We start from the raw sequence: 60,964 nt of genomic DNA on the forward strand, positions 1-60,964 counted from the left end.
GAACACTTTCCAAAGATGATGTGGCAGGGCGATAAAACTTACCTGGGTCCTTCATCACATCATTGAGCTATCTCTCCATCCCTGGATTTCTTATTAGGTGAGAAGGATAAACTGCAATATATTTAAGCCACTGCCGTATAATTTCCTGTATTCTTGGTAAAGAATGACCCACCTGGAAATGGCATTTCGAGGTGCAGACCTCAATATTTAAAATTGACTGAATGGGGGTAGAAGAGAATATTCAGTTATTCCAGGCAAGAAAATTAGACCTCTTTATTACATGGTGATGAAAATGTGTGATCAAACAGGTACGTACTTATCCTGGGACACAAAATGTAGGGTAAGGAGAATTGATGAAAGAAAAAAAAATCGAAAATTTTAACTTGGGTGTGTTATGTTTTGCTACTTTCTATGCAGTCCTCAAAGGCAGGGATGATTTCAGACTTCAGACAACCATTCTGCTCAAAACATGGAAGAATGAAATATAGCTTTGCTAAGGGAACATTCTCTAACTGCAGGGGCTGTAATGTATATTGAGTCAAAGAGTCATGATTTGGATTTCTGTGAGTTGAAATAATAACAGCTAACATTTATATGATACTCCCTACATGCTAAACACTGTTGTAAGCACTTTACATTTATTAACATATTTAATCCTCACAACAGCCCTGTGATGGGTGCCATTATCTGCAACATCCTTCCCATATTGACAGATTTCTAAATGGAGGCCCAGAGAGGTTAACTACATTGCCCCTAAGGTCACACATATAAACTATGACTTGAACTCTGGTTATTTGGCTGCAAATTCCATGATCTCTAAACCTATCCTATAGCACTTCTCTTCCCAAACTGAAAATATAACAGAGTGGCTACTACCCATATTTACAGGGTATAAGAAGAGAATGCCCAACCAGTCTTAAGTGAACACCTGGGACTGTTCATAATTACCTTAAGGCAATTCAGTTAAGGGAAGAGGGGATAAATCATAGAGGCCAGCTGATAAATGCAAAATCTTAACAGGCTTAAAAATGTTACGAAAAAAACAGTTGATGACTGTTCCATGTGGGATGCACCAGAAATACAACTGGGATCTTCCACATGAGCCTTGTGAGGGAGAAAAGTTTACCCCATGCCCCTACAGAGACCACACACTCTGAATTCTCCTGTAAGGGAGATTGGGGTTCATCATCTCCTCTACAGCAGCAGTGGCGCTAAGCTACAGCTGCCTAGTGCCATAGTTCTTGGGTACTATTTTTTCAGGAATTGTGCAATGCTAGAGGTTGCACTGTCCAGTGCCTCCACTTCCTCATCAGCAGTCACTGTTGAAGCATACCAGGGATTAGGAATACTCCATCTAACACTACACGTGGGGTCATCCTTGCCTCTAGCTAAAAGGTGATTCATCTCTACAGTCTCATCTGCTTCTTAGGACTACTGCCAGTACCAACTGCATTAGGTCAGGCTCACCAGAAGCAAAACGTCAATGGGGACACATGGGACAATGATTGAGAGAATGCTCTCATCAACAGGGGAGTGGGGAAGACAGGATAGGGCAGGGGGAAAAAACAAAGCAAAGATGTGATCTGGAAAGTAACATCAGCTTGGTCCCCAAGGGACCTCTGGAACATGAATGGGAAACAGAATTGTTCCCCCTGGAGACAAGAGGGCTGTATTTGACACCCCCACCCGCACCACCAGTCACTAGTTTCTGGCTGATACCACAGATGTGTGAGTTACTGAGTGAGGCAGTATGTGCCTAGTTAGGAGCAATTCCCTGAGAAGGCGGCAGCTGTGAACCATTAGTACCAACACTCACAGCCACCAGGGAAGAGGTGCCCCACCCCAGTGAAGGCACCTATGGGCCTCCAAGATCCTCCACTACAGAGATTTAAAAGGAAGGACAACACCCAGTGGAGCTCAAAGAACTTTAGGGGTAGGGCCAAGGGGCAAGCACTATCTCAAAGTTAGCCGTAGCTCCCCGTTCTCAGTCCCCACTGTGGACCTGGATCTCTCATGAACAGGGAAGGTCCAGGCCCTGCAGCCATTGGAGTAAGAGATTCATGGTCTTAAAGCATAAATGAGTACCCAATTCTTTTTCCAAAGACTCATATAACACCCTATGTGGGAAACCCTATATCCTGGAGCCACATGTCCCTTTGTGCCACCTCTTCTGCTCCTGGACCATTTCTTCTGAGAGGCCTTTGCACACTTCAGTCTGGTTCCTTCTGGGATGGAACAGGGATACAGGGAAGGGTGAGTGCTGATTCCAAACCCCCACCCTCCTGGGAGACCCAGGGAGGAATAAACAGTGGCTTGATGACGAAACCCAGAAGCTTCCTAAGTAGGCTGAAAAGACAGACCCTTTATCCTGTGCTTGGCTGGGCCAAACCATAGGCCAGGCCTTACAGTGCCTCTAAGAGATTGTGTGGACTTAGTAGAAAACAATTTTTTCCTTTCTTTCTACCATTTGAAAAAAGTAGTTGACTGGATTTTTGTTCGTTTGTTTCCATACAGAGGAGAATCAGCACCATAGTTACTTAGAATAAGGAGGTGCCATTTTCTCTGTTTTGACCCCAGAACACAGCACACCCCCACACACACTAGTACACACATGCATGTGTGCACATACACAACTTCCCTGTGGCTTTTGCTCTGGCTCTGGGAGATGGAGCTAAGGCCAAGATGCTTTATTGGAAACATGGTACTTATAAGGCCCTGGTCCCCATCTCCAGGTAGTCCCAAGCTATCCCCACCAAAGCTGGCCCAGGGTCATCTCAAGGTCTAGACACTGCCAGTCGAGCTGTTGGAGCCAGTGACCTGTCTATTCTTCTTCCATCTATCCAGTCAAGATTTTCTAATTCCTAAAACTGAAAACTCTTTCCTTTTTTCCATGGAAATCCCCCTGAGCCAACGAAGCCTTCAAGCCTAGGGAGATTGACCCTGCATGATCACTCAGTGCCTGAGGCAAAGGGATATGGCCAGTCCTGGGCAGAACATTGTCAAGATTTGGGACATTGGGGCACTGGGGATTAGAGTGAGGGAGTAGGGCTAAAGAGACAGAGCCCTGGATGGATATAAAGCTGGGTGCTCCAGATCTTCAGTCCATGACTAGAGGACTGGGGAGGGTGTGGCTGAAGGCCCTGAATCCTGGGGCTAGATCACTGGCACATAAGCCTAGCGAACAGGACGGGGCCAAGGGTTGCAGGGCTTGGGGGTGTGGGTGGATACCCTTCACTGGCATTGTGGGAAGCTGAGTGTGTGGCTCGGGGCTCTCATTCAGCTGTTGGAGGACTTAGGAAGGCTTGAGAATGAAGGCCATTATAATATTGCTCTCCTTTCCCACAGAACCAGAGTCCAGAACAAACACACACTGACTCCTCCCATGTCTCCCAAGAGGCTGAGTACCATGGAGTTCTCAACATTTGAGTGAATGAGGTATAGCTGTTGAAAGAAGTGGAGAGAGATTCATGTGGGAAATGAACTGGAAGGTGTTTCCCCCATCCTAGACAAGTATTTCCTAGAGAATTATGTGCTGGGCTCTCTATCACGATGTGTGGACTTGGCAGTAAAACACCAAGACATAGTCTAGGCCTGCAGCCCCTTAAAGGATTTTGGCACCTGGTGACCCCAATCAATCCAAGACCTGCTTTTCACGGTGTTTTTTTTTTTTAACTGTTATAAATGGAAGTATTTCCACCTAAAATAGCTCTAGCAGACGTCAAATTTGTATGCCTTATTCCATTTCCTTCTGTCCACCTGAAGCTGATGAAAAATACCATGAACCTTAAATAAACTCAGTATACCAGGCCTTTGCAGACCTGCCTGACTCTTTCTTCATCAATCAAAAGTGAGATGTATTTTATGAACCGTCTATAACACTGGGCAGCAAACTACAACCAACCAGGTGTTTTGTAAATAAAGGTCTATTGGACCACAGCCACACTCCAACTTCATGTTGTGTCTATGGCATCTTTCACATACAACAACAAAAGTGAGCCATTGCAACAAAGAACATAAAGGCTACAAAGACTGAAATATTTACTACGTGACCCTTTTACAGAAAATTACTCATTCCATCTGGTCTAAGAGGCTAGCTTTCAATACTAACAAGAAGAGGTACCATGAAACCCCTTCCTAACACTTAAAAGCCCCTCCACTAACTATTCAGTAAATTTGGTTTGTTCTGTGAGTGTGTGTGTGTCTGTGTGTGTGTGCACTAGAGCTAGAGGCTCCTGTGAAATGGCTTTGATAATCACAAGTGCTGACCCTGCTGGACTTTCACTGTGAAAGTGAACATCCTTTCAGTCAGAGGTCCCACAGGCCCTCAGAGGTCCAACCATGGTTGGTCTCTAGTTCATCTCATTGAACTATCAGTCAGTTTATTTTGTTAAGCTAGGCTGTCCACATTTTCAAAACTTGGGGCAGGTATGTACATTTCTGGCCTGCAGTTTCCAAGAAATACTTTGTTGTAATTCTAAAGTTCTGACAGCTTAGCTTTCAGTATTGCACTACTGTCTACTTGTCTGTGATGGGAAGAGAAAAGCAGCCCCTTCCTTCTCCTTGGCCTGTTTATACTCCCACCTAGCCATAAATTCTAAGGCCACTGGTAAATGGCACATCACTGTGCCGTTCAGTGTCTGCTGTATAAAATATGGTGACTGATTTAAATACAGGTAAAGCTGCCCTTATGGGAACCATAGCCTCTAATAAGACTGTTCACTCATCATCATTTTTGTGGCTATCCAGTAATGTGGCAAATTTTAACTGAAAGTGATTAAGGGGACTTCCCTGGTGACGCGGTGGTTGAGAATCACCTGCCAATGCAGGGGACACGGCTTCGACTCGTGGTCCGGGAAGATCCCACATGCTGAGGAGGAGCTAAGCCCATGTGCCCCAACTTCTGAGCCCGCGTGCTACAACTGCTGAAGCCAGCACTGCTAGAGCCCATGCTCCTCAGCAAGAGAAGCCACTGCAATGAGACATCCGTGCAACGCAATGAAGTGTAGCCCCTGCTTGCCGCAACCAGAGAAAGCCCGTGCACAGCAAGAAAGACCCAACATAGCCAAAAGTAAATAAATAACTAAATAAAATAAACTATGCTGTTGCTATAAAATAAAAAAATAAATAAATAAATAAAACTGATTAAGAATTACAAAGTCCACTTTGGGAAACCCTAAACCTTAACACGTTTTAAACATCCAGAATTCCTCAATAATAGGAAAAATAAAAAATAACATGTTACCACATTAATGCTTTTCAGTTAATCATAAAAATTTCCAGGACCTAGAGAAGAATTAATCAGTTTATAAATTCTTTTATAATCTACAGCTGCTTTTGTGCCAGTTGATTTTTCAGACCAATAAGTACTTCAGTAATTGTACATGACCTCAAATATTCCAAAGGAAAAAGAAAAGAATCCATGTCTAATGGCTCCTTAAAAAATTTTTCCTTCTGCATCTGCAGTTGTGAGGAATAAAATGTATAGCAGTGAGTTAAATGAATATGACCATAGACACTGGATTACAACAGAAGAAAGAATGCTATGCATTCACTGCGTTAAAGCAGTTTAAAGAATTTGAAGACTTGGTCCATAAATGTGAAAGGGAAGACATTTTTAATATTAGACAACTTTTATATATATTGTCTCCATGATTTCATCACAATATACAAGTAATGTTAGCATAATATACTTTGTATTCAATCTGGCATAGCTTCTCACAAAAAGCCTAATTAATCGAAATATCTTCAATTTCCTATGTATGTTGTTTTGGTCAAATAAAACAAAAAAACAAGTTTAAGATAAAAATATAAATATGCATTCAGACTAGTCAGAAAACCAGTGGTTTAGTGATTTGTACACAGTACAACAAATCATCTGAACTTATAGAGCTACTTTGCAAAATGTCTATGTAAATTTTAAAAATGGGTTCCTTGAAGATTTAAACGTCAAGATTGACACATTGGTCTTTAAAATTTTTTTGAATTTAACATCCAAGATCTTTGACTGAAACGTTGAAAATCACTAATGAATATGTTTTGGCTAAAGTTTCCTATGGAAATCAGAATTTTAACATTGAATAAACAAACATACTTCTTTGCCATGCAATAATTTTACTTCTTTCCTACAAATATCAGGGGTCAGCAAACTTGTTCTGCAGAAGACCACACAGTAAATATTTTAGCCTTTAAAAACTATACCATTTCTGCTGCAAATAATCAACTCTAGTGTTGTAGTACGAAAGCAGCCATAGACAACAAACAAACAAACAGGTGAGACCTTGTAAAAACAAAACTGTATTTACAAAAACACGTAGTGGGCCACACTGAACCCACAGGCAGGCACATGCCAACTCCTATATGCATAATCTTTGATATTTAAAGCCTTAAATTCTAAAATTTACAGTATCAAGGTAGAATTTACATTATCTTAATATAAGTGTAATTTTATTCATGATTGAAAATTAAAGCTTTAACTATCTTACATTATATATGCATGATTATAGAATGTCTACATACATACATACACTGGAATGATGATGCTAAGAAGAAAAAAGGGTTAAATATGGAAAAAGCGAGGACATGAAAAGTATAACTTTATGTACACTAGCTGTTCATCATATGAAGAAATAAATGAATACTGTTGGCTTTTGTATACTCAGGAAAAACAAGCTTAATTTTGCCTCACAAGAATACTTTGAACTTCCAAGAGTCCTTTTGTGCTTTGATTCTTCCTATAACCATACTCCTCAGGCTTTTTTTTTAAGGTTTTATTTTATTCTACTTTGCAATGGCTGTGTTCCCAAACTATGAAGTACAATTGCAGCGATATACTGCTACCAGCTTAGTTTTGCAGGTTGAAGAACAGGAGACATAATGTCAAAATGATGGAAAACATCAAATTAACTGAAGTTTATTGGAGGGTCCTCTCATCGTGCCCATGTTCAAGAAAGGCAACTGATATATGTTGTCGTGTAATGATAAGTAAGCCACCACCTGTTGGGGCAGGGGGCAATGGTCAGAACATTCTGGCACACAACTGTTTCATTAAAAAGGGTCTCCGTGTGTCTTCAGAACCTCTCAGGGTGATGACCTCTCTGCTTCCTGCTAGCTGAAGTCTATATGCTCCTATCCTAGCTTCAAACCCTCCTTAGATTTGCACAAGCATAACAGCTATAAGATTACAGTCTGTAGCCCATGCATGGTGGAGACAGCTCACTCGTGGAGAGAGAATTTCATTTGTTATCATCTATCTACATCCTTGAAATTTCCCTTAAGGATAATTCAAAAGCCTAAAAAAATCTCACCACCACTACCCATTTCTGTTCCTGCTCTTTCCCACAAATAAAAGAACATGGAACTGAAGAAGGTAAGGGAAGAGGGGAGAGAGAGAGAGAGAGAAGGAGGGAGGGAGGGAGGGAGGGAGAGAGAGAGGAGAGAGAGAGACAGAGAGAGAGACAGAGAGAGACAAAGAGACAGAGAGAGGCAGCAAACTCATAAGGCCTTAGAATATTACCTTGAAACCAAAGCCGGCCATAGTGCATCCATATGCAGAGGGACATAAAGTAATGAGGTCTTCCAGAAGAGAAAGGAGGGGAAAAGGGGGAAAGGGTAGAAATAAAAAGTGTAGTAGTCAGTGTCCTCCAGAGAAATGCAACAACAGGATGTGTATATGGAGAAGCATTGATTCATTTTAAGGAACTTCACTCAATTTTGGAGGCGTGGTGAATTCAAAATCTGACAGGAGAGGCCAGCAAGACTGGAAGCTCAGGAAAGAGTTGTGGTTTGAGTCCAAAGGCAGTCTGCTGGCAAAATTCCTTGTTGCTTGGGGAAGATCTGTCTTTGTTCTATTATGCCTTCAACTGACTTGATGAAGCCCACCCATATCCTAGAGGATAATCTGCTTTACTCAAAGTCCAACAATGTAAATGTTAATCCCCTACAAAACATACCTTCAGAGAAACATGCAAAATGTTTAATCACATATGTGGGCACTGTGCCCCAGCAAAGGTGACACATAAAATTTACCATTAACGGTGAGGAGAAAGACCTGTGCATTAAGAGATAGGAAGAATCATTTCTTTTTTTCAGATTACTGTATTCCATCGTGCATTTTTTCTTTTTCTTTTTTTATGTAATTATCGATATGTCTGTTCCTGTTACCATTTTCTTAATTACTTTGAGTTTTTATTTTGTTTTCTTTTGTAATTTGATTTTTTATACAGCAGGTTCTTATTAGTCATTCATTTTATACACATCAGTGTATACATGTCAATCCCAATCTCCCAATTCATCACACACCCCCCACCACTGCTTTCCCCTCTTGGTGTCCATACGTTTGTTCTCTACATCTGTGTTTCTATTCTTGCCTTGCAAACCGGTTCAACTGTACCATTCTTCTAGGTTCCACATATATGCGTTAATATAAATTTCATTTTCTGTTTCTGACTTACTTCACTCTGTATGACAGTCTCTAGATTCATACATGTCTCTACAAATGACCCAGTTTCATTCCTTTTTATGGCTGAGTAATATTCCGTTGCATATATGTACCACATCTTCTTTATCCATTCATCTGTTGATGAGCATTTAGGTTGCATCCATAACCTGTCTATTGTAAATAGCGCAGCAACGAACATTAGGGTGTGTGTGTCTTTTTGAATTATGGTTTTCTTTGGGTATATGCCCAGTAGTGGGAGTGCTGGGTCATATGGTAATTCTATTTTTAGTTTTTTAAGGAACCTCCATACTGTTCTCCATAGTTGCTGTATCAATTTACATTCCCACCAACAGTGCAAGAGTGTTTCCTTTTGTCCACAGCGTCTCCAGCATTTGTTGTTTGTAGATTTTCTGATGATGCCCATTCTTACTGGTGTGAGGTGATACCTCATTGAAGTTTTGATTTGCGTTTCTCTAATAATTAGTGATGTTGAGCAGCTTTTCATGTGCTTCTTGGCCATCTCTTTGGAGAAATGTCTATTGAAGTCTTCTGCCCATTTTTGATTGGGTTGTTTATTTTTTTAATGTTGAGCTGCATGAGCTGTTTATATATGTTGGAGATTAATCCTTTGTCTGTTGATTTGTTTGCAAGTATTTTTTCCCATTCTGCAGGCTGTTTTTTCATCTTGTTTGTAGTTTCCTTTGCTTTGCAAAAGCTTTTAAGTTTCATTAGGTCCCATTTGCTTATTTTTATTTCCATTACTCTAGGAGGTGGGTCAGAAAAGATCTTGCTGTGATTTATGTGATTTATGTTCTTCCTATGTTTTCCTCTAAGAGTTTTATAGGGTCCCGTCTTACACTTAGTTCTCTAATCCATTTTGAGTTTGTTTTTGTGTATGGTGTTAGGGAGTGTTCTAATTAGATTCTTTTACATGTAGCTGTCCAGTTTTCCCAGCACCGCTTACAGAAGAGGCTGTCTTTTCTCCATTGTATATCCTTGCCTCCTTTGTCATAGATTAGTTGACCACAGGTGTGTAGGTTTATCTCTGGGCTTTCTATCCTGTTGTATTGATCTATATATCTGTTTTTGTGCCAGTACCATATTGTCTTGATTTCTGTACCTTTGTAGTATAGTGAGAAATCAGGGAGTCTGATTCCTCCAGCTCTGTTTTTTTCCTTCAAGACTACTTTGCCTATTCGGGGTCTTTTGTGTCTCCATACAAATTTTAAGATTTTTTGTTTTAGTTCTGTCAAAAAATGCCATTGGTAATTTGATAGGGATTGCATTGAATATGTAGATTGATTTGTGTAATATAATCATTTTCAGAATATCGCTTCTTCCAATCCAAGAACATGGCATATCTCTCCATCTGTTGGTATCACCGTTAATTTCTTTCATCAGTGTCATAGTTTTCTGCATACAGGTCTTTTGTCTCCCCAGGTAGCTTTATTCCTAGGTATTTTATTCTTTTTGTTGCACTGGTAAATGGCAGTGTTTCCTTAATTTCTCTTTCAGATTTTTCAGCATTAGTGTATAGGAATGCAAGAGATTTCTGTGCATCAATTTTGTATCCTGCCACTTTACCAAATTCATTGATTCGCTCTACTAGTTTTCTCATGGCATCTTTAGGATTTTCTATGTATAGTATCATGTCATCTGCAAAGAGTGACAGTTTTACTTCTTCTTTTACAATTTGTATTCCTTTTATTTCTTTTTCTTCCCTGATTGCCGTGGCTAGGACTTCCAAAACTATGTTGAATAATAGTTGAGAATGGACATCCTTGTCTTGTTACTGATCGTAGAGGAAATGCTTTCAGTTTTTCACCATTGAGAATGATGTTTGCTGTGGGTTTGTCATATATGGCCTTCATTATGTTGAGATAGGTTCCCTCTATGCCCACTTTCTGAAGAGTTTTTATCATAAATGGGTGTTGAATTTTGTTCAAAATCTTTTTCTGCATCTATTGAGATGATCATATGGTTATTCTTCTTCAATGTATTAATATGGTGTATGACATTGATTTGGGTATATTGAAGAATCCTTGCATTACTGGTATAAGTCCCACTTGATCATGGTGTATGATCCTTTTAACGTATTGTTGGATTCTGTTTGCTGGTGTTCTGCTGAGCATTTTTGCATCAATATTCATCAGTGATACTGGTCTATAATTTTTTTTGTAGTATCTTTGTCTGGTTTTGGTATCATGGTTATGGTGGCCTCATAAAATGAGTGAGGGAGTTTCCCTTCCTCTTCAATTTTTTGGAAGAGTTTGAGAAGGATGGGTGTTAGCTCTTCTCTAAATGTTTGATAGAATTCACCTGTGGAGCCATCTGGTCCTGGACTTTTGTTTGTTGCAGGATTTTTAAGCACAGTTTCAATTTCATTACTTGTGATTTGTCTGTTCATATTTTCTATTTCTTCCTGGTTCACTCTTGGAAGGTTATACCTTTCTAACAATTTGTCCATTTCTTCCAGGTTGTTGATTTAATTGGCATATAGTTGTTTGTGGTAATCTCTTATAATCCTCTGTATTTCTGCAATGTCAGTTGTGATTTCCTCTTTTGCATTTCTAATTTTATTGATTTGAGTCCTCTCCCTCTTTTTTGTGATGAGTCTGGCTAATGGTTTATCAATTTTGCTTATCTTCTCAAAGATCCTGCTTTTAGTTTTATTGATCTTTGCTACTGTTTTCTTTGTTTCTATTTCATTTATTTCTGCTCCGCTCTTTATGATTTCGTTCCTCCTGCTAACTTTGGGTTTTGTTTGTTCTTCTTTCTCGTTCCTTTAGGTGTAACGTTGGATTGTGTATTTCAGATTTTTCTTGTTTCTTAAGGTAGGCTTGTATAGCTATAAACTTCCCTCTTAGAACTGCCTTTGCTGCATCCCATAGGTTTTGGATCATCGTGCTTTCATTGTCATTTGTCTCTAGGTATTTTTTTATTTCCTCTTTGATTTCTTCAGCGATCTCTTGGTTATTTGGTAACGTATTGTTTGGCCTCCATGTATTGGTGTTTTTTTCCCTGTACTTGATTTCTAATCTTATAGCATTGTGGTCAGAAAAGATGCTTGATATGATTTCAGTTTCCTTAAATTTACTGAGGGTTGATTTGAGATCCAAGACGTGGTCTATCCTGGGGAATGTTCCGTGCGTACTTGAGAAGAAAGTGTAATCTGTGGTTTTTGGATGGAATGTTATATAAATATCAATTAACTCTCTCCGGTCTATTGTGTCATTTTAAATCTTGTGTCTCCTTATTAATTTTCTGTTTGGATGATCTGTCCATTGATGTAAGTGAGGTGATAAAGTCCCCCACTATTATTGTGTTACTCTTGATTTCCTCTTTTAGAGCTGTTAGCAGTTGCCTTATGTATTGAGGTGTTCCTATGTTGGGTGCATATATATTTATAAGTCTTATATCTCCTTCTTGGATTGATCCCTTGATCATTATGTAGTGTCCTTCCTTGTCTCTTGTAACATTCTTTATTTTAAAGTCTATTTTATCTGATATGAGTATTGCTACTCCAGCTTTCTTTTGATTTCCATTTGCATGGGATATCTTTATCCATCCCCTCACTTTCAGTCTGAATGTGTCCCTCGGTCTGAAGTGGGTCTCTTATAGACAGCAAATACATGGGTCTTGTTTTTGTATCCATTCAGCGAGCCTGTGTCTTCTTGTTGGAGCATTTGATCCATTCACGTTTAAGGTAACTATCGATATGTATGTTCCTATTACCATTTTCTTGATTGTTTTGGGTTTGTTTTGTAGGTCCTTTTCTTCTCTTGTGTTTCCCACTTAGCGAAGTTCCTTTAGCATTTGTTGTAGAGCTGTTTTTGTCGTGCTGAATTCTCTTAGCTTTTGCTTGTCTGTAAAGCTTTTGATTTCTCCATTGAATGTGAATGAGATCCTTGCCGGGTAGAGTAGTCTTGGTTGTAGGTTCTTCCCTTTCATCACTTTAAGTATATCATGCCACTCTCTTCTGGCTTGTAGAGTTTCTGCTGAGAAATCAGCTGTTAACCTTAGGGGAGTTCCCTTGTAAGTTATTTGTCATTTTTCCCTTGCTGCTTTCAAAAATTTTTCTTTGTCTTTAATTCTTGTTAATTTGATTTCTGTGTGTCTTGGCTTATTTCTCCTTGGGTTTATCCTGTATGGGACTCTGCACTTCCTGGACTTGGATGGCTCTTTCCTTTCCCAAGTTAGGGACGTTTTCTTCTATAGTCTCTTCAAATATTTTCTCGGGTCCTTTCTCTCGCTCTTCTCCTTCTGGGACTCCTATAATGCGAATGTTGTTGCGTTTAATGTTGTCCCAGAGGTCTCTTAGGCTGTCTTCATTTCTTTTCATTCTTTTTTCTTTATTCTGTTCTGCAGCAGTGAATTCCACCATTCTGTCTTCCATGTCATTTTCCGTTCTTCTGCCTCAGTTATTCTGCAATTGATTCCTTCTAGTGTATTTTTCATTTCAGTTATTGCATTGTTCATCTCTGTTTGTTTGTTCTTTAATTCTTCTAGGGTTTTGTCAAACATTTCTTGCATCTTCTTGATCTTTGCCTCCATTCTTTTTCCGAGGTCCTGACTCATCTTCACACTCATTATTCTGAATTCTTTTTCTGGACGGTTGCCTTGCCTATCTCCACTTCATTTAGTTGTTTTTCTGGGGTTTTATCTTGTTCCTTCATCTGGTACATAGCCCTGTGCCCTTTCATCTTGTCTGTCGTTCTGTGAATGTGTTTTTTGTTCCACAGGCTGCAGGATTGTAGTTCTTCTTGCTTCTGCTGTCTGCCCTCTGTTGGATGAGACTACCCCCTCGTGCATTTCTTCAACATAGCGGGAATACGTGAATTCCAACTAACCCAAATAATGTAAAATTCATTTAAAAAAAAAAGCCTAAAATGTGTCCTAAAAGTTTTTCTCTAATCCAAATGGGATCGAGTACCTCTAAGATTATGGCAGGAGTCTCTACAGAGTTTTTATGGCTTGAAATTTACCTTGGTTCTTTTTAAAAAATAAACTTTTAATTTTGAGATAATTGTACATTCACATACAATTGAAAGAAATAAACTAGAGATCCTGTGTACCCTTCCTGATTTTCTCCAGTGGCAACATGTTGCAAAACTATACTACAGGAATTTAACAAAAATATTCATGTTGATACAATCCAATCATATTCAGCTTTCCGTGTTTCACATATATGAATTTGTATGTGTGCATGTGTATATTTACCTCATGTAGTTTTCCCACATGCATATGTCTATATATTCAGCACTAAATACACAAGAGAGTTTCATTACCACAAAGATCCCTCATGTTGCCTTTTTAGTCACACCCACCTCTCTCTTGTCCCCCTAACATCACCTTTAACCCATGTTAACATTACTATTTTCTTCATAGTTTTCTCAATTTAAGAAATATTATAGAAATGGAATCATAGAGTATGTAACCTACTGGGATTGGCTCTTTTCACTCAACGTAATTTTCTGGAAATTCATCCAGGTTCTTGCTTTTATCAATAGTTTGCTCTTTTTCATTGCTGAGTTCCTAATATTGAACCAGCCTTGCGTATGTGGAATTAAATCTACTGGGTCATAAAGTATCATGCTATTTATACATGGTTTGATTTAATTTGTTAATGTTGTTGAGAATTCTTGCACGTATCTTCATGAGAGATACTGGTATGTACTTTTACAGTTTTGTACTTTGTCTGCTTTTGGCATCAAGTTACAATGGCCTCACAAAATAAATTAGGAAATGTTCCCTCTTCTGTTTTCTGGAAGAGGCTGTATAAAATTATTCCTTCTTCAAATGTTTGGTAGAATACTCCAGTGAAATCATCTGGGCCTGGGTATTTCTCTTTCAGGAATTTTTAAATTATAAATTCAGTTTCCGTAGTGGTTATGTCTCTCTTCAGAAAATCTATTTTATCTAGAATTTTGGAATGTGGTTTTTGAGGAAAGTGTTCCATTTTCTCTAGACACAGAATTCGTGAGTATAGTAAAACTGTTCATAGTAATTCCTTATTACCCTTTAATGGCTACAGGGTCTATGTTGATATTCCATTTCATTCCTGATACTGATGATTTGTATCTTCTCTCTTATTTTTGTCATAATTATAAGAGGTTCATCAATTTTATTTTACTCTTTGAAGAAACAACTTTTTGTTTCCTTACCTCTTGTTTTTTCTGTATGAATGATATTGATTTCTGGTTTTGTCTCTATTATTTCCATCCATCTGCTTCCTTTAGATTTATTTTGCTCCACTTTTTCAAGTTTCCTGAGGCGTGAATTTAAACTACTGATTTGAAACATTTCTTTATGTATAACATGGCCATTTAGTGTAAAATATTTCCCACTCATCCTGGCTGTAGCAGCATTCTACAGGTTTGATATGTTGTATTTTCATTCAGTGCTATGTCTTTTTAAGTGATTTCCTTTGAAATGACTTCCTGTTTGACCCATGGTTTATAACTGTGTTGTTAAATTTCAAGGTCTTTGGAGGGTCTCCTGTTGTCTGTTATTTATATCTAGTTTGATTCCATTGTGGTTAAAGAATATACCCTTTCTTTTAAATTTGGTGAAGTGTGTTTTATGGCCCAGTATACGGACTGTCTTGGTGAGTATTTCATGAGTGCTGGAAAAACAAACATATATTCTGCTGTCCTTGGGTGGAATGATATACGTGTGTGTGTGTGTGTGTGTGTGTGTGTGTGTGTGTGTATAAATTAGACCCTGGCATTTGATCATGGAGTTCAGGACTGCTACATCCTTGATGATTTTTGTTCCAGTAGTTCTGTCAGTTGCTAGAACAATACCAACAATTGTCAATAGTAATAAATTTTCTCAATTTCTCTATCTGCTCTCTCAGGTTTTCCTTCACACATTCTGTCATCTGGTTCACATACATATAGGAATGTTACATCTTCCTGGTGGATTCATTCATGATTATTAAGTAATGTCCCTTGTTGTCTCTAATAAATTTCTTTGCCCTGAAATCTACTTTAGTATACTCCTGATTTTTAAAATTGATTGCATGATATGTGTTTTTCCACACTTTTGCTTTCAATCTTCCTATGTCATTGACTTTGATAAACAGCATATACTTACGATTTTTCATCCAGCCTCACAATCTCTCTTTTGAAGGGTGTAATTAGAACTGTTACTTACTGATATGTGAGGGCTTAAGGTAGCCATTTTATTATTTATTTTACATGTGTTTCCTCTGGTTCTCATTTTTCTGTTACTTCTTTCTTGTTTTTCTGTGGGTTATTGGTTTATTATTTAAGGTTCTATTTGGATTCATTCTTAATGTTTTTAGTGCATCTCATTGTAGTTTTCTTAGTGGTTGCTCTGAGTATTACAATATACATATGTGCCTTATCATGGTATATTACCACTTATAGTTAAGTGTGAAAACATTACTTTCATTTAGGTCCCTTTATCTTTCCCATTTTAAAATATCATTTTCTAGAGTATCAGTATTATCATTTTTGCTTCAGTTATCACATGTGATTCTAAGATCTTGTGGGTAGAAGGATAATCTATTGTATATACTCATATTTGTGTTCGTCTCATTTTTTCTTCCTTCCTAATGCTCCAGTATTTCTTCTTTTATCATTTACTTCCATTTGAAGAACTTCCTTTAGACATTGTTTAAGGGTAGGTCTGCTAGCAACAAATTCTTTCAGTTTTCTTTCATCTAAAAACATGTTCATTGCACTTCATTACTAAAGAATAGTCTTGCCAGATGCACATTCATCAGTTGACAGTCTTTTCTTTCAGCACTTGAAGAAAAAGATTGTGCCATCTCCTTGTGAGCTCCAACGTTTCATATGGTATGTGCTGTCATCTGAATTGGTGTGTTCCCTCTCCCCTATGGGTAATGAATCATTTCTTTCTGGATGCTTTCAATATTTTTTTTGTTTTTAGTTTTCATAATTTAAAATATGATGTCTTAGTGTGGATATATTAGGATTTATTTAATAGTCACTTGGTTTCTTGAATCTGCACACTTAGGTCTTTTGCCAAATAGGGGAAGTTTTCAGCCATTATTTATTTAAATAGTTTTTCAGTCCCATACTCTCTTTCTGGGACTCTGATAACATAAATGTTAGCTTTTTTATTCTTGTCCCAGAGATTCTTTTTTTATCCCAGTCTATTTACTCTCTGTTGTTTAGATTGGCTAAGTTATATTGACCTGTACTCAAATTCTCTGATTCCATTTTCTGTCATATCAATTCTACCATTGACCCACTCCAATGAGTTTTAAATTTTCTAATTTTTAGTTGTATCGTTACCACCGCACTTTTTGTATACCTTCTTTTGGTTGAAATTTTGTACCTTTTCCTTTGTTTCTAGAGAACTTATAATTGCTTGAAGCATTTTTATGATAGCTGCTTTACTGTCCCATCTCAGTATTGGTGTCAGGTGACTGTCTTTTCTAATTTGTGATTCCTGGTTCTTGGCATGATGGGTAATTTTCTATTGTATCCTTAACATTTAGCTGTGATGCTAAGGGACTCTGCATCTTGTTTAAATCTTTCATTTTAGCAGGAAGTCATTCTGTCTTTAGGTTTGGCCCCCAGATCCTGGCCTAGCGCTGTGGGCTGTGTTTGTTCCAAAGACAGTTTTCAAAACTCTTGTTTTACTGTGAATCTGTTTGGTTTCTTTGGTAACACTTTTGCCCCCACTTCTCCCTGCTGTTGTTTTTGGAGTGCGTGGATGGAGCTTCCCAAAACAGGCTTCTTTGTATCTCTAAGTAGGGGATGCTGTGGCCCCAAATAGGAAAAGTTTCACTGGCTGAGCCACTGATGTATCAGAGTCCCCCTTCCCACTGTCTCCTGGCCACCTGGTATCTTTCAGTAGGGGAGGGGAATCTCTTCCTCTGCTGGGCAGTTTAAGGTGGGGGAGAGGGGACATGTCCTTGCTAGTGCTGCCTAGCTGCCAGGTGTCTTGCATGTAGATGGGGAGTCTCAGGTATGTGGGGATAAAGAACACTTTGTGGGAATGTATTTCATTGGCAGAATTGCCCTGGCTGCTACCAGCCAACTACCTAGTGCGTCTAGGTGAGGGGAGGGGAGTGTCAGTCCTGTGAGAAAAGAGAGCACTTCCCTTCACCACTTACTGTTATCAGGGGTCCTAATTGATACCGCCTGCTGGTGCTGCTGGGCTCACCTGGTGTTGTCAGCAGGACTTGCGTTCCATCCAGGGAGGAATGAGCCTATTTGGGCTGTCTTTTGCTAGTTTGGGATCCAGGAAATACTGGGCCACTCTCTTCTGTAGGGTGGGGGAGTGTAAGAAGCACAGTCACTGTGTTGTTATTCTGATCACCAGGTCCATTCTCCAGGAAGTAGAGCTTAATTGCCCTCCCTAGGAGTATGAGCTATACTTACTAATTAACAAACAGGGTATGCAAAGAGAAAAATGGTTGATTGTGTAGTGGAGAAACCTGTCCAACACTACCTTTATCAAGTGATCAAGGTTACCATCACCACGAATAAATCATGTTGGCATCATGTACCCCTTGATATGGTACACTTCGTTTCTGTGGTATTCTTGCAAATGTCCATGATGCAAGTCTAATGAGAAAACTTCAGACCATCCCAAATTGAGGGGCATTCAATACAATAGCTGACTAGCTCTTTTCAAGTATCAAGTTCATGAAAGATGGTAACCGTGAAACTGTCCCAGATTTGAGGACACTAAAGAGACATGATGACTAAATGCAGTGTCACATCCTAGACTGGATCCTAGATCATAAAAAGGACAATAGTGGAAAATCTGAATACCGTGTGAAGTTCCTAATAGTGATGTCCCAAGGTTACTTTCTTAGCTTTAATAAATGTACTATGATTGTGTAAGCTGTTGATATGAGGAAGAAAAAGTGAAGTTACCAGTTGCCATTGACATTCTACTGTAAGCAATAGACTTCATTGACTTATATATTTATTGTTATAGACTTGTAAGTTTCTCTTTTTCTTCCCAATGGTTTATAAGTGTACTCAAGTAGTTTGGTGCTCAGATCATCCCAAATTTGGCGAGTGGGTGGGAATCCCTTCAAACTGGCTCCCCAGTCCTAGTGTCATCCTCCAACATGTTTTTTAGCACGTTTTTACTTTCTGGATCCAGAATCATCTGGTACTTACCCTATCCTAACCCTGGAAGCAGCCAGTAGGCCAAGAAGCCAGGGTTTCCACTAATGGAAAATGGTGTTAGAGACTTAGATCTGGATGCTAGATGTGCTCACTGCTACTGGAGCATTCTTCTTGGACTTTCCAGTGGACAGACATAGAAAATACATGGGTGTATACACACATATACAAATATATATGCATACAAATATGCACGGGCACATAAGCATGTACAGACACACGTATACAGATCTTACCAAATCTTAAGTTCACACCAGTACTTCCAATTCCCGCTCATCCTCATGGGATTCTTCCCTGCTTTGTCCCATTCCATATTTGTATGACTTCTCTTCCACAGTGAGAACCCAGGCTCCCAACAACACAGACATAGGCACTCATTTGCTGAATCCTATAATGCATCCAAAACAGTTTCAAAACTGCTTCACCATACTGCTATAAGAACCAAACCTACTAAAGAGTTTAACATTTCTTTGTAATTCTAACACACATATAAAGATAAACTGCCCAAGACTGAGGATATATAGTCAAATACTATGTTCATTATTTTTCCTTCTTTCTGACACAAGAGGTAACAAACTATATATGCTTTATTCCCTTTGCTCTTTTCACTTAATAGCATTTCCTCCATAATATTTCATTAATATCTTCTTTCTCAGACTTTTTCTCACATGCATTTTACACCATTGTGTATATGCTGCAGTTGATAGAGCCTCCTATGCTTAAACATTCAAGCCATTTTCAATATTCTGCAACTGTAAATAATGCTGTGAAAAAGAACCATGTCCATGAGTATATTCATAAAATTGCAAGTGACTCTTTAGATTCTTAGAAGTGTGCTTGCTGTGTCAATAGGTATGTATGTATATACAGTTTAAATATTGGCCAGTTCCCCTCTAAAAGGCTTCTACCATTCTGCATTCCCACCAACAATATATGAAAATGTCTATTTCCTAACAGTGTCACTAATACAGAGTACTGTCAAGCTTTTGAATTTTTGTCAAGCTGGTGAGTGATTGAGTAATGGTATCTCAGTGTAGTTATAATTTGCATTTCTCTTATCATGAGTGAAGTTGAACATGTTTTCATTTCTTTATACCTCTTTTGGTAAACTGTCTGATCATGTCTTGTGTCCATTTTTCTATAGGACATCTGGTATTTTCTTCTTGATTTTTAAAAGTTCTTATAAAGTGGGGATATTATCCCTTCAACTGTGAAAGATATTGATTTATATGGTGATATACTTTTCTTCCAATCAATTGTCTTTTGATGTTATTTACGGTATTTTTTGGCCATGTGAAAGGTTTTTTGTTTTTTGTTTTTTTTTTCTGGGCTGCCCCACATGATTTGTGGGATTTTAGTTCCCTGACCTGGGATCGAACGCAGGCCCTCAGCAGTGACAGCTCAGAGTCCTAACCCCTGGACCGCCAGGGAATTCCCAGGACCATGAAGGCTTGAATATCGGGAACTTCAGTCCATTTCCCTGTCGTGCAACAGTAGAGATCCAATTGCAAGACGATGTTACAGAGAGCCATTTTCAGGCCGTGTTTCTCCATTCCCCAATTTATACAATGGCCAGGCGATGTTACAATAGAGTTTAAGTTTTTCCCTTTTCAGGCCGTCTGTTTTGAAAATTTCCAATTTCTAAGAATACGCTCCAGAGGTGTTTCTTCTGGCTTAGACGAGGATCATCCCATGTTGAATAACATGAAACCGTGAAAAAGCGCTCCTAGAAATGAAGTCCAGTGTCCCAGAGACGTCTACCAGGAGGCTTTTGTCCTATAATATTTTCCTATGCTGGGGGTATTCCTCGAGTTTGAGCATCTCTAAAGCCTAGGATGTGGGCTGCTTGGAAGTGGCCGTCCAATAGGTAGTCTGTAACAAATGGTATGGGCTGCCAAGGCCTTGAGTGAAAGGGGTCCTAGAGGTGCAAAAAAGGAACTCCTGGAGGAATTGGGGTTGGGTGCAATGGGAAATGCCACGGGGGTCAGGACCTATGGGCCTACATTGGGAGTATTCCCAGAGGGGATTTTTTTTTTTTTTGGATATAGAATAAGGTGAGAGACTAGACAGCAGAACAACCCCAAACCCTTTTCCCCTATCTGTTTGGCAGCTATGAGAAAACTGGGGAGAGCCTGATGATTCCATCTGACACAGGCAACAATGAGTTTGGACAATGTTTCCCATGTAATTTAACATACCAAGTGAACACAATTAGTTTAGGATCTCTGTTTGGAGGCTCCAGGGGCCCCATGAAGCATCCCAAAATTAACTGAAGTCAAAAGAATTTCAATTAGAATTTGATATTTGGGAAATCTGTCAAACATTTCCAGAACTTTTAAAACACCCAGTCAAATAGAATCATAGGCTGCTGTGATACAATTATTCCTTGAGCAAAGGTGGGGAAAAAAAAAGATCTCAAAAGTAAATACAGCTCACTTAAAGGCACAGAAACTCACACAATCTGTTATCTAAAGGAACATTCCCAGAAAACGTTGTTTTCTTATGAGAGAAAGAAACCAAATCCAGTCTTATATCAGCCTGCTCTTGATAAGATCCAGTTACCTAATTAAAGTTAATCCAACCTTAGAAAATCCTGACCACATACAAAATTCTTTTCTCAACGTTCTGTTTCTACAAATCTTCTGCAACTTTCTGTAGCCGTATTTTGTCCCTTCTTTTTTCCGTTCAGAAATAACCAACTGTAGGACAAAATCACATTTTTCCTTCTAACAAAATACATTTCCATTCCTCATACCTTCTTTTCTGAAAGCACACATCCTACTTTCCTTAAGCCACCATGAACTGTCTTTTACTTTAGCATTCCCTAATTGGAATATCGCATAACCTGTTGGGAAGATCCCATGGGAAGATCCCATGTATCTTCCCAAAGCACACTTTCTTTCCTTAATGTGATGCAAGATATGTGTCTATTAAATCTAAACATCCTTAGTTTCCCTCTCATAAGGAAACTTGTGAGTAGGTAAATTTAGGCCTGTTTAGCAAATATGGTTCCAATATTTCATCTTATTTGAAAGGGCCTGGATACTCGATGGATTCCTATCATTTAACTTAATTTAGTTTCAAGTTACCAAAATCTGGCGGGACTATTCTAAATGGACATTTTGAAAATATGATTTTTCCCATAGAGTTTACTAAAAAGCTCTTATCCACTTATATTTACTTAAAAGTTTAATCCTATCAGGTTATTTTCCTTGATAGTAGATTTTATCACAGAAACAATACGCACTTATTGACTTCCAGTAAGCGTAGGTACAATAGAAGTATTATACTTAATGTTGATAATACGCAGAGGTCTGTATTAATTAAACCCACAAGCTTAAGCTAGACAAGTTAATTTTTACAAAATCAGAGATCTCAGTTTTCCTGCTTGAATTTAAAAAGGGCTCTTTTTTTCCCTCAGTCTGGGGGACTACAGATGGATCAGGGAGTCGCTGAGAGTCCAGGCAGAATAGTTACATTGCAAAGGCAGAGGAGAGAGGTGCAAGCCCCTCTCTTCTTTTTTTGTTCTTTAAAATCCCACTAAGTAACCCAAGGCTGGAGTCGAGTCTCAGACAATGTGGGATGCGTTTGTATTTCAAGGCTTAAGTGCTCTACCATGCCCACAATGTTGGCAGAGACTTGTAGGAGCGGTTGTACAGACAAAACTCATAAAACAAAGATACCAATGACAAAAACTTAGACACAAACAAGAAGTTTTCAGGATAAAGGGGATGGGAGTGCAGGTATAAGGACCAAGGGAGAGGTAAATGGAGGAGGGACAGAAAAGACTGAAAAAGAGAAAGAGAGAGATTGCTGTTTCAACTTGCCCCCTGCAGTTGTCTCTTCAGGCACCAACCTGCAAGCTTTCAGAAGGGCCACTGAAGGAGGTTGCACCCTGTAAACTGCCCACCGGGTTGATCAAGCCTGGAAACCAGACAGTTGTATGTCATCTGTAGAAATCTAACCCACAGGTGGGACTGTCACCCATGCATACACTAGTTTACAGAAATCTGCTGTAGCACTGCAGCAAAGGGTCCCAGGTCCCAGCCTGTCTCAAAAGTGTGGGGAAAGATAAGAGACATACAGAAAACAAATAGCAAAGTGGCAAATGTAGTTCCAGCCATATCAATAATCACATTAAATGTGAACAGATGATACAAGTTAAAGACAAAGATTGATAGACCATATTTAAAAAGCATGGTCCTTATAAATGTAGTCTCTAAGAAATGGAGGAAAGAAAGGAAGGAAGCAAGGAAGGAAGGGAAGAAGGAAGGAAGGAAGGGAGGAAGGAAGGAAGGAAGGAAAACAAAGGAAGGAAGGAAGGGAAAAAGAACGAAGGTAGGAGAGAAGAAATTAAAGGCATCCAACTTTAAATGGTAGAATTAGAACTTTTATTGCAAAGGACATGACCCTATGTGTTGGAAAACCCCAATGAAATCACCAAAACAAAATAAAACAGACTAGAATGAATAAAGAAGTTTAGGAAGGTCAGAGGAAGCAACATTTCTTATATAAATAAATTGCATTTCTAGGTATAAAAATATGAAACGGAAATTAACAAAATTTCATTCACAGTAGCATGGAAAAGAATAAAATACTTAGAAATAAATTTAATAAAGTGGTGCAAGATCTGTCCACTGAAAACTGCACAGTATTGCTGAGAGAAATTAAAGATGTACATAAACAGAAAGAAGCTACAGACTTGGAGAAAGTCTTGCAAATCACATATCTGATAAAGAAGGAAATCTTGCCCTTTGCGACGACATGGGTGGACCTAGAGGGTATTTATTATATTCAGTGAAGTAAGTCAGACAAAGGCAAGTACTGTATGATTACACTTGTATGTGCAATCTAAAAAAGAAACAAATGGACAAACATAACAAAACAGAGACAGAGTTATAGATACAGAGAACAAACAGGTGCTTGCCAGAAGGGAGAGTGTTGGGGGGAAGAAAGCAATAGGTGAGGTAGATTAAGAGGTACAGAGTTTTAGCTGCAAGATAAATGAGTATGAAATGTACAGTGTGGGGAATATAGTCAATAATTATGTAATATCTTTGTATGGTGACATATCATAACTGTATTTATCATTTTGAAATATATAGAAGTAACCAATCACTATGTTATGTAACAGGAACTAACATAGCATTGTAGGTCAATTATATTTCAAATACAAACAAACAAATTCATGGGAAAAGAGATCAGATTTGTGGTTACCAGAGGCGGGAGATTGGGGGAGGGGGAATTGGTTAGCTGCAGTCAAAGGTACAAACTCCCAGTTATAAGATAAATAATTACTAGGGGTGTAATGGACAGCATGATAAATATAATTAACACTGCTGTATGTTATACATGACAGTCGATAGGGTAAAGCCCAAGAGTTCTCCTCAGAGGAAAACATTTTTTTCCTATTTCTTTAACTTTGTATCTCTGTGGGATGATGGATGTCCACTAAATTTATTCTGATGATCCTTTCATGATGCATGGAAGTCAAATCATTATGCTCTACACCTTAAGCTTAAAAAAATTTAAAACAAGAAAGAATGGACTTCAGTTAATACTAATGTCTCAATATTGACTCACTAATTGTGATAAATATGCCATAGTAATATAAGATCCTAACATTAGGGGAGAGTGGGTGAAGGGGATATTGGAACTCTGTACTGTCTTTGCAACTTTTTCATAAATCTAAACAAGTTTATTTAAATATAAAAAAATACATAAATTTTTAATAATGTAGAGAAAATCATTGAATTGTCCCTTGTATAATAATAAGTGAACTTCATGGTATATAAATTATATGTTAGTAGAGTTGTTTCAAAGGTTATTAAGAAGGTCAGGGTGGTATCAGGGCTGGGCTGCGGCGGGGTCAGGGCACAGTCAGGCAGGGCCAGGGTAGGGTCAGGCCGGAATCAGCAACCCTGGCAATGGGCACGGAGGCGTGGATCGCCCAAGGCCGAAGCCAGCCTGTGGCCCTTCTCTGGCTGCTGCTGCTGCCCATGGCCACCCTGGAGCTGTGAGGGTCCCCGGACATGGCCACAGCCACCCCCGGCTGGGCTCCAGGCGCGGGGGAAGTGCTGGAGAGCAGCGCTCCGGCTCCAGAAGCACAGCAGTTGACCCTGGGAGCCACGGGTGCATTGGGGCCTCTGTTGAAGGCTGAGACGGCCTAAACTGCAGGGTCTGAGGGGTCGGCTATGACCAGGTCCCGGGTGCCCTGAGTCACTGAATTTCATCTTTTCTCTGCCCTGGCCAACGGCCAAGCAGCCCAGAGACCCCCTCGACACGGGTGGGTCATCGACTCCCCACTGTGCGGCCTCTGGGTGGGAAGCGCCCCAGGACCTCTGTGGGACTGTGGAAGTGGGGACAGAGCAGGGTCTGACCCTGAGGCTGGGTGGCTGGGTGGAGGAAAGCACCAGGACTGATGAATGAGTGGCCCTGAGTCCAGGGCCGCGGGTCTCATTCTCCTCCGTGAGGCCCTGGCAGCGCAGGCCCTAGACCAAGATACCTACTCTCAGGGGGCCTGGGCACACCTCCTGCCCTCCGAGGTGTGAGTCCTAGAGCCAGGGCTATCTTCATTAGCCCACTCCCTCTTCTTTTAGAAATGTAGAATCCTGAGTCAGAGAGGGGGAATGACTTTGCCCAGCTCATACAGCACCACAGCCTTCTGCCTGCAAATCTCCCTCCCTAAGACACCAGGGTGACATGGAGGAGGCACAGGCCCTTAGAAGCCATGATCTTGAGCAAGTAATGTTCGCAACTTCTAAGACCTTTAGTTCTTTGATCTATAAGAGTAGGCACTGAGGTGTGCTAGTTGAGGGAAATAAGGTCTGTGACGTGCCCAGCCCTTGGCAGCCTCACTCGGGGATGTTCTTCTCCCTGGAGATGCTGCCGTGAGCTGCTGTGGCTACCTTTGGTCCCCCCTTCCCCATCCCACCAGACCTCTGGGTCCTCATCCCCACAGGGCTTGCTCTGTCCAATTCTCAGGGGCAGCCAGTGAAGGCAGAGTCCTGGTAGCACTGTCATTTTGGGTAAAAATGATTTATGTTAGTAAATCTTGACCATTGAAATTGAATATTTCATAGTGTATGATGAAATTCCACATACAAAGGTCACACATTTGTATATCAAAGTGAATGGGAAAAAGATCAGATACTGATAAAGAGGAAGTGGATGACATGGATGATGTGAAAAATTAGCTAAAATGTAGCACAGAAAAGAAATGTTCAGAAATTATGAATGAGAAGTTTATGGACCTAGAGTCTGCTGGTGGCTTGATTTTGGACTTTGCACCCTCCAGAAGTGTGAGAAATAAACGTCTGTTGTTTAAGCCACCCAGTCTGTGGTAGTTTGTTATAGTCCCTTGAGCTAAGACATATTTTGGTACCAAGAAGTAGCAAATACCTAAATATGTGGAAGTGGCCTTGGAATTGGAGAGTAGGTAAAGGCTGAAAGAGATTTGAAGTGCATGCTAAAAAAGAGCTGAGATCACCATAAAGGCCTTTCAGCCCTTACCTATTAAAAGTGATTCTGGCGATGGCTCAGAATGGCATAACGCAAAAAAAAAAAAAGAAGAAATCAGAACTTAGAGATTTGGAAACTTCTCAGCCTATCCATATTTGAAAGTGAGAAAGCTTGTTCTGAAGAAAACTCGAAGGGTGTAGCAGGTGTGCTATTAATTTAATTTGTCCTCTCAGCAGAGGCCAGGAATAGAGAAGGATTAAACCAGCAGGGACACTGCCAGTTTGAACTAAAGGGGACAGAGACAGCCAGGCAGAATGAGGGAAGGCTGTCAGAATTCTTGGATTCTACAGAATAGGAGACTAGAGCAATTCGGCTGTGAATGTGTACTCCTCATTTTTTTTTCTTTTTGGCGGTACGTGGGCCTCTCACTGTTGTGGCCTCTCCCGTTGCGGAGCACAGGCTCTGGACGCGCAGGCTCAGCGGCCATGGCTCACGGGCCCAGCCGCTCCGCGGCATGTGGGACCGTCCCGGACCAGGGCACGAACCCGTGTCCCCTGCATCGGCAGGCAGACTCTCACCCACTGTGCCACCAGGGAAGCCCTGTGTACTCCTCTTGAAGAAAAGGGAAGAAAGACCCCAAAGGTGATTCTGAGGTCATCGGGTCTGTCAATCCCACCACAGGCCCAGGGGGCCTCAGTTTCAAAGTGTGAGATTGTCACCCTCACAGAGAGTCATGGTGTAGGTGGAGGCCCTACAGAGAGCTTCAGTGTGGGTGGCACCCCACCAAGCTGAAGGAGTGGGGCTGCTCCACCGAGCTGTGGGGATGATGTTGCCACCCCAGTAGGCCTGGATGGCAAAGCCTCAAACCAAAGAGGATTATTCTCGTACCTTAAGATCTAATGGGATTGGCCTTGCTAGGCTTTGGACTTGCTTGGAAACTGTCATCATTTCCCTCTTTCCTATTTCTTCTTTTCGGAGTAGGGATGTCTATTATATGCCAGTCCCATCATCGTATTTGGAAACACTTAACTTGTTTAGGTCACAGATTTACAACTACAGAGAAATTTTGCCTCAGGATGAATACTACCTCCAGTCTCCCCCGTATGTGATTTCGATGGTGTTTAGATCAGACTTTGGACTTTAAATTTTACAGTTGGTGTTGGGATGAGTTAAGGCTTTTGAGGCTGTTGGGATAGAATGAATGTATTTTGCATACAATAAACACACAAATTTTGGGTACCAGGGGCAGAATGCTATGGACGTGTATCCCCCCTACCAATTCTTATGTTGAAGCCCTAACCTTCAAGGTATTTGGGGATAGGGCCTTTGGGAGGTAATTAGGTCATGGGAATGGAGCTTTCATAATGGGTTTAGTGCCCTTAGAAGAAAAGACACGAGAGATCCGTCTTTTTCTCTGCCATGTGAGGACACAGTAAGACAACCATCTGAAAAGTAGGAAGAGAGCTCTCACCAGGAACTGAATATGGCACCTTGATCTTGGCCTTTCAACCTTCAGGACTGTTAAGAAATTACCGTCTGTTTTTCAAGCCACCAGATCTATGGCATTTTGTTATAGCCGTCCAAGCTGATGAAGACATAGAGAATATATAAGATGGTCTAATATACATATATCCAGGGTTCTAGAAGTAGAGGCAGGAGAGAATGAGTAGAAGTAACATTTGAAAAAGATAATATTATGTTCTAGATGAGATGAAGAATGTGTTGTCACTTAATGAAGCAAAATAGATCACATGGAGGATAAATTTTTTTAACCTGAAACTAATCACACGTCAAGAAGCTGGAGAACACAAAAGACAAAAGACAATCTTAAAAAAAAACAATTAGCAAGGAAACTGATCACCCACCATGAAAGGGTGTACTGATGGCATAATTTGAAAAAACAGTAACAAAAGCCATATTCGATGGAATAAATATTCAAAGTTCTGAAAGGAAAAACTTTTCCACTGGAACTGATTACCCTGTCACATTATAATTTATAAAAGTTCACCAACAAGGGAACTGATAAATTATTTTTAATGTATGCATACAATGCAAAATTATAAATAATTAAAAAATTAAAGAACATCTAATATATCCATTTTTCTTAAAGTAAGAATGTTGAAATAAGAAGGCAAAGGCAATATGATTTACATGACACCATATATAACCCAAAATATTTTTATTATACATAATTGTGATTATGTACAGCTGTGCTAAAAACATAAACATTTTTATAAGATGGATATTTACCAAGTTCTTGGCGGTGACTCTCTTTCTCATTGTTGGTGAGAGTGTAAAATGGGACAACCCTTAGGGAAAACAATATGAGGTTTCCTCAAAAAATTAAAAATAGGGGCTTCTCTGGTGGTGCAGTGGTTGAGAATCTGCCTGCCAATGCAGGGGACACGGGTTCGAGTCATGGTCTGGGAAGATCCCACCCACATGCCGCGGAGCAACTAGGCGCGTGAGGCACAACTACTGAGCCTGCGCGCCTGTTAGCCTGTGCTGCGCAATGAGAGGCCGCGACAGTGAGAGGCCCACACACCGCGATGAAGAGAGTGGCCCCCGCTCGCCGCAACTAGAGAAAGCCCTCGCACAGAAACGAAGACCCAACACAGCCAAAAATAAATAAATAATAAATTTTTTAAAAATTAAAAATATAGCTACCATGTGATCCAGCAGTCCCACTTCTGGGTTTGTATGCAAAAGAATTCAAAGCAGGATCTCAAACAGCTATTTGCACACCCACATTCATCGTAACATTATCCAAAATACCCAAGATGTGAAGAAACCCAAATGTCCATCAACAGATGAACGGATAATGGGGTCTATAAATACAATGAAATATTTCCTTCCTTGAAATAAAAGGAAACCATGTCTCATGCTACAACATGGATAAACCTCTAAGACATTATGCTAAGTGAAATAAGCCACTCATAAAAGGACATGTCATAGCCACTCACATGAAGTATCTAGAGTAGTTAAAATCATAGAAACATATAAAGGTGATTGTCAAGATCTCAGGGAGGAGGAGGGAGAATTAGGGAGTCTCTGCTGTCCCAACCCCCGCCTGGGTCCTGGGGAAGGAATCAGAACTCAGAAGCAGTAGAAGAGGCTTTGGCCAGCAGGGAAGTGGGGTTGAGGCCCAGGGCGGGTTCACAAAGGATCAGAGCATGTGAGTGCGTTAGGAGGAAGGGGCTTCAGAGGTGGGCCAGCACTTGCCATGACGGGGGCTAAGCAGGATGCAAGCGGGGGCAGTTCGGGGAGACAGCAGGGGTCTGCGCCCTGGCCCTCATTGTTTGCTCGTCTCACCCTTATGAGCGGGTCATTTGCCCTGCTCTGATGATTCGAAGTCTCTGCCGGCACCCACAGGACGATGACTGAGGCCTCCACACTCCTCAGCATGGATCCCAGCTCCCACCCAGACCTGGGGCCACAGACACCTCTCCCCCAACCCTGCTGCCCCTGTGAGCAAGCTGTTCTTGTGAAACGCGGTCAGAGTTTGTTAGGAGGAACCGTTTTATATGGGAATACAAATCAGTGTTGATACCAATACACACACATGTCCAGCCGTGGGTGGAAAGGGAAGGGACAGTAGTTCTGGGGTGTCTTTGCACACCCATAGGCCCCTAAGGCCAGTCCCCACAGCCACAGCCAGATGGATCCTCCTCCCTCAGTTGAACGAGATGCTGCTGCACAGAAATCCCACAAATTCCACAAAGGGGCCCAACTGTCATTACCCTTATACACACCTTTCTCGGGTGCCCCATGAATTTCCCCACACCGATTCCCCTTGTTGCATCCTCATTGGGATTAAGAGGTAGCTGCCTCCACCACTCTCCACATTGCAATAATCCCAGTGGGAGTAGAGGATACTCCCGCTACGACGAGGCAGACAGTCCTGTCCCCATAGCCAAGACTTTTCCTCTCTGGTCACTCCACCCACACAGGAAACCCTGGATGAGCGGAGGGTCATCCGAGCGCCGTCGCCTGGCCACTTCAGGGAAGCAGAGAGAAGCTCCATAATGACAAGGGCTGTGTGCAGGCTCCATCCTAGAAACTGGTGAGTGTCCAGAGGGCTGAAAGGCACAAAAGCAGCTCTGCCTCCCCAGAAGGATCAGGGATGCAGAAGATGGTACAGAGGCCCCAGAAGGCCCCTAGCCAAGCAGGCTTTAGAGAAGGGGATGATGAGGGGGTCCCTGGGGAAAGTGAGAGCTGTGCGTTCCCAGGGCCAGCCTGAGGAGTCCTTGTCTATGTGGAGGAAAGGTTTGGCCACCTGTAGATCCAGAGCTCCTGTGACCTCCCTCATCCTTCCTTCCTCTCTGGATCGCTCTCTGTGGAGCAGCGCAACACGAACAAGATGACAGTGGCCTGAGAGCATTTCCCACCAAGACTATCTTTATTCACAATTGATATACATCACTCCAAAGGTCCTGCTCCCACCCAAACCTGGCCACACCCACCTCACCCACCTCCCTAACCCCCCACAATCCTGCTCCCCCTCCCCGCCCTGGTGGTCCTGCCCTCCCTCCCTTCTCCCGACATCATCCAGGGTCAGCACTGGGATGAGGAGGAGCCCCTAGGCTTCCCTGGGGGCCGAGCTGGGGCCTCACCCTAGAGGGCCGGCCCAGCTGTTCCCTACTGGCTGCAGTGCTTCTTCCACTTCCTTCTCCTCTCTGTGACACACAGGTCACACTTTCTTTTTCTTGCCTGTGAGGGGCGAGCCGGCCCCAGAGCCAAGCCTGGCCTCCAGGACACCCCGGGGCCAGCCCCGGGGATGGGCAGCTTCTCAGCAGCGGCTGAGCGTCCACACAGAGCCCGCTTCCTCGACTTGGGAGCGGCTGGTGGAGCTGGGCTGAGGCCTCTTCTCTGAGGGGAGGGGGCATGGGGAGCACTCCAGGCTCCCCAACCTCCAGGGGAGGCCAGGCCTGAGGCATGGGCAGGACTCTGGGACACCCAGCCAGGCAGCAGGCTCTGCAGAGAGCCGAAGAGGAAGGCCAGGCTGGGGAGCTCCTCGTCGTCGTCACTGGACCCGTCCCTGGGCCCTCGGGCCACCCGAACAGGAGAGGCCTCTCTGAGAACAGACGCATCCCTGGGTTCCCGTAGAGGGGCAGCGCGCCTTTGACTCTGGGGAGGGGAGGGCCGTCCGGCCCGGAATGGAGAGACCTCCTGACGTCCTCGAGAGGGAACAAAGACTTTGGGCCTGCACAGGCCAGTGTCTGTTTGGATGAGCCTATGAGGAGCCTCAGAATCAATCTCTGGTGGGCAGGCTTCATCACTGACCTCTAGATGGGGGTCTTGGTCATGCCTCTGGGCACCTTGGCCGGCGTCGGACTCAGAGGGACTTGAGCGCATTCCGGGTGCACTGTGACTCGGGGCTGCCCGCACACCCTCGTCCTCTTTCAAGGCCAGGGGTCATTTCTGCACCAGCTGGTAGGAGGGAGGAGGACAGTGTTGGCTCCACACACACGTGTGAGAGGAGGAGCCCTGGGCAGTGGGACAATGGCCCTTTGGGGAAGGAGGGGACGGGGGACCCGTGAACTCGAATCCAAATACAGTCACTGTGGCATTCCTGCCATCCTCCTGCACCTTCTTCCCAGCTTTGTGCCCTTCCCTCCTCTCCCGGCTCCCCATCCTCTCCTTCCTTTCACCCTGCACTGCACCCACCCCAAAACGGGCCCTTCCCCATGCCAGGCCTCCCAGGCAGGGGAGGGATGGACAGTGCCAGGTGGCCCTCCAGTTCTGGGGGCTTACCTCTCCCCTGTTCACTGGGGTCCCTCCGTGCCCTGGTCTTCCAGGGTGTCCCTTGTCTCCCGTGTTCTACTGGGGATCCATCCCTCCTCTGGCTCCCCTGGGTTCCCCTGTCCCCTGGATCACCTGGTGTCCCCCTCCGGTGGGGTCCCCTGGCTCCCTGAGTGTCCCTCTCCCTCCCCTGGCTCACTTCTTCCAGGGTGAGCCCTTCCTCCTGCTCCAGCTCCTCCACTAGGGCCAAGAGATCCAGCTGTGCATCTGGGGAAAGCAATTCTGCCAGGAATCGAGGGTGAATGACTGCCTCCACCTCGGACAGAAAGAAGAGGCTGTGAGCATCCTTGGCCAGGAGTGGCCTGTGAGACAAGAAGACCTGGAGGGAAAGTGAAAAGCAGAGACCCACCCCACTCTCCTCCACAAGGCGGGGATGCTCAGCACACACACACACACACACACACACACACACACACACACACGCACACACACACACGCACACACACACACACATGCACATACACACACAAAAGAGCACATATACAGAGGCACATACACAGACACACAAAGGCATACACACGGACAGACACAAACACGTACACACATACATCTGCGTAAACCTCCCCTAACACCAGGCTCAGGAACAAAGAGCTGAGCTTAAGTCCCTACGGCCTGAGCAGAACCCAGATCTTGGGTGCTGAGTGTTCCATGCCCTGGCATCTTGTAGACCCCAGGCTCCAGGCCTAGCCTACCTTGGTGACAAAGTCCTCCTGGGAACACAGCTTGTCAATGTAGCTCAAGAGGCCCGGGTCCGAGTAGGTGCCGTCCTCTTCCTGCTTCAGCTCATTTCTGTCTTCTCCACCTTCTGCATCTGACTCGCCTGTGGCTGAGTGGACGGGCCCCACCAGCGCATCCATGATGTCCATATACTCCCTCACAGCCTCGGGGGGAATCTCCTTGGGTGCCTTGGGCTCCGGGGGCTGCTGGGACCCGTGTGGCTTTGGGCGGGAGGGCTGGGCCCTGGGGCCGGACATCCTGGGAGCACAGGCTGAGACAGAGCAGGAGGAAGGGAAGGAAGGTGAGGGACTCCCGGTCCACCTCCTGACCACCGAGCACACGTTGGTGAGTGCATTGTTTGGGGAACATTGATGTGGGTGTGGGGGGGTCAGGACCACCTGAAGCCTCATGCACTGTTGGAGAGGGGAGGTAAGGGGGGCATCTAAGAGAGTCACAAGTAAGGAAGTGGGGAACCTCCAATTTTCTAGGGGTCTCGCCATCAAACCCACTTCCTAGGCAGACTTTGTGTGGGGTCCTTTGACAGGGAGGTGTGAGAGGAGTTGCAAAACTGACCAAGTCAATACCCCATAGTGACAAAGGGCAGCTGAGACCCCACGCCCCCACCCCCTGCCTCAGTAGCTGTTTTGGTTGAAAGACCAATGCCCGTGTCTTGAAGGAAAAGGATCCACGTGGGGTCAGTGGCCAACCCTAGGCCCCTGTTACCTGTGCCTTCAACTCCAGGGGGAACCTGGGTGCCTGGCTGAAGGCCCACTTTCGGGGCTGGGGGCCCCCGAGGATCCAGCTTCGGTGGGGCTGGAGGAGGCAGGTCCTGCGCACACTGCATCCACTGCCACTTCTGAATCTGCATCTCCTCCTCGGCCTCAAATTCCATGAACCTGGGGGGTGACGGAGGCACAGGCCACCCTGAGAAAAAGGCCTGGGTTCTGGAGCCCAACAAAGGCAGCCAAGAATGAGGGATTTGGAGAGGATGTGCCTTGGGGCTGTCAAGGCCCTGTGAGGTGCTGTCCACAGCAGAGAGCTGCTCCTGGAACTGATACAAGATCTGCGACCCTTCCTGCCTCACCAGCACTGGAGGCCATTCAACAGCATCGACCCAGGTCGCTGAATTGAACCAGGTCAACGGGACACGTGGCTGACCCAGGGGCCACCCTCCTCATGCCCCCCGTCCCCATCCAGAACCACATGAAGGGCTGACAGCCAGAGGCTGGAACAGGCATGTGTTCCCCACAGGGGTCCTTGACCGAATCCAGGACCCTGGGCTGGGACTGAGAGTCCTGGAACAGAGACCTGGAGACGGGGGGGCCCAGGAGAGGCTGGACGACGTGGGTGCTGAGCTTAGAGGAGAGGCCTTCCTTTCCTGAGAGGCGCTCATTTGTTTGCTTTTCTTTCTTAAACCAAGGGGATTACCATGGAGCAAACAACGGATGGGCCAGAGACCCTCGGGCTGACGACAGCTGGCTTCCCCAGCCTCTTCAGGGATGCCAGGGTACCCACTCAGGCCACTTTTCATGAGGAGAGGGGGTCCCAAAACTATGTCAGTGGCCGCCAGCCACCCACCACTAAGGAAGCAGCAGGCTGGCGGGTGGAGCTCTTTCCCCGGCTCAGCCCATATGGCCGGAGTTGGACCCCACCTGGACTCACAGCGTCACCCTGCCCCATCCTGAGACCTTCATGTCAAGGCAAGGGTAGGTCAAAATCAGGGGAGGGCAGAGCTCCTGGTGGAGGAAGGACAGAAGACCCAAACTGTCAAGGTGAGGGAGGGGTTTCTGGAGGACAGTAGGGTCTCTGGGCTGCGGGGCCCGTGTTCTGAGTGACAGCCCTTCTCCTTTGTCCTCTCTGATGAGCATCCCCATGGCCAGACACTGCCCTCACCCAGTCCCCTCACCCTCCACGCAGTCCCTGGGCCCAGGACGCTGACTCACTTTTCGGCTATCTTGTAGTAGATCATACGGTCAACGTTGCTTATGCGCTGCCATTCCTGCACGGCCCTGCACAGTCCCCACTCAAGCGTCATGGTGGGCTTCAGGCGGGCCACGGATCGAAGCACTGGGCTGTAAGACCTTGGCGTCAGTCTCCGTGCCCAGCCCAGCCCCCACCCTCCCGACCCCACCCGCCAATGTGGACCACAGGTCACTCAACACAGCATGACTGAGCAACAGGAGGGTGGGAGGCAGGTGTCTGGGAGGGCAAAGACAAGGCTTCCCGGCCACTGCTGTCACTGCCTCACACTCACTCGAGGATGACCATCCACTCCCAGGCTACAGCTGGGACACTGTGCCTTGGGGAGCTCTTTTCCTCTTCAAGGCTGCCTTTTTGTAAGAAAAATCACTATCATCAATGAGGCGTGGCATGTGCCAGGCCATCTGCTAACACTTCATAGATTAGCCCAAGGAGTCTTCTGCCCGGTCCTCTGAGTGAAGTGTGACTGTCCCGTTTTTACGAGGGACCGGAGGTTTAGGATGGAAATGCCTGCCAGGCTCACAGCTCTAGTGGGAGAGAGCCCACGCCCTTAGGAGAGCTCTACCGTCACCCTGTTCCTAGTGGAATTCTCCACAACAACGAAGTCAAGGCGTGCATTAAGCGCTCTCCTGGGCCCCGCGCTCCTCCCCCTCCTCCGAAGTGACCTCCCCCGGCCACGTACACTCAAGTCCTGTATGAAAGGAGACGGCACCACAGGAGACTGCGGCATCCACTCCTTGGCTCCTCACCTTACAGCATGACCCTCTCTGACTGCAAGTCTTCAGTCCATATTACCATGAGAATCATGGAAGAGCAAGTTGGCTAGACTCTCAGGGTGGTGGGGTCAGTTGAGATAAGGCACATTTCAGTCATGATGTCATGGACTGGCAGGCTCACCCATATGACCGACAATGTGCCTTCTCATAGCATGGACATCGCCCTCAGACCTTGCTTCCAGTATCCCTAGAAACCTAACCTGCGAGTGCATCCCCAGGTCCTCTTTATCTAAAAGCTCCGATAAGCTCACGACCCCCTGAGCGTTCACTCACATGAGAAAGCAGGAAAGAGCTTCTGCATCAGGACTCTGGGGAAGGTGTCTCCGCGCCAGTGGCTTGAGGCACTGCCAACGTCGGAAGTTACTGTACACGCTCTGGGGGTTAGAGCAGTCACCCTGTGAGGCGTAGGGCTGGTTTGTGGCCAGGCTGCCCTCCCTGGAAGTGCCATGTGGCCAAGGCCCAGAGTTCACTGGGCGAATGATAGGGGCCAGCTGGGCAGTTGGTGGTGGAGCTTGAGGAGGAAAGCCTGGGGTCCAGCCTCCCTTGCCAGCCTGAGTAACTCCAACAGCTGGAGCAGTCACAATGGTCTCCATCACAGGGGTTGCTAAGAATACGGGTGCAGGACATGCAGCACTCCCGCTGAGGGCCCCTGGAGTGCTCCAGGTGAGGGGGCCCTGAGTAACGATAAAGGTCTGAGTCTGGGGGGCCTCCACTGGACTCCCTTGTGACCTGACTTGGACAGTGAGGTTGCAAGCCCCAGGGGCACCGGGTCCACGGCCACCATTAGCCACCAAAGGTGTCGTGGGGAATCAATCTGTCATCCTTGCTGCCATCCTTTCTCCATAGCCAGGGCAATTCCTCTTGATCTACCTCCAATGACCCCTCCTCCCCAGCGCAGTCTCAGGTTTCTTCAGGCTCCCCAGTCTCCCCAGATGAAATGTGCTTGTGTTCAGTGCTCTCTTCTCCCTCTACTTCAGTCCAGCTATGTGCCCACAGTGAAGTGTCACGTTTGAACCCGAAGGATGTGAGAGATGGCAGGGTCTCTGAGAACACACCCTAGCCTATAGGCTTACCTCCTTCTGAAGCCATCCTGCAGGCTTGGGCACGGGCTACTGCTGTCTGGTAGCCTCGATGAGAAAAGTCAAGACCAGGACCCAGAGAGTGACCTGCTTCAGCAGTTGCTCAGGATCCAAGTAAAGGAGGGACAAGTTTGAATCTAAATAGTAGAATGTGGGCTGAAACATTCTGCAGTGGGGGAGGGGCAGAGGGCACGTGGGTCTTGGTGGGGTGGGGTGGGGGGACATTTCACTAGGGCTCTGGCAGGTAGGCAAGAACCAGAAGTTCCTTCCACCTCACACGGTGGCAACACAATTGGCGTGTGCCTCTTTAGGCAGTTTATAAACTGTTTTTTTGATTCATGGCACTGAGGTTGGACATGACGGTCCCTTCCTTTCACGTCTTTATCCATCAACCTAGTTTTGTGTCCCTCAACACACTCTGCTTCCTACCTGGCTCTTGACTTACTTCAACAGAGACTAGACTTTCTGAACAAAATACCCAAGTGTTAGTCTGATAAACACTTGGGTATTTATGGCCACATGGAACTGAGTATTTGAAATTAGGATTGTCTCAGCAGATGCAGTGTCTTTGACTGCTGTATGTACATCACTCCTAAGGAAGTGGTCCTTGTGCTCCAACCAACATCCAGCAGGACCAGCCTTACTAATGATCCTTTGTGTTGGAAAGCCCCCGTCCATCAAAAAACTGTCATGCAACCCCCATGTCCAAGAACAGAATTCACTAAATGTCTTTCTCATAGTATTCCATCGTTGTTAAAGATTTAGGTTTTTACCTTTTAAATGATCTTAGTATAATATTTTAAGCGAGTAACACCTTCTCATGGTTCAAAATTAAGTTGTGCAAAATGGAATATGCAGTGGCGAGTCCTCCTCCCACCTCTTTCCCCTGTCAACCCAATCCTCTTTCCCGGAGGAAACCAGTGTTATCTGTTTCATTAAAATCTTTCCAGAGATATGCCATGCAACCAAAAATGAAGGCAATCTATTTTCATTTTTAAAAATGCCTTCATTGTTTTTTCTAGTTGAAAATTCATAGATGTTCCAATATATCTGAGGATATTTCCAATGATTGTCTTTGTACGGGTATCATGGCTCCTCTGTTTCTGCACTAGATTCCTAGAACAAGAATTTCTACAGTCCCTTAAATTTCAAAGTACCTGAAAGAATAGGGTGGCTCGATCTAGCAAAGAAAAATAACAAATGCCTAACTGAATTTGGTTTTTGAACTTCACATAGACAATGAATTTGTTTTTAGTATAACTGTGTCCCATGAAATATTTTGGACATACTTTTACTGCAAATTCTTTTCCTGTTTATCTGAAATTTACACTGAACTTGAAATCTGTATTTTATCTGGCAACACTACCAAAAAAGTATAACATACCAAGCTATTATTAATTACTCATCCTTATGAGAAAGAGAACTTGGAGTAAAGAGACTCAAGTGTGCATCCTGGCTGCAACACAAAACACAATTGTAAACATACACAAAATCTGCAGGCTCTTCAGATGAAATGGATTTGGAAGAGCCATCATATAGCATTGAACATCTTGGCTTAGTAGGGGTAAGGACAGAAGTAAGGAAGAAGAAGGCGGAGAATCTTCTCTTTCCTTATGTTAAAGGGACTAAACATCCTAGAGTCCTGGTTTTTCTAGGTGTTAAAAATCCACTACCCATGAAATGGATGTGCACCTTGAGACAATGCCAAGAGTTCATCTACCAATTTCCAATCCCCATTCATACAAACCCACTTCCAACTAAATCCTAGCCTGCAAGCCCTGCTTACAAGTTTGTTAATTTCCTGTCTGCATTACATACCCTTGCTCTTTAGAATCTAGGCCTCATTATTGCATATGGTCCCATCTGCATGGGAATCATGGTAGCATTCCTTTTAAAAAACTTGTTTGATTATTTTTTTCATATTGAGAATCCATGTCAGTCAGTTTACCACTATCAAAATGGTATGAAAGAGTATTTGTGTTTTGTGTTGTGAGAAGAGAGGACTGTTAGGAAACTTGTCAAGGGCGACGAAGGGTGAAAACCTCAGAGGATTGCAACCCAATCTCTTGGGAGACGAGATTCACTGACTGCTGTAGCAGCAGTAGAACTCCTACTGATTGTGGGGTGTTGGAGAGGGAAACAGAGGTTTAGAAGGACTGTTCCACAGTGTGAAAAAGATTCCTGTTGGTGCTTAAGAAGTTCCTTGCCCCTTGTCAGGAGAAATTGACTCAGAAGAAGATGAGAAGATAAGGCGAGAATATTTCAAGCAACATCGTGGTGAACTTTATATCTAAAGAAACTCCTGTTGGGGACTGAACAAAATAATAAACAATTTGGGAATATCACTCAGTACTGGAGCTTTTATAATGAAGGAAAACTTAAATGATTTTCAACCAATAACTTCATACTAGAGGGATGGTGAGGCAAAATATTGTACCCAGGCACTCGAGAAAGGCAGGCTTCCTTGTTGCTTCCTCCCCTTGTTCAGTCATTGAACCAATTATTTACAAGATTCTCACTCATAATTCTGATACAGTATTTGAAGGAGTATTCTCAAGGCCACTGATACAAAAATTGCACTGTGCAAAAATTAGCCAGTTCCAATTCTGCAATCACTTTTGTAATACTTCAAAATCCTACACCCCAGAGACAGAGATAATCAAATTAGCCCAAATGTAATTTGGGAAGACCAGTCACAGAAGGGAGTATCTAAAAGTCCTTTGGATCATGATCTCTGACTATTCCTGCACAGAGGTTGGGGGCAGGCATTGACTACTGAGAAAAAACATCTCTGGACATGCATCACAAGCCTCAGAAGACAGTTCATTTCCACTCAATCACGAAACATTAAAGAAATGAAGAGATACCATGTTTGTGTCTTTTCAAGTCTGTGCACTTGGAGGTGCATAGTGCTATTAGGTGTGAGGGGTCTTCAGAGGCATCCTGTTGAGTGAGAAATGCTCTAATCTTGAAATTGACTGGAGAGAGGATCTGATGATTGAAGTTTCTTTGGGAAGTATTAAAAAATCAGGTCAGTAAGTTGATCCTGCTACTATTTTTGTTGTTGTTGTTGTTTTTATTGCCAACTGAAATTCTGTAAGCTATTACAAAAAAGGAGGGAGGGAAAGTAAAATTGTTCCCATATTACCTGCTGTGTTGAAATTGGCCCAGATTGTCAACTCTTTCTCAAAGTTATTAAAAAAAAGACAAAACCGTACAAAGGAAACACCTGTGAATCAACATTTATTGGAAAACCTCCATGTATTTAATACACTAAGAAAAAAAATTCTATTAGGGTAAATGCGTTTGGAAAAAACTCTAGGAACGGAGCCAGGAGACAGTATCTTAAGAGTGTTTCCCAGGTCTGAAATTCTTTCCTAGAATTGTTCTTTAATGGAAACTTCAGGCTTGCTAGGAAAAAGGACCTACTGTTTTTTGAAAGGCATAAACAAGAACCAAGGAACTGCTGTCCAAAGGGCATAAAAGCACTTGCCCCAACTTGCTACTGTGCTTAGAGTGGAGCTCTCCAGAACTCTTTGTATCTAAGTGCATGGGTTTCACGTGTGCAATATAAAAATCACGAGTGCCCATCTCACAAGAGATGGTTTTAAGAAGAGACCGTCACGAAGATTCCCGGCGAGGAAAGTCGCCTGAGAAGTTCCGCAGCGTGCCTGACCCTTCACTTCTCTCCTCTCCTGCAGAACTTCTGGAACAGATGCCCGCGCGCTCCGCGCCTGCACGCCTGCGCACGCCCACTGGGGCGGGGCTCTCGGGCACGCGGACCGCCGTCCTCCAACGGCTCCCGGCATCTGTTGGGGCAGTTTGCTCCGGAAGACAGGAGCGCATGCGCGAGCGCGGAGGGCGGGGCCCCAACCGCCATCGTGGGGGGGGCGGGGTCTTTCATGGCGGCCTCTAGAGTCAATTATAGGAATCCTGAGGTAAGGGGTACGGGGACTTTTCACCCCTCAGGTGTCACCGCTATGTGCTGTTGTTCACCCTGTGGGTTATTTGTGCCCTTGTCCGTGTAAGGAGACTCCCCTCACGCCCCCATAGAGCTCGATTCCCTTGAGGTGTTAACCCCAGGGTTACTGGCACCACTGGGGAGCCGGCTGCATGAAGGGTTCAGTGGCTGCGGGGCCTACAGTGCGGGGTAAATAGTGTGTGCGAGCTATTAAACAGGTGCAGTTCTAGTCTGCGCGTTCTGAAGAGTACAAAAGCTAGAGGGAAGTTCTTGCGAGTTGAAAACCCTCATCTGTTTCCAAAGGTGTAGCTCAGGTCACTGGAATATGAGTGAAGATCTAGCGAACATCCTCATAGCTTTACTAGTAACTTTTTTTTTTCGGTATGCGGGCCTCTCACTGCTGTGGCCTCTCCCGTTGCGGAGCACAGGCTCTGGACAAGCAGGCTCAGCGGCCATGGCTCACAGGCCTAGCCGCTCCGCGGCATGTGGGATCTTCCCGGACCAGGGCACGAACCCGTGTCCCCTGCATCAGCAGGCGGACTCTCAACCACTGTGCCACCAGGGAAGCCCACTAGTAATTTTTTAACATAAAAATATCAATCAACACTTATGTTCAAACTGTACTCTTTTGTCAATTAGAGGAGTAAATTTGCTGAATCTAACAATAAGCATTTATTCGTAGTCTGATACTCTCAAATCATGACGGAATTGCAAGCATAGGTTGGCTGGTGATGCAAGAGTTCAGCAAAAATCAACGAAAGCATTAGGTAAGAATCAATTTGGTATATAGAATTTACAGTGAAGAGTAGTGTACATTTTATGTTATTTGTAAATTATGTGCACACATCTATTATATCATTAAAATTAATTATATGGTATATATCTCCACACTTCTCTAGGGAGTGCTGATTCAGGTTATTAAGGCTTTGCTTCATAACACACCACGGCAGGTGTGTATGGGGCTTAAGGTAGTTTATGTTTGTATTCTGGGGTCGTGAAAGTACTGTGTGGGTGTGTTTGTAGTGTGAATTATATATATGTGCGTTTGTGGCTTGTTGGAGTTCAGTGTCTGTATTTAAGGATATTAAGAAGTTACATCCTTGTTTTTGGCAGTTGGGGAGTGTGGGTGTTTATGTGTATCTGGAAGTGTCATGTTGTATATGTGTATTTGTAGATCTTCCAGGGATTGTAGGACCTCATGGGCAGTGGGTGGTTTTATGTATATCATTATTTGGGAGCCTATTGGGAATGTGTTTCCATGAATTCCTGGCGTGAGGTTTATTTGTGTATTTATGGAGTTGGTGAGAAGCTGAGTAGTGTATTTGTATTTGTGGGTTGGTGATGTCTGTGTGGATATTTGGGGTTAAGTGGAAGACATGAGTGTGTTGTTGTGAGAGTGGATGTATTTGAGTTTATGTAGAGGGTTTGAGTTGTAATTCAGATGTACTCTAGTTGTTCGGGTTATGTATTTGTAGTGTAAGACTTTGGGAATGTGCGTTTATGTGTGTGTTTTCTCCCAGCATGTTAGAAATGCGTGTCTGATGGTGGGTTTTGAAGGGTTAGCTGCATGTACATAGTGGAAAAGTTGGAAAAAGTACTTGTGTTTATTATTTTTGGTGTAGGGTCGTGTGTTTTGCTTATTTTTGAAACGTAGAGGGATCATTTGTATCTATTCAGGGCATGCTATATTATGTGCGTTTCTTTTGGTGGTTTTCAGGAATTTTGTGCTTTGGGGTGTGTGAGGGAAAGTGTATGACTGTTTTATGGGACTGGTGGTATAATGTATATGTGCATATGAATGTGTTGTGTGGTGTGGGGTTTATATGAATCTGTATTTTGGAAGTAGGTGGTGTTATTTCAGTGTGAGTATTTGGGAGTGTGGGATTATGTATATGCAGATAGTGTGAAGCCTCATGTCTATTTTTGCTTATAGGTTGGTATGTTTCCATATTTGTAGTATGCTGAGTAATTGGGGGTATATTTGGGGTTTGTGGTGAGAAACATGTATGTTGAGTTTGTGTGTGTATTCAAAGAGCGAGCAGATTAGATGAATATTTTCTAGAATATGTGTTTGCATTTTTCCTGGGGGTTATTTGTATCTGGAAGTAAGTATTTTTGTGTTGATATAGTAATGGAGTTATGTGTATACAGGAGAATGGGAGAATTTATTTGTACTGGAAGTGTATGATATGGTTCTAAGTAAGTATTTAGGGGTATGGAGGTTTAAGATGTGTAATTTGGGATTTGGAAGGGGTTTTATGTGTATTTATATATGATATGCTGGAGATGTGTCCATGTCTTAGGAGTGTGTACTGGTTTGTGTGTATATCCATCAGGGCATGGGTGAATTCATAGGGTTTGAGGTAGTCAGAAATGGTCACAGTGGTTTCCTGGAATGCTGGGATTTTTGTGTTTGGAAATGTTTGGGGATTGTGGTGGTAATGTTGGATTCTGGAAATGTAAGGATGATGTATAGTGTTTTGGGGGATATATATATTTAGAGATTGGGAATATTTGCTGGTGTGTGTGTCCATGTGTGTGGGGGGGTCATGAGTGTATGTAGCTACAGTTGAGGGATTGCTGGTGTTTTTGTGTCTTTTATGTATCTGAGCATGAGGGGTGTATGTTCATGGTTAGTTTATGAGAGTGTGCGTAAGGGCTTTGTGTGTGTATTAAAGCATTCAGGGATCCTCTTTATGACATTTCTGGAATGTACTGGTTGAAGAACTTGGCGGAGTTGCTTATATGTGTGTTTTCAATGTTTGTGGGATGGTCCTCTATGTATTTGGCAAGTTTGGTTGTTTTGTGCCTGTGTGTGTGTCTTTAGGTTCATGGGGCTTATGGGGTGTGTATTCTGAGATATGGGAGAGTTTCAGTGTGTGTATTTGGAAACAGAGAGGCTGTGTAGGTTTGTGTGTTCAGGAATTGTGGAGTATATGTATTTTGGGACTATGGGATTGTGTGTGGGTATTTTTTGGGTGGTTCATGAAACAACTGTATACTTGGTGTTTTTTGAGAGCCTATGTATCTACAGGTTATTTGTTGTGAATATATGGGTAGTGTGTTGGTTGCATATGTTGGTATTTGAGCACATTCAAGGTGAGTGGTTTTGTGTAAAAATAAGGTAGTGAGAGGTGTTTTGTATGTACATTCAGGTTTCAGGTAGCAGTTGTATGGGTGTGTTTAGTGTATATTAAAGATTGTATGTTCTGAGATATGTTCTGGAGATATGTAGTGTGGTTTTGTATATCTGGGGTGAGAGTTCAGGGTGTTACTCAGGGTGTAGTCAGACTGTGTGCACATATTCATGTGAAAGGGGATGGGGTGCACTGGAACTGGCTCGTACTAGCTTGGTATAGTCAATGGTGCATATCTCTTCCCAGCTCTGTGATGTCAGGTTGAAATTAGTCATGCTGAGAATAGTTACACCAGGTAAGTTGTGAAGCTCCGTAAATCAAAGCTTTCCTACCTACCCTTGGAAAGCATTTTATTAAGCATTCATCAGCATTTATCACTGGTGAGTGTGTGCGTGTGTGTGTGTGTGTGTGTGTGTGTGTGTGTGTGTGTGAAGCAAGAATATTCAGGCATCAGTGCGTACATGTATGGGAGACTCTGAGAATTTTGAGTGGGGCATTCAGGGGTTGTGGGCCTTTGTATGTGTGCCTTGACCCTGGTCGATCAAGTTGGTACATTCTTTTTTTTTCTCCTTGCCCATGTACTTTTAATGTTACAAGTACATTTTGTTTCAATTCTGACATATTATTTTATGCTATAATTGATAGATATTATTTACAATAAATGTAACAAAATTTTCTTTTATTATTTTATTTGGTTTTTAGATTCTGTTTTGTTCTAAGTACTATACCTGCCTATACTATTCTTGCCTTACAGTACTAAGTGTATACCTGTTACAATGCCCTTAATTTTCATTTTTCTTAAAAAATCTTTTGCTATCTAGTCTGTCAGTTTTAAATGGTACTCACTGACACTCATATATACAACAGTCAGTTACCTTTTTCAAATTTCACTCTTCTCCCTCTCTTCTCCTCCCATTTTTAATGGAATTCTTTCCACATAGTCAGAACATGTAACAATTAAACACTATTCTCTCACCCATTACCCTACTCTTGTGTTAGTATTTGATTTACAATTAAATATATTAAATAATCACCAGCAATCATTTACCAAGGTTTCCTCAGTGTGTGCTGTTTACATGAGCTCATCCTATAGTAGATTCCTCATGAATGACTCACCTGCACAATAGTCCCTGGGTTCTTGCACAGTCGAAACTGTTTACTTATAGACTTGATATGTTAAAGGCAGCTTGGCTGAATATAAAAACCTTGGGTAACTTTTGTTCTATGGAATATTTTGAAAATGCTGTTCCACTGTTGCTTTGCATTGTATGTTGCTCTTGAGAGGCTGGTGCTAGACTAATATTCTTCTCATTATAGGTAATTTGATTATTTTGTTTAGAGGACCTGATGATTTTTTTCCTTAGAGTTGTTTTACTAACATATTTTTCAAAGTGATTTGTGTTTGAATCATTTTCCCAGGTACAAGGTAGGCCCTCTCAACATGTAAATTTAAGTTATCTTTTATTTCCAGATAGTTTTCTTGCCTTACAGATTTAAATATCAATATTTATTTCTGTTGTGTTTCTTTTTCTTTTCTAGTAACTCTAATTATATAGAGATCAGATTTTTTTTTCTTGCCTGCCTGGCATTTCATCCACTTTCTCCTTAAACTTTTTTACTCTTTTAAAAATATCTCAGATGTACTCTCTTTGTTGTCTTCCTGCCTTTCCTCAAAGTCCCTTATTAAAATTTTATTCCAATCTGTACTCTCTTGGGCACCCTATAATTTTCTCTTCCTTCCCTGGTGGACTTTGTCTTTTTCTTCAATTCCTTTTCTGAACTTGATTGACTTTCATTGAATTTTTTGTGTGTTTTGTCCTTTTTTGTCATTAGTTTTTAAAATTGCTGATTCAATGCATGCATTCAATGTTAAAAAACATTGTTTTAAAACTAATTGCTTGTTTATGAATACTTAATTCAATTTAGAAGTTTGTTACAGTATTCTGCTCCCTTATTAATTTTTGGAAAGAATATCTATCACAGGAAATATTTTAATTTGAATTTTCTATTTACTTTTTGTATACTTTATGTTGAATTGAGTTAATTTTTTTTCAGTCCTAGGCCTTTTGTTGATAATTTTCCTGGCATTAGAGTGCCCTTTTCTACCAGTATTTTAAAATGCATTTAAAATTTTTGATTATGTTGGTAACGGTTGGGATGGTGGCAGAAAGAGAGGAGAGGTGGCGTGACATGTTTGTCTTTGGTTTCTGTAGGATCCTTAACTTTTACTTCTTCCTTTTTCTTCCTTCTTTCTTTTCACTGCCACCACTTCTCCATTTGGCAGATTCTCCCCCCAGAAGCAATGCATCCCAAAGGCTAATACCTATAGTTCTGCTTACTTTCAAGCCCAATTATTATAGCTGATGCCAGGAATTGACAATTCTTCAACTTGTGTTTAGCATTTTGACACTTACTGTTGTAATTTCACTTTCTGGAAGTGATTTTGTCTATCTTTATCTGCATCTTCTGTTCCACTCTTCTTTTTCACAGAATCTCTTAAGTTCACCTTCACTCATTTTTCATGCCTGTAGACTTTTACCAGCCATGATGATACCGACCAGGGTTCTTGGCCTTCCTCAATAAATAGAAATTGACTAGAGGCCAGACAAGAAATTCAGGCAAGGCTTTATTGGGGCCCCTGCTGCAGCAGTGGGGAGCCAGAACAAGTTACAGGTTCCCTTGCTCACTTGCTCCCTTGGTGGGGGTGGGGGGTAAGTGAGCTGGTTCTTTATATGGGGTGAGCGTAGCAGGTGTCCAGGGGTTGGGCCAGAGGGGTGGCTTAAGTGTTTGTCCACCCCTCTGGTGGTGTTGAGTGCAGGGGGCGTGTTCAGTACCCTGCCTTTGCTCCGGACACCCTGTTTTTTTGCTCCCAGGTCTTCAGAAGTGACAGTAGGGAGGTTTTTTGTTCTTTTTGTATCTTTTGTCCATAATTTGTCCCAATTGCGCATGCACACAGTTATTTTTAGTCCCTTATAGTTTCTTTGTACTTTTTTGCTTGAGGAGAGGTTTGTCCAGGTGCAAGCATTGCAGCACTGCAGCAAAAGGTCCCAGGTCCCAGGCCTGTCTCAATGAGAGCCTGTTGAAATTTGTTTTTCATTTCTCTACTTGTAAATAATTAGAAGTTCTTGGTATTCTCTGCACCCTAGTATATCTAAAGCATGGCCAATAGTAATTTTATTAGTGTTCTTTATTTGTGTTGTTTTACTTGTCATTGTTGATCTTCTGGTTTGGAAGGTTTACAAGATTCAGATTCAGGTGGTCACCATTACAATCTGTAGCTGGACACTTTCCCAGGCAAGGTTTTAAACAAGAAAATGGCAGTTTTAGAAGCTGAGCAGAGGCACTACTGCAGGATTGAAAGAGTGGAACTGGGGATCGCAGTAATTGTTCTGGTTGGTGAAGTGACTCACAATAAGAAAGTGGCAGTGGAATTTAGAAGTGAGGATGGATTCAAATTGCACTCAAAACAATAAGGACTAATTGTCAATTTCTTAAATAAATTGTCTCGGGACTTCCCTGGTGGTCCAGTGGTTAAGACTCTACGCTCCCAATACAGGGGGCCCAGGTTCGATCCCTGGTCAGGGAACTAGATCCCACATGCCGAAACTAAAAGATTGCCACATGCCGAAACTAAAAGATTCCCACATGCCACAACTAAAGATCCTGCATGCCGCAACGAAGATCCTGCACACAGCAACTAAGACCTGGCACAGCCAAACAAACAAACAAATAAATAAATATTTAAAAAATAAATTTCTCTTTTTAAAAAATTGTAATGTATGGACTAGATATTCTATTCATTGATAGCAAAATAATCAGTTCATGGGTTAAGATAGCCTCCTGCCAGTGCACAGTAAAGATACCCACTGGTCATTGACCTTCAGGAAAATTCCAAAGGAAGCATTATATATTTTTTTATTGAAGTATAGTTGATTTACAATGTTGTGTTAGTTTCAGGTGTACAGCAAAGTGATTCTTTTCAGATTCTTTTCCCTTACAGGTTAGTACAAAATATTAATTATAGTTCCCTGTGCTATACGGTAGGTCCTTGTTGATTATCTATTATATATATGGTAGTGTGTATATGTTAATTCTGAACTCCTAATTTATACCTCCCCTCCTTTCCCTTTTGGTTCCATAAGTTTGTTTTCTATGTCTGTGGATCTATTTCTGTTTCATAAATAAGTTCATTTGTATCTTTTTTTTTAGATTCCACATATAAGTGATATCAAATAATATTTATCTTTCTCTGTTTGACTTACTTCACTTAGTATGATAATCTCTCGGTCCATCCATGTTGCTGCAAATGGCATTATTTCATTCTCTTTTTATGACTGAGTAATATTCCATTGCATATAAATAGCACATCTTCTTTATCCATTCATCTGTTGATGGACACTTACGTTGTTTCCATGTCTTGGTATTGTTAATCGTGCTACTATGAACATTGGAGTGCATGTATCTTTTCAGATTAGACTTTTCTCTGGATATATGCCCAGGAGTGGGATTACAGGATCACATGGTAACTCTATTTTTAGAGTTGGTCCATTCTCTAGGGCCAAAGAATACCAATAAATGTTGGTGATTTCTGGCCCCTCTTCATGCAGATGGGTTCAGGGTGTCTGTACCTAGGCAGGTTCACACTCCTTCAGCATTTGTGTGGTCCTGGCATATGGGTCTTGAGATGAGTGAGCCTGGTGGACAAACGGCCATGTAGAGCAGCAGCAGTGTATTAATCAAGTTTTCATTTTCTGTATTTTGTGATGTTTTGACATCTTAAAAAGCTGTCTGGCCAGGGAGAGACTGCCCCACACTGGGCTAGCAAAGGACTCTCTGGGAGCTTGTCTTTCATATGCAAATCAATCAACCAATCTGGAGTCTACAGCCTCAATTACCCCATTAATCTAACTTACACACTAAGCCAATATTTCCCCTGACCTAAAATGTCCCAGGGTCAGGTACCAGGCAACTAGAGACCACACCTATAACCTAAAACCCACCAGAATTATTCAAACTAAGCAATCCTAAATTGTTTACTCTGCCCTCCCTTACATTTTCTGTCAAAATTCCAATAAACACTCTGGCATAGGCTTTCTCCTTGTTCCTGCTTGTGCCTCCTGACCAAACCTGGTACTTACCCACTAGCCCTGTGTGGTGTTGCATGTCCCCTTCTTTCAGGAAATGTAACTAATGAGTTTCAGAGGCATTGGATTCTCTGTATCATCACTTGGTCACCTCCATAAATTAAATCCTGGACATAATTTTAGAACAGTTGGCACAGTGAGCAGAATGACTCAAGTGTTCAATGGAGGGGCCTACCTCTGGGCTGCTCTTGGCTTTCTAACTGATTTTACCACACAGCAAGTTCTGCCTAAGAAGGTACTGTTAGTTCCTGGTGCGTTTGCACTTTGGCTGCTGCCACTTTGTGCTGTGTCTACCATATGCTGTATTCCAACTTAAATTGTTATAGGATCTTGAAGGAGTAGTCCCTAAGGTCCTTCTCAGCTCCTTCTGTAGCTTAAAGGTGCTATAGTATAGGTCTGAAAGGACTATAATTCACTAGTTGGCACCTTAGCCAGGACAGATTCATCTCATCAGTCTCTTTTTGTCTGAGATCAGCATACCTGCTTTTTAGACTGGTGACCTTAGGAGTGACTAGAATAACTAGTTAATATACAAGGCAGAGGCTACTCCCAAAAGTGAGTGAGGAGAGGCTTCCTCCAATAGACTGTGTTGGGATGCCAGTCTGATCAATGGTGGACTGCAGTTTTGTTTTGTATTCCATATTCATTGAGAAATAATTAACATATAACATTGAGTGAGTTTAAGGTATACAGTGTGATGATTTGCTACAAATACATAATTGCAAAATGATTACCACAGTAGGGTTAGTTAACTTTTCCATTCCTTCACACAGTTACTTTTGTGTGTGTGTGGTTAAGCCATTTAAGATCTACTCTCTTAGCAACTTTGAAGTATATAATACAGTATAGTTAACTGTAGTCACCATGCTGTATGTTAGATGCCCAGAACTTATTCATCTTATAACTGGAAGTTTCCACCATTTGATCAACATGTCCCCATTTCCCCCAATTCCTAGACCTTGGCAACTACCATCCTACTCTGTTTATGTGAGTTTCAGCCTTGTTACATTCCATGTATAAGTGATAGCACACAGTATTTGTCTTTCTGATTTATTTCACGTAGCATAATGCCCTATGGTCAATCCATGTTGTTCAAAAGGCAAGATTTCATTCTTTTTCTTGGCTAAATAATATTCCATTGTGTGTATATCTATATATGTAGATATATTTGTCACATCTTCTTTAACCATTCTTCTGTTGATGGACACTAAGGTTGTTTCCATATCTTGGCTATTGTGAATAATGCTTCAGTGAATATGGGAGTGCAGATATTTCTTTGAGATAGTAATTTTATTCCATTTCCTTTGGCTATATACCCAGAAGTGGGATTCCTGGATCATATGGTAGTTCTCTTTTTAATTTTTTGAGCATACTGTTTTGCATAATGGCTGCACCAATTTACATTCCCACCAACAGTGTACAGGCATTCCTTTCCTCCACTTTTATCTTTTGTCTTTTTTATGATAGCCATTCTAATAGGTTTGAAGTGATATCTTATTGTGGTTTTGATTTGTGTTTCATTAATGATTGTTGATGTTGAGCATCTGTTCATACACCTGTTGGTCATTTATATGTGTTCTTCGGAAAACTGTCTATTTAGATCGTCTGTTCATTTTTTAATTGAATTGCTTGGTTTTTTTGCTGTTGAGTTAAATGAATTTCTTATGTAGTTTGGATATTAACCCCTTATTAGTTTGTTTACAAATATTACTCTCATTCCATATGTTGTCTTTTCATTTTGTGAATTGTTTCTTTGCTGTACAGATTTTTAGTTTGATGTAGTCCCATTTTTAAATTTTTGCTTTTGTTGTTTGTGCTTTTGATGTCATATCCAAAAAATCACTAAGACAAATGTCAAGGAGCTTCTACCCTATGTTCTCTTCTAGGAGTTTTACAGTTTCAGGTCTTATGTTTATGTCTTTAATCTATTTTAAGATAATTTTTGTGAGTGATGTAAATTAAGAGTCCAGCTTCATCTTCTACATGTGATATCCAGTTTTCCTAACACCATTATTTGAAGAGACTATCCTTTCCCCAGTAAGTATGCTTGGCTCCCTTGTCAAATAATAATTGACTGTATATGTGTGGGTTTATTTCTGGGCTGTCTACTCTGTTCCATTGTTTTATGTGTCTGTTTTTATGCCATACTCTTTTGATTACTATAACTTTGTAATAAGGTTTGAAAACAGGAAGTGTGGTAACTCCAGCTTTGTTTATTCTTTGTCAAGATTGCTTTGGTTTGTTGTGGTCTTTGTGGTTCCATTCGAATCTTAGGATTGTTTTTTCTATTTACATGAAAAATGCCATTGGAATTTTGATAGGAATGACATTGAATCTGTAGATGGCCTTGGGTAGTGTGGATATTTTAACATGTTAATTCTTCTGATCCATGAACATGGGGTATCTTTCCATTTATTTGTGTCTTTGTCAAATTCTTTCATCAAGGTCTCATAGTTTGCAGTGTACAGATATTTTGCCTCCTTGGTTAAATTTGTTCCTAAGTATTTAATTGTTTTGGATGCTATTATAAATAAGATTGTTTTCTTTATTTCTTTTTCAGATATTTGGTTGCTAGTGTATAGAAATGAAATTGATATCTGGGTGTTGATTTTTGTATCCTGGAACTTCACTGAATTTTAAAAATTAGTGCTAACAGTCTTTGATGGAGTCTTCAGGATTTTCTGTCTATGAGACCATAAATATGAAAACAGTTTTACTCCTTTCTTTCTGATTTGCATGCCTTTTATTTCTTATTTTTGCCTAACTTCTCTGGTTGGGACTTCTGGTATCATGTTGAATATGTGTGGTGCCACTCTGGGTACCCTTGTTTTGTTTCCTTGTTTCTGATCTTAGAGGAAAAGCTTTCACCCTTTCACTCTTGAGTGTGATTTTAGCTATAGGATTGTTGAATATTACCTGTATTCTATACTCAATTTGTGAAGTTTTTTTTATCATGAAAGGATATTTTGTTTCATCAAATGCTTTCCCCATCTATTACAGTGATTATATTTTTATCTTTCATTTTATTAGTGTGGTGTATCACATTTATTGATTTGCATATGTTGAACCATCCTTGCAGCACAGGGATAAATTCCACTTGATCATGGTGTATGATACTTTTAATGTGCTGTTCAATTTTTTTCTATTGTTTTTCTGGTCTCTATTTCATTTGATTCTGCTCTGATTTTTGTTGTTTCCTTTCCTCTGCTAACTTTGGATGTAGCTTGTTCTTTTCTTTAAATTTTTTGATGTGTGAAGTTAGGTTATTTGAGATATTTATTTTTTCTTAACGTAGTCATATATTGTTACAAACTTCTGTTAGAACTGCTTTTGCTGCTTCCCATAAGTTTTAGTGTGTTGTGTTTCCATTTTCATTTGTTTTAAGATATTTCATTTCTGTTTTGATTTGTTCTTTGACCCACTGGTTGTTGAGGAGTGTGCTGTTTAATTTCCACATATTTCTGAGGTTTTCAGTTTTTCTCCTGTTAATTGATTTCTAGTTTCATACCATCATGGTTTGAAAAGTTGTTCGGTATCAATTCAGTCTTCTTAAACTTGCTGAGAATTGTTTTGTGAGCTAGCATATGATCTATCCTGGAGAATGTTCCTTGTGCACTGGAGAAGAATATGTATTCCACTGCTCTTGGATGGAATATTCTGCATATGTCTGTTAGGTCCATTTGGCCTAAAGTATAGTTTGAGTCCAGTGTTTCCTTATTGATTTTCTGTCTATATGGTGTGTTCATTGTTAAAAGTAGGATAGTAAAGTCTTCTACTATTATTGTATTGTTGTCTATTTCTGCCTTCTTCACTGTTAATATATCTGGGTGCTCCAATGTTGGGTGCATATGAATTTACAATTGTTATATTCTCTTGGTGAGGCAACCCCTTTATCATTATGTAATGATCTTCTTTGTCTCTTGTTACAGTGTTTGAGTTAAAGTCTCTTTGTCAAAGATGCAGACATAGAGAATGGACTTGAGGACAGAGGGAGGGGGAACGGCAAGCTGGGAAGAAGTGAGAGAGTGGCATGGACATATATACACTACCAAATGTAAAATAGATAGCTAGTGGGAAGCAGGAACATAGCACAGAGAGATCAGCTCAGTGCTTTGTGTCCATCTAGAGGGGTGGGATAAGGGAGGGTGGGAGGGAGATGCAAGAGGGAGGAGATCTGGGGATGTATGTATATGTATAGCTGATTCACTTTGTTATACAGCAGAAACTACCACACCATTATAAAGCAATTATACTCCAATAAAAATGTTAAAAAGTTAAATAAAGTTTGTCTGATATAACTATCCATGGTCTCATGTTGTTTGCATTCACAGGAAATATTTTTTCCCCTTCACTTTCAGTCTGTATGTGTCTTTGAACCTGAAGTGAGTTTTCTGTAGGGAGCATTTCGTTGGATCTTTTTTAAAAAAAATCCAGCTCCTCTGCCTTTTGACTGGAGAATTTAATCCATTTATATTTAAAATAACTGTTGATGGGTAAGGACTTACTAATGCCATCTTATTAATATTTTTCTGACTCTTGTAGTTCCATTGTTTTTTCTTCCTCTCTTGCTTTCTTTGTGAATTTATGCTTTTCTGTAATGTAAGCTTTGATTCTTTTCTCTTTAACTGTTATGTATCTATTGTAGGTTTTTGCTATGTGGTTACCATGAACCTTACATAAAACATAGATGTAACAGTTTATTTTAAGTTGATGACAACTTAACTTCAATTGCATACAAAAATGCTACCCTTTTACTCCCCCACCCCACATTTTATGTTTTTGATGTCAAAATTTACCTCTTTGTATATTGTATATTTTTACAAATTATTATTATTGTCATTTTTAATAATTTTATCCTTTAACCTTTATACTAAAGTGATTAACACAACACTGTATTACAGTATTACAATATTCTGAATTTGTCTATATATATACCTTTACCCAGAATGTTTTATATTTTCATACGTTCTCATGTTAGTAACTACCGTCATTTCCTTTCAGCTTGAAGAAATCCTATCAGCATTTTTTGTGAGGCAGGTCTAGTGTAGAATAGCTCCCTCAGCTTTTGTTTGAGAACAAACATCTCTTCTTCATTTTTGAAAGATAGCTTTGCTGGGTAAACTTCTTTGGCAGTGTTTCTCTTTCTGTGCTTTGAATTTTTCATCCCACTCTCTCCTCGCTTGCAAGGTTTCCACTGAGTATCCACTGATAGACTTATTGGGGGTTCCTTTATTATGTGAGGGTTTGTTTTTCTCTTGACAGTTTTAAAAATTCTCTCTTTGTCTTTTATTTTACACAGTTTTTTAATAGTCTGTCTTTGAGAAGATCATTTTGGGTTGATATTTGGTGTTGACCTATTAGCTTCATGAACTTGTATGTCCAAATCTTCTCTCCCCAGATTGGGAAGTTATCAGCCATTCTTTCTTTCTTTTTTGGCTTAAAAGAGCAGAAATTTATTTTCTCACAGTTTTGGAGGCCGGAAGTCCAAAATCAAGGTGTTTGCAGGGCCATGATCTCTCCAGAGACTCTAAAAAAGATTCCTTTCCTTGCAATTTCCAACTTCAGCGAATGGCTGTTGGCATTCCTTGGCTTGTGGCTGCTCACTCCAATCTCTGCCTCCATTTTCACATGGTCTTTCTCCTCCTTTCTGTCAGTGTCTTCTCCTCTTATTATAAGGACACTTGTCATTAGATTTCGGGCCCACCTGGATAATCTAGAATGATTGCAAATAAGTTTTTGATATAATTACATATGCAAAGACCCTTTTCCAAAATAATGTCACACTAACAGGTTCCAGGGATTAGAACATGGACATATTCAGTGGGGGCACCATTTAATTCATTATACCCAATGTGAGGTGCCCTTCCAAGTGGCAGGGAAGCATTTGTCACCGATGCATTGAACTTTCCTACAGGTGCCCACATCCTATTCTCAAACTTGCCAAGTACCCAGATGGGTTTCTGTGATGCCAGCAAACCCAGACAGGATGCAGAGTGGGACCCAGACACAGCTTTGTTTCATGCTAGCTTTCAGTGATGTCTCTTTTTTTCTTTCTTTTTTTTTTAACCTTTCTTTCTGTTTTTTTCTTTTTTTTCTTTTTTTTTTTGTGTGTGGTATGTGGGCCTCTCACTGTTGTGGCCTCTCCTGTTTCGGAGCACAGGCTCCGGACATGCAGGCTCAGCAGCCATGGCTCATGGGCCCAGCTGCTCCACAGCATGTGGGAGCTTCCCGGACCAGGGCACAAACCCGTGTCCCCTGCATCAGCAGGCAGACTCTCAACCACTGCGCCACCAGAGAAGCCCTAACCTTTCTTTTTTATTGAGTTAAAATATATCTAACATAAAGTTTACCATATTAATAATTTGTAAGCATTCAGTTCAGTGGTACTAAATACATTCACATTGTTGTGCAGCCGTCTCCACCATCCATCCTCATAACTCTTTTCATTGTAAATCTGAAACTGTATACCTATTAAACAACTCAACTTCACCATTCCCCCAGCCTCTGGCAACCACCATTATATGTTCTGTCTTTTTGATTTTGACTACTGTAAATGCCTCATATCACTGGACTTACACAGTTTTTGTCTTTTTGTTCCTGGTTTATTTCACTTAACATAATGTATTCAAGGTTTGACTATGTTGTAGCATATTGCAGAATTTCCTTCCTAAAAATGAAGTTTTTAGAATAAAACAATGAAATATTCCATTATAAGTATATACCACATCTTGCTTATTCATTCATCATTTGATGGGCACTTGAGCTACATCCATGTTTTAAATAATATGAATAATGCTGCTAGGAATGTGAGTGTACAAATATCTCTTCAAGACCCTACTTTGTTTTTGGTATATATCCAGAAGTGGAATTTCTAGGTAATATGGTAATTCTACTTTTAATTTATTAAGGAACCTCCATACTTTTTTCCATTGTAGCTGTACCATTTTAAATTCCCACTGACAGTGCACAAGGATGCCAAATTCACCACATCATTGTCAGTACTCACTGTTTTCTAAGAAGTCATTACCAAATCAAATATCATGAAGCTTTTGTCTTGTGTTTTCTTCTAAGAGTTTTGTTGTTTTAGGTCTTATATTTATGTCATTGATCCATTTTGAGTCAATTCTGTATATGGTGTAAGGTAAGGATCAAAAGTCATTCTTTTCTATGCAGATATCCATTTTCGACAGCACCATTTGTTGGAAAGACTACCCTTTAGAGTTGAGGAAGATGGCGGAAGAGTAAGACAGAGATCACCTTCCTCCCCACAGATACATCGGAAATACATCTACACGTAGAACTGCTCCTATAGAACACCCACTGAATGCTGACCTCAGCAGAAGACCTCAGACCTCCCAAAAGGCAAGAAACTCCCCACGTACTTGGGTAGGGCAAAAGAAAAAACAGACACAAAAGAATAGGGATGGGACCTGCACCAGTGGGAGCGAGCTGTGAAGGAGGAAAGGTTTCCACACACTAGGCAGCCCCTTCGCGGGCGGAGACTGTGGGTGGTGGAGGGGGGAAGCTTCAGAGCTGCGGAGGAGAGTGCAGCAACAGGGATGCGGAGGGCAAAGTAGAGAGATTTCTGCACAGAGGATTGGTGCCGGCCAGCAGTCACCAGCCCGAGACACTTGTCTGCTCACCCACAGGGGCAGGCGGGGGCTGGGAGCTGAGGCTCGGGCTTCAGTCGGAGCGCAGGGAGAGGACTGAGGTTGGCAGCATGAACACAGCCTGAAGGGGTAAGTGCACCACAGCTAGCAGGGAGGGAGTCCGGGAAAAAGTCTGCACCTGCCGAAGAGGCAAGAGACTTTCTCTTCCCTCTTTGTTTCCTGCTGCTCAAGGAGAGGTAATTAAGAGAGCCGCTTAAAGGAGCTCCAGAGATGGGCACGAGCCGCGGTAACAGCGCAGACCCCCGCAGTAACAGCGCGGACCCCAGAAACAGGCAGGAGATGCTAAGGCTGCTGCTGCCACCAAGAAGCCTGTGTGCAAGCACAGGTCACTATCCACACCTCCCCTCCCGCGAGCCTGTGCAGCCTGCCACTGCCAGGGTCCTGTGATCCAGGGACAACTTCCCCGGGAGAGCACACGGTGTGCCTCAGGCTGCTGCAATGTCACACTGGCCTCTGCTGCCACAGGCTCGCCCAGCATCCGTACCCCTCCCACCCCCGGCCTGAGTGAGCCAGAGCCCCCGAATCAGCTGTTCAACCCTGTCCTGTCAGAGCGAAGAACAGATGCCCTCAGGCCACCTACATGCAGAGGTGGGGCCAAATCAAAAGCTGAACCCCGGGAGCTGTGCGAACAAAGAAGAGAAAGAGAAATCCCTCCCAGCAGCCTCAGGAGCAGCAGATTAAATCTCCACAGTCAACTTGATGTACCCTGCATCTGTGGAATACCTGAATAGAAAACAAATCATCCCAAATTGAGGAGGTGGAGTTTGGGAGCAAGATATATTATTTTTTCCCCTTTTCCTTTTTGTGAGTGTGTATGTGTATGCTTCTGTGTAAGATTTTGTCTGTATGGCTTTGCATTCACCATTTGCCCTAGGGTTCTGTCAGTCCATTTTCTTTTTATTTTTCAAAAAAATTTTTTCTTAATAATTATTTTTTATTTTAATAACTTTATTTTATTTTATCCTCTTTCTTTCTTTCTTTCTTTTTTTCTGCCTTTTATTTTGAGCCATGTGGATGAAAGGCTCTTGGTGCTCCTGTGCCTCTGAGGTGGGAGAGCCAACTTCAGCTGATTTCAGGTCCACAAGAGACCTCCCAGCTCCACGTAATGTCAAACGGCAAAAATCTCCCAGAGATCTCCACCTCAATACAAACACCCAGCCTCACTCAATGACAAGCAAGCTACAGTGCTGGACACCCTATGCCAAACAACTACCAAGACAGTAAGACAACCCTGCCCTAGCAGAGACGCTGCTTAAAATCATAATAAGGCCACAGACACCCCAAAACATACCACCAGATGTGGACCTGCCCACCAGAAAGATAAGATCCAGCCTCATCCACCAGAACACAGGCACTAATCCCCTCCACCAGGAAGCCTACACAACCCACTGAAACAACCTTAGCCACTGGGGACAGACACCTAAAACAACAGGAACTACGAGCCTGCAGCCTGCAAAAAGGAGACCCCAAACACAGTAAGATAAGCAAAATGATAAGACAGAAAAACACACAGCAGATGAAGGAGCAAGGTAAAAACCCACCAGACCTATCAAATGAAGAGGAACTAGGCAGTCTACCTGAAAAAACATTCAGAATAATGATAGTAAAGATGACCCAAAATCTTAGAAATAGAATAGAGAAAATGCAAGAAACATTTAACAAGGACCTAGAAGAACTAAAGAGAAAACAAGCAACGATGAACAACACAATAAATGAAATTAAAAATACTTTAGAAGGGATCAATAGAATAACTGAGGCAGAAGAATGGATAAGTGACCTGGAAGATAAAGTAGTGGAAATAACTAGTGCAGAGCAGAATAAAGAAAAAAGAATGAAAAGAACTGAGGACAGTCTCAGAGACCTCTGGGAAAACATTAAATGCACCAACATTCGAATTATAGGGGTCGCAGAAGAAGAAGAGGAAAAGAAAGGGACTGAGAAAATATTTGAAGAGATTATAGTTGAAAACTTCCCTAATATGGGAAAGGAAATAGTTAATCAAGTCCAGGAAGTGCAGAGAGTCCCATACAGGATAAACCCAAGGAGAAACATGCCAAGACACATATTAATCAAACTATCAAAAATTAAATACAAAGAAAAAAGATTAAAAGCAGCAAAGGAAAAGCAACAAATAACACACAAGGGAATCCCCATAAGGTTAACAGCTGATCTTTCAGCAGAAACTCTGCAAGCCAGAAGGGAGTGGCAGGACATATTTAAAGTGATGAAGGAGAAAAACCTGCAACCAAGATTACTCTACCCAGCAAGGATCTCATTCAGTTTGATGGAGAAATTAAGACCTTTACAGACAAGCAAAAGCTGAGAGAGTTCAGCACCACCAAAACAGCTTTACAACAAATACTAAAGGAACTTCTCTAGGCAAGAAACACAAGAGAAGGAAAAGACCTACAATAACAAACCCAAAACAATTAAGAAAATGGGAATAGGAACATACATATCGATAATTACCTTAAATGTAAATGGATTAAATGCTCCCACCAACAGACACAGAGTGGCTGAATGGATACAAAAACAAGACCCATATATATGCTGTCTACAAGAGACCCACTTCAGACCTAGGGACACATACAGACTTAAAGTGAGGGGATGGCAAAAGATATTCCATGCAAATGGAAATCAAAAGATAGCTGGAGTAGCAATTCTCATATCAGACAAAATAGACTTTAAAATAAAGATTATTAGAAGAGACAAAGAAGGACACTCCATAATGATCAAGGGATCGATCCAAGAAGAAGATATAACAATTGTAAATATTTCTGCACCCAACATAGGAGCATCTCAATACATAAAACAAATACTAAGAGCCATAAAAGGGGAAATCGACAGTAACACAATCATAGTAGGGGACTTTAACACCCCACTTTCACCAATGGACAGATCATCCAAAATGAAAATAAATAAGGAAACACAAGCTTTAAATGATAAATTAAACAAGATGGAATTAATTGATATTTATAGGACATTCCATCCAAAAACAACAGAATACACATTTTTCTCAAGTGCTCATGGAACATTCTCCAGGATAGATCATATCTTGGGTCACAAATCAAGCCTTGGTAAATTTAAAAAAATTGAAATCGCATCAAGTATCTTTTCTGACTGCAACACTATGAGACTAGATATCAATTACAGGTAAAAATCTGTAAAAAATACAAACACATGGAGGCTAAACAATACACTACTTAATAACCAAGTGATCACTGAAGAAATCAAAGAGGAAATCAAAAAATACCTAGAAACAAATGACAATGGAGACACGACGACCCAAAACCTATGGGATGCGGCAAAAGCAGTTCTAAGTGGGAAGTTTATAGCAATACAATCCTACCTTAAGAAACAGGAAACATCTCAAATAAACAACCTAACCTTGCACCTAAAGCAGTTAGAGAACAAAGAACAAAACATCCCCGAAGTTAGCAGAAGGGAAGAAATCATAAAGATCAGATCACAAATAAATGAAGGAAACAATAGCAAAGATCAATAAAACTAAAAGCTGGTTCTTTGAGCAGATAAACAAAATAGATAAACCACTAGCCAGACTCATCACAAAAAAAAGGGATAAACTCAAATCAATAGAATTAGAAATGAAAAAGGAGAAGTAACAACTGACACTGCAGAAATACAAAGGATCGTGAGAGATTACTACAAGCAACTTTATGCCAATAAAATGGACAACCTGGAAGAAAGGAACTAATTCTTAGAAATGCACAACCTGCCAAGACTGAACCAGGAAGAAATAGAAAATATGAACAGACTAATCACAAGCACTGAAATTGAAACTGTGATTAAAAATCTTCCAACAAACAAAAGCCCAGGGCCAGATGGCTTCACAGGCGAATTCTGTCAAATATTTAGAGAAGAGCTAACACCTATCCTTCTCAAACTCTTCCAAAATATAGCAGAGGGAGGAACACTCCCAAACTCATTCTAAGAGGCCACCATCACCCTGATACCAAAACCAGACAAAGATGTCACAAAGAAAGAAAACTACAGGCCAATATCACTAATGAATATAGATGCAAAAATCCTCAACAAAATACTAGCAAACAGAATCCAACAGCACATTAAAAGGATCATACACCATGATCAAGTGGGGTTTATTCCAGGAATGCAAGGATTCTTCAACATACGCAAATCAATCAACGTGATACACCATATTAACCAATTGAAGGAGAAAAACCTTATGATCATCTCAATAGATGCAGAGAAAGCTTTCGACAAAATTTAACACCCCAAAATAAAAAAATTCAACACCCATTTATGATAAAAACCCTGCAGAATGTTGGCATAGAGGGAACTTTCCTCAACATGATAAAGGCCATATATGACAAACCCACAGCCAACATCGTCCTCAATGGTGAAAAACTGAAAGCATTTCCACTAAGATCAGGAACAAGACAAGGTTGCCCACTCTCAGCACTATTACTCAACATAGTTTTGGAAGTTTTTGCCACAGCGATCAGAAAAGAAAAAGAAATAAAAGGAATCCAAATCAGAAAAGAAGAAGTAAAGCTGTCACTGTTTGCAGATGACATGATACTATACATAGAGAATCCCAAAGATGCTACCAGAAAACTACTAGAGCTAATCAATGAATTTGGTAAAGTAGCAGGATACATACTCTCTTGATTAATGTA

The 60,964-nt window shown here is 41.9% G+C and overlaps 1 pseudogene; it reads right to left on the reverse strand.

The window, feature by feature from the left end:
• Nucleotides 1–24,448: 24,448 nt before the first annotated feature.
• Nucleotides 24,449–36,124, reverse strand: LOC116755042 (annotated as a pseudogene).
• Between the last annotated feature and the right edge of the window lie 24,840 nt (nucleotides 36,125–60,964).

The sequence above is a fragment of the Phocoena sinus genome, chromosome 6 (assembly GCF_008692025.1).
Source record: "Phocoena sinus isolate mPhoSin1 chromosome 6, mPhoSin1.pri, whole genome shotgun sequence".
In the NCBI taxonomy this organism is placed as follows: Eukaryota; Metazoa; Chordata; class Mammalia; order Artiodactyla; family Phocoenidae; genus Phocoena; species Phocoena sinus.